Raw genomic sequence first — 72,089 nt, 5'->3', positions numbered from 1 at the left:
GGTTTAGGACATATGCCACAACAGACTCCTTGTGGGATTCACACTCACCCTTCCACTCATCACAAATTAAATCGAAAGGCCCCCTCATCTTATGTACAGCAACTCAAAGGATGAAAAACCTGTGGATTCTTAGCATACCTCTATGTATGCAAACAGCAGATGGGGCAAATATTTGTCCCACTCTCTCTTAAACTGGTTTGCAAATGATTGTAGCATGGTCTTGTTTATTTATTTATTTATTTTATTTTATTTTACATTTGTTTACTGGGAAGGTCCAACTGGACACCGATTTTCAGTGGAGGCCCGAGGAGAAAAGCTCCAAAATACTAAGCACATAATACAATATAATATAATACAATACATGGGAGAAAAGTGAGAATAGCATACATATCAGGTTACAGTGAAGTAGAAATTAACAAACAATAAAAGTTGGCAATTCATAAAGTACATAAATCAGATTAGCAAAAACTTTTTTTTTTTGAAACATGAATACAGGAATAGGGATAGGTGATCTGAAGGATAGAATTAGGTAAGAATAGAGTTTGTTACTGTAGGATGTTAGGTTGACGGAACAGGCAATGTTTGCAAGTGTTATAGAAGACAGATATTAGTACTGTAAAGTAAATATCAACAGATTAACAAACTTTCAAGTGAAAAACTGGTGACCCTTAGCAGAATCCTTGCAACAGTGCATTGGTATTGCTTAACCTGGGTTGTAGCATGAGAAAAGCCATTTTTTTAGATAGTGGGTTTCAGGAATTTTTTAAATTGGATAGTAGAGGAAGTAGAGGTTATGTGACTTGGTAGTGAATTCCAGATTCTAGCTATGGTGCAGGCAAAGAGAGATTTACCAGCATCATTTTTATATTTGATGACAGTTATGAGGCTCTGGTTACTAGATCTTAAGGCTCTTGTGTTAGCGTGGGGCTGAATTAGATGCTGGAGTGCTGGGGTTTTATCTGGAAGGTAGTAGAGCTTGTGTGCTATTGAGAGTTGATTGAGTAGCAGTAGTTGAGGTAGCTCAAGCCAGCTGAGCTGCTTAAGGGCTGGACAGTGATTGGACCTATATGAGGCTTCAGTAGCAAACTTGGCTATCTTGTTGTAACAAGATTCCATTTTCTTTAGTTCTGTGTGACGGAGATTAGTTAAGACAGGGAAAGCATAGAGGAGGATGGATAAGAGATGGGTCCTTGCAATCATGGCATTGGTATTTTTAGTGATAAACTTTTTTTTCCTATATTGGAGTCCAAGATTTTTGTTTACTTTCTTGATGGTTTATGCTATGTGGATGTTGAATTTCAGATGATTGTCAATTTCTACACCTAGTAGTTTGGTATGTGTGGTTGGAGTGATTTGAATCTTGTCTTTGGAGTTTATGGTAAAATCATTGTTTAGAGGGGGAGATCTACTAGGACTGAAAATAATTAGTTTGTTCTTTTTGGGATTAAGAATAAGTTTGATGTTAGTTAAACATGTTTCAGCTAGAGTAAAGATAGTTTGGATTAGGGTTTGTAGTTAATTTGGGGTGAGGGTGGCAGTTGTAATGATGGTGTCATCAGCGTATTGGATGACTGAAGCAGTGGGTAAGGCTGAAGAGATTTGGTTGGTAAATAAAGAGAAGAGCAAAGGGCCAAGAATGGACCCTTGTGGGACTCCTATGGATACTGGTAGTAGGTGGGACATCTGGCCTTGTCATAGAACTGCTTGCTGATGGCCTGATAAGTAGTTATTCAACCATGATGTAGAGGAGATGCATATGTTTAGGGTAGATAGAGGTTCAAGAAACATACTGTGGTTTACCATGTCAAAGGCTTTTGATAAGTCTAAGAATATCAAAGATATGAATAGACCCTTGTTTCTTTGGTGGTTGGCTAAGTTGGCAAATGATAGTAGTGATGTGGGGGTGCTGTGGGAAGGTTTAAAGCCATGTTGAGATATGGAAAGCAGGTTGTTTTTTTACAGGTACTGCATTAGTTGAGAATGAACAACAATTTCTAATATTTTGGATAAAGGAGATAAAATTGCAATTGGGCAATAGCTGGTGAGTTCTAGGGAGTTGCCTCCTTTGTGCAGTGGAATAATATGTGATATTTTCCATGAGGTGGGTACCTTGCATTCTTATAGTGACCTATCTTTAGTGTAGAGTTTAACCTTTCTACAAGACCATTAGTCTGGGATGGTAGGGGTGGTCTTTAGGTGCTTCACCCCACAGCATTCCACAGATAAGCCAGCAGGTCTGACATGAATTTGGCATCTCTGTCAGTCAGTATTTCTCTCAGGAAACCTACCCTGCTGAAAATCTCTAACAAACAATTTGCCACCTTCTCTGCTTTGATGGAGGACAGACTCACCACCTCAGGGTATCTAGTTGCATAATCTACTACCACCAGGATATACTTCTTCCCTGTGGAACTTGAGGTACTCATAAGCCCTGAAATAGCCATAGCTGCCCTCTGAAATGGCTCCTCAATCACAAAGGCATCAAATGAGCATGTCCTTGTCTCCTGCATTGCCTACTTTTTGGCACTGTTCACAGGTTCTGCAGTACCCTGTTACATCCCTTGCAATCCCAGACCAGTAAAAGTTCTGCATAATAAATCTCTTGGTATGACTTATGACCCATATGACCTGCAAAAGGAATGTCATGGGCTATGGCTAGAGGAGCCAGATGGTAAATTCAAGGCACTACCAACTGTTGTATTAGCTCCCCCTCTAGCCCTCCCTCAGATGTCCACTCTCTATACAGTAACCATTTGTTCCAGTATACATCCTCCTGTTTTCCTTGAGAATCAGGCACCTCCCCAGCTACCTCTCTCAAGCCTCTTAGTGTAGGGTCTGAGAGCTGAACCTAGCTCAACTCTATCTTTGTAACTTTTCCCAGCTCCCCTTCAGCAGGAAGTGTGGTATCCTATGACAGCAGTGCCTCACTGTCAGCCTCCGTACTATCTTTCACTTCTGCCCTTGCAGTCACTCTGTCCAAGAGCACACCAATACCTACCAGCAGCTGTGGGTCACCTACAGGCTCACTGCTACAGGGTAGCACCCTCCCTGAAATAGCTACCTTACCATCCCTGCCAGACCCACAAGCCTGTCTGCAAGCCTGACTTCCATGTACCTGCATGCACACAAGGTACTGCATTATCAAAATACTTCCCTATCAAGATATCTGCAGGATATCCTCAAACACACCTACTTGCTTGCTTCCTTTTCCACCCTCCAAGTCAAGATGAACCCTGGCCAAAGGCACTTGGAATGGGGTCCCTCCTAAATCTCTGAGTGGAGTGGACTGCCAAGCAAGTACTGCTCCTCTTTAACAACTGCAGACTTCACAATGGTTATGTCAGAGGCTGTGTCTCTCTTAGCAGTGGCCTATTTTCCATCTGCTAATATTGGATATAAACTTTAGAGATAGTTTGGTACATTTGTTGCCTCCAGACAACTTACCACTGCCATACTGTTATTCCCACTTGCTGGCTTCCCCACCTTGTCTCCATGGACATCAATATGATACATGGCCCCATGGTTTATATTTAAAACATTTAACCCTTGATCCTGGCAGTGTACTTGAACTAGTGGCTTCCCCTGTTACTGGTGGACCCTGTTGGAGTGGTTTAGGCTGCCCACCATGGGTTTCCTTATAACCATGTGTGCACTGGGTATCCCCTTCCAGTGCAGCAATCTCCTGCTTGCTAAGTAGAGATGTCATTTTTCCCCAAGTCATCTGCAGAGTTACACTTTAGGTCTGCCAACCAGATTCTCATGGTCTTATGCAAAGTGCTAAAGGCTTGTTCCCTCACCAAAAGGTCTGTCAGCCCTTCAAAAGTGGTGAACTGACACCCACTCACCCACCTATGAAAATAAGTGTTTAACTCAGCAATATAATCATGCACACTTTCATCTGCCTTGCATCTATTCTCACAAAACTTTTTTTCTGTAAGCTTCAGGTGTTAACTTAAAACATTCAAGTAAACATTTCTTTACTCTGTCATAGTTTGAACAATCAAGATCAGACAATTTAGAAACAGCAGTTGCAGCTTTACCATGGAGTAAAGGGGCCAGAAACCGTATCCAGAAGAAGAAATTTACTGACCTTTATCGCTTCTGTGGTTCAGTTATTTCCTTCCCCATTACCTCCATGATCCAGTTGAAGAGTCAGTATCTCTCTCATGTTGACACTGCTTCTCATTTTCTGTGGCATCCAAACACTGCAGTGTCTCTGCTGATTCTAATTCCAAACAATTGGCCTCCAGTTCAAGTCTCTTTAACTTCAAATGGATTTTCATGTCCTACAAGGAAAAGGTGAACTGCCCAGTTTCTGAGGGCTGTAAATTCCCATCACCAGACTGACTGTCCTCCTGGGTGCTGGTCTGAACTATGACTAAGGCTGAAATTATTTCCTCTTTAGTCAGGTTTGCATGTACCAGTCCTTTGGCTTCTCACACGTTGGCCAACTGTTTCTTTGTTAGCTTGCCATAATCCTCTGCCGACATCTTTACCTGCCTTCATTGATTAAGCTAAACTAACAATAAATAAATAAAAACTGTTGTGAAAATGAAAATGAAACTCTGAATGTTTACCTTGTGGCTGCTTGGGAGTATACCCACCTTCAGTGACAAATGCCTACAGGCATGTGATGTCCCCTCTCTTGGCCAGTAATCAGGAAGCCTGAATCCTTATCACTGACGCTGAAGAGGGACTTTCACTTGGAACAAAAATAGATGTACTCAGTATTTCCAGATGCTGCTTTTTTCATCAAGCATAGTCTCCCTTAAGGGCACATAGGGAACACGCTCAGCCTGGGGTTTGGGTTTCTCTCTCTGTCTCTCCCCAGGTGCCCAGTAAATCTCCCCACTGACACAGCTGTGCAGTTAAGTCCTCAGCTGAGTGTCCAACCCAAGTCCTTCAGCACCGCAGCTGATACACACTCTTTGAGATTTGCACACACACACTCACACACACACACACACACACACACACACACACACACACACACACACACACACACACACACACACACACACACACACACCCCCCTAGGAAAGGCTGACACAGGTTTACTATGTCCCCTTCTACCAGACTATAAGGTAGTTATCACCAGACGCTCCCAAGTCAGCTACTCTAACAATTTTACAAGGGTACCCAATTATATTGAGTGAAATTGTTATTAATACGAATGATAGTTTGACCAATGCAGTAAACTTTCAAGACTGGCCACAGAGTCACCAAACAGGTCTGAGTACTCTGGATTCATTCAAACTTTGAGATAACATTTTTATGGCATAGGCCCATTCATTTAATTTATTGCTAGTTTATAGAGTAAGAGATTAACCCCTTCTCTTCCAGTATCCTCTGTTAAACATATACATTGAAAAACAGTTAGAATAATGCATGTACATTTCTGTCCAGCAGGGGACACTGTTGATACATTTTTAATGCAAGCAACTTTACAAATACATTTTAAACACAAGCTTCTGTACAGATCAGTTCGATATACAAATGAGATATAATTCTTTACAAAATTCCAGCTCGCTGTGCTGCATATGTTACACATCCACTACCCTACTTCTCCTGGAATAGGTGGCATTACCTTACATCATCACAGGTGTAACCAAGTTGCTCCTGTTTTGGGGTGTAAATGTTAGCCTCTTTTTCAGCACTTTTGTTTCATTTTGCTTCAAGGTGAATCTTGTTATGTTTCCACATTTTGATTTTCTGCAGGTTACCCGGGGACTGGATTGAGTTCTGTGATGTATCCATCAAATTTATTTTATTTATTTGTATTTATTTATTTTACATTTGTTGACCGGACTAGTCCAACTGGATATATGTCCATTTTCAGTCGAGGCCCGGAGAGAGAAGCTCCACACATCAGAACAGTATTACAGAAACACAGGTACAATAGCAAGTTCAGACAAATTATAATAGTACATTACATATTAGTTTATGAGCAAGGAAAAAAAATACATTCCTAGTTACAAAAAATACATTCCTAGTTACCTAAGTATGGATATACATCAGAAAATATATAAAGGCAAGTGAAATAGGGCACTTTTAAACTAAAAGGATTACACACACATTATTGTTAGTAAAATATTAATGAAATTGAGTGTGTGAGAGGATTAGTGTCTGGAGACAAGGGAGGTAGTTAGTAGAGACATCGGTGAAGAAGCCAATTCTCTACTCTGCTAAACACATCTTGGGTTGGGGACTGAAGTTGTGATGGAGAAGAGGCCGAGCATATTAATGTGGAATCATCCGCATATTGGATACAGGTAGCTTGAGGTAATACAGAGTGTAGGTTGTTAGTAAAAATAGAAAGGAGGAGAGGACCCAATATGTAGCCTTGAGGGACACCAAGGGCAACTGGGAGGTGGGAAGACAAGTTATTCTCCCATAATACAGCCTGTTGCCTGTTATTTGGAGGGCGCCATACTCCTAGGTGGTAGTACTTATGCCCTTTTGCTGTCTTGTCCAGGATTCGTCATCTCCTTGGGCATGGTGTTTTCATGTAGGATTTTACCATCCCCTCTTGTTGCCTGGATGTCTGTTATGTGAAGTAGACTTGTGATAATCTCCTTTTGTCTCTCTTTTGTGGAGTTGTGTGTTGAGGAGCTGCTCTGGAAGCCAAAGGAAAACCCTGCTCATTGTGTAATGTTGTTAGGTCACTTTTGTTCCAGGAATTTGCATTTCTGTTAAGAGTAGAATCTGTAGCTTGGTTATCAGTCCTAATAGCCTCAGTGCTGTTTATTGCTCGGTCATTACAGTGCTTGGGTATTCCAAACTCACCAGGATTTCCATGTCTTGCAATTGGTCATAAAGGTCTGTTTCTGTCTTTTTTCCATCTTTGACAATCCCACTATAGTCCTTTTTATCTCTTGTAAGTTTCTTAAGATTTTTTATCTTAATGTAGGTTTGAAATCACTCTTTAATTTAATTAGCTTCATCTGAAGTAGAATCCTCCTTTTGTGAGGGTCTGATTTGTTTCTTCCAGTTGTACTAAAGTTGCTTCTGTGATGGCTTGTTGTCTCTTGCTTTTTCAGTCAGAATTTGAGTGAGTTTAATCCCAGCTTCTTTCATGGTGTTATTCCAGTTATTGTCTATTCAGTTTTTACTGAATGGTTCATCTGTGTATTCTTTATAGCCTTTGTGTATGTATGTGTATATATATATATATATATATATATATATATATATATATATATATATATATATATATATATATATATATATATATATATATATATATATATATATATATATATATATATATATATATATATATATATATATATATATATATATATATATATATATATATATATATATATATATATACACACACACACACACACACACACACACACACACACACACACACACACACACACACACACAATGTATAGATTTTTACCGGTTTACTATCATAATCGTAAAACTGATTCCATTGAGTGATGACCGAACTTCACTGTACCATGATCTCCTAGCAAACCCGACAGCAAAACAGCAGACCGAGGGTCTGATCAAGTTTGTGATTCCCAAAAACGAAAAGCACTTCACCTTAATAAAGTAGAGTAGTTATATCCTGGCTGTTTTTTGTTTTATTTTCATCGATTTCATCCACTCCCAATTGTTTCACTAACCTCATTTACAACTGGACTCAAACTCATTAATTGACTCTGGCATCATCTCTTCAAAGGATGGCCTATCAGTTTCAGGAGTTTCACAGAGTATTCTCTGTACCTCTTGCCACACTTTATGCACTTGCTTATATTGTTTGCTACTCATGTTTGAGGATTGGTCCAGTAACACATTTTTTCAGCCGTAGTTGAGGCAATGAGGCACAAAGCACCATGTACATACTGAATAATGAATTAGCTGAGATTATATAGGTGTTTCTCATGTACTGATAATATACAAGAGCAAGTATTAAGAAATGAAGATGTAAACTCATTAGACATAAATATGCACATAAGTCTAAACTTATTATAAATCTGATAAAATATATTATATAGCAGCATTACATTACCACATAACAGACTTTTAATATAAAATGTTAATAAGTGACACACACTTAAACAACTTTGACAACCAATGTGCTCCCTGAGAAAGATGCACAGAGCTATAACTATGGTGGAATGAATGGAACAGCTGTCCCAGATGCAAGCTATCAGGTGCCAGTGGTGTGGGGGTGCAGTACCAATGTTGCTTTACAAAGCCATGTGGATTTTGTAGCTTGATAAATGAATGCTGATACTAGCTTGGCTTAAATACCGAACAGTTACTGTAAGGTAAGTGTGTGCTAGTAATTATTGGGTATAGGCTGCTTGTTACAGTTTTAGCAAGTAGTTTGCTATGCTTGTTGGAGCAATGAAGATGTTCTGTTTTTTCTTGCAGCTCAATTTGGAGACCTACACATGGAAACAGATTATCAAGTTTTGGTTCTGAGTATGCTGTTACATTTTTTTTAAGACAGTATTCCAAGAGCAATGGGAATCTTCGGAATTCAGGCTCTATTAACCATTATCATGATTGCACTTGGAGCTCTAAGCAATAATTAGAAGGTCTAGAAACACTTTCCTAAACTCTTTGTAATTAGTCTGATGTCCTATTTCTAGCTAAGGAGGGAAATCTTATTAAAGGCGTTTTTACCAACTCACTGAGGCAACAGTGTCTCTTTTTATTGTTAAAATTCCTTGGTCCAAGAATGTAAGAGAGTAACTTATGCTTTCTACCCAAAGTTTCTGAGCAAATCTACAGAGGAGTTAATATACTTTGGAAGCAAGAAAGTTATGGTGGTTTTCCAAACTTGTTCAGTAACATACAGTCATGTTTTAAAGGGATGGCTAAGATACTTATTCTGCCCATTTGATGCAGAGCTGTTTGCAACAGAAAAACTGTCCTGCTGAAAACAAGGTAGAATGATTACTCAAGTTTTGGTATGAGGAGGATGATTCTAATGGTGCAACATGCTTAGCAGATAACCTGAATAAAAACCTTACTGTGCAGCTGGCTTGTTTGAGGACTTTGGTAAAATATAAAATCCAAGAGGATCCAAATCCAAAACAAATCCAAGGCTGAAGGTTACAAGCAGCAACTGTTTTATTTGGTAAAACCACTTAAAACCAAAAATAAATAAACATATATATATATATATATATATATATATATATATATATATATATATATATATATATATATATACACACACACACACACACACACACACACACACACACATATATATATATATATATATACACACACACACACACACACACACACACACTATATATATATATATATATATATATATATATATATACACACACACACACACACACACACACACACACACACACACACACACACACATATATATATATATATATATACACACACACACACACACACACACACACACACACACACACACACACACACACACACACACACACATATATATTAAGCGCTTTTGTCCCTTTTAAGAACTTCATCAGAATATAAAAACAGTTAAGCTACAAAACTTTTATACATACAGCCATGAGCAATGACAACAATTCCTTTGATGTTTCAAGAAGGAGAATTAAAGTAAAGAATCTTAGATAAAAAATAATAAAATAAATAAAATAAAAAAATCAAATCACATTAAAATGAGAAATTTGAATTGTACACATAAAAATCTGGCCTGGATTTAACGAGTCTTTTCACCCCTGTTGAAATTTAAAGCATTGACTTGGTAATGAAACAGAGGTAGGGGTGAATGGTAAAAGAATACCTCTGGCCCCTTTGGTACGGGTTTGCACTTTACACACCAAGCTATTTATGTGAACTTTATACTTAATACAAATTTCCTATTCAAGCCCCTTCAAGGAAATGATATATGACATACACTTTATATACTCTTTAAATGAATGCCTCTATTGTCTGTTATAATTGGTTTTAATATTTTTTACCAATATATTTTTTGCCATCTCATTGCATGTACTGGATGCTGAGTTATGTTTAGGTACTATTTTTTTTGGAGTGATTTTCATGTATACGATTTTAACTTTTCATTTTAATGTGATTTGATTTTTATTTATTTTATTATTTTTTATCTAAGATTCTTTACAGAAACTAATATATATATAAAAACCTAGTCTGCTCGATACAAAAAGTTTACAGTTTTTTAGCTGGCTTGCTAGATTACACTGTCAGGGCGTGTGTGTGCCTTTTGTGGAAGGTTGGGCACCGGGCTGGCAACTCGACACTTAAAACTCCACTGCCAATCATGATTGGACAGATGATCCGCTGTGGCGACCCCTAACTGGGAAAAGCCGAAAGAAGAAGAAGCTAGATTACACTGCCAGGAAGAAGTACACTTAAATCGTTCGAACACTAGATGACATTGTGATGCTGCTTTGCCTAAGAATGGTTGGAAGCACTCCTTTTGAAACATCAAAGGAATTATTGTCATTGCTCATGGATGTGTGTATAAAAGTTTTATATCTTTGCTGTTTTTATTTATTTATTTATTTACATTTGATGACCAGGAAAGTCTGGCTGGATGCAGGTCCTTTTTCAGTGTAGGCTCGGGGAGAAAAGCTCCACAAGTAAAATTATTGCAAACATAGTTACAGATGAAGAACATAGTACATACAGTAGACACCTAGCATCTTTGCCATCTAAGATGGCATGTATTCTACAAAGTAAATGGCAGTTATTAACATTGTTACAGTAAGAAATTACTACAGTATAATAAATAGATAGGCGTACAAGCATCAGGGTTTGCTGTAATAAAAGGTAGTTAGTAGGGTGGAAGAGAGGTTGAGGATAGATGGAGTGGGAGATGTTTGAGAGGAGTGTTACAAGGGCATAGCCAGCATGTTTTTAGGTGAGCTTTAAGTAAAACTTTGAAGTGGGTACAAGATTATACAGAGGTTATGGTGGGGGGGGGGTCCATAATTTGGCTATTGAGCTGGAGAATAGAGCTTCTACAGCAGAGTTCTTGGTTCTAGTTACCTGTAATTGATTTTTGTGGCTGGATAGTAGTGGTCTAGTGATAAGATAGGGTTGGAGTAGATTTTGGAGAAATGGGACTTTTAGAGGATGGTTTACTAGTTTGTGGGTGAGAGAGAGTTGATACGATAGAAGGAGGTGAGGGAGTTCTAGCCAACCCAGTTCAGCAAGTGAGAGACAGTGGTGATTACGGTAGCATGCTCTCATTCTCATTGTAGTTCTACTCTCATTGCCAGCTTGGTGTTAGCTTATTGGGAAGACAAGGTACTGTTTGAACAACAACATCCCTGGACTGACCTGGTAGCGCACTATGTATGTTTTGTTGACTATGTGTTTTTCTTGTGGAAGGGCACATCAGAGGAGTTGCATCTTTTTGTTAACTATCTAGAGAACAGCACTGAGTTTTTTTAGATTTTCTTTGTGCTATTCGGCATCTGAATTAGATTACTTGGATGTACACTTACAGAAGACTTTAGATGGAAAAATTGAGACAATGCTCTATAGGAAGGAATGTTGGAGGAATAGCTTACTGTCATTTGACAGTATGCATCCTAGACATACCTTTAACAATATAGTGAAAGGTCAGGCGAATAGGGTCTCGTGACTTTGTACTGAGACAGAACATTTTGAACATGAGATGAATGTTCTGTCAGAGAATTTTGAAAAGAGGGGATATAAAAAACAACATATTGAGGCATTTATTAATACTGTGAAAATTAATTGGAATAAAGTGGTGAAACCTTGGCACAGCAGGTTGGCCATGGATAGAGTATTAGACAATGAGAGTGTAAAATTTAGACAAGGTCAGTTGTTACTTACCTATGGCAGTGATGTGGGAGGGATCTGTGACATTAGACAAAATTGGTAAGTATTGCACACGGATCAAAGGATAGCTGATATTGTGGGAGAAAGACCCAGATTTACCTTTAGAAGGAACAAAAATTTGAAGGGTATGCTGTGTCGAAAACCCAGAGATACTTCTTGCAAGACTTTGAAAACAGGGCGCTTGGGAACTTTCCCACGCTATCATTGCAAGGCCTGTGAATACATCAGTAAGGGCAATCTTTTTACACATCCTAGAACAGGTCAGACATATTTCTTGAAGGATTATGCTGACTGTAGGAGTAAGAATGAAAATATAGCTATCTGCCACTTATCTGATTCATTTTATGTTGGCAAGACCAATTGTATGCTTAAGAACAGAATATTTGGTCATTTGTTTGACATTAGACATCAGGTTGTACGCAATGCATTAGCACAACATATAGTGGAACATGAAGGTCATCATTTTAAGTTTATGGTTTTACAAGTGATTCACAAAAATGTTAGAGGGGGTGAGGTGTCCAATGAAACTGAGTGTAATGAAACAAAATGGACAATTAAACTAGGAGCTGATAGGAGCCCTGGTTTGAATACAGCTGTTCCTTTAAAACCTTTGTTAAGAAAAAGGAGGGTAATTTACTAGGTTTTCATTGGCTGTATTACTATTTAAATGTTGTTTTTTAACTGTTGAGTATTATCTGAGGAAGGGCATGTTTGCCTGAAAGTGCTCATTGTGCACTTGTATTCATTTTAAATAAATGTTTCTACATTTTTTATTCACCTTGGTGTGTCCTACTATTATTTTTTGGAAGTGCCTTTTTCAAAACTATTTTTTGAGGATTTTAGTAATGGTAATAAGGTCCATGATGGGCATACAGTCATGAGGGTATTTGGGTTTGACCACTTTGTAGAGTAGAAGCAAAGGTCCCCAGTAAAGATTAGTGTTTCTCCACTTCTCCCTAACCTTTCTAATGTCATCAGAACATCTTTGGGATATCTAAAATTCGGTCTTCAAGGCCTCTTCATACTCCTCTCATATATGGGTCTGCTTTAGTAACTGCTATAGATATTGCTTTCCTGGCCTGTTGCTATCTATTTATTACATCTGTTAAAATATAAAAACTTGAGACTACTTTTAGAAGTAAACATGACAATGCCTCAAAAGTTTGAGATGATATCAAAGAGCTCTAAGTTGTAGACTACATTGCAAAAACAAAGACTTCTTTGAGCAGATCTACCAGTTCTGAGACCTTTGGCAATCATTTTTAAAATAATTTGACAAAACATTTTCAGTCTTTTTCTCCATAGTCATTTTCAATTGAACAGATTGTGTTTTATGCTGTAGCTTATGAATGAATTGTAATGTCTCAGCATCAGGGGCAAATTTTAGCTGCTCACTGTGGTGGCTGTCTATCCATGTGCAGTATCTCTCAGGATTAAGTGAAGTATGCAGGAAATGTTTATGAATTTTAGTGGCACAAAAACAGATCATTTTTCAGATGTTCACCCCAAAAAGGAACTCTTCTGAGATGAACAACTACATCTATAGTGATTTCACTATCAGTTTAGGGAGAAACCTACCATTTTAATTGACAACTGAGCAATAGCTACAAATCTATCTCCTGCATATTATGCACTGCAATATTTGCAGATGCCATACATTAATCAACAGCTGGCAAATGGACACTTATTTAGTCAACATGAAGGAGGGTGACTTTATCCATGATGATCTCATATAAATGCTGAGGAAGGGCATCTTAGATATGAGATGTCTGTTCATTGCTCTAGCATACATAAGTACTTTATTTTATTTTGAATTTGTTAACTTTGGTAGAGCACTGATCCCACTGGATGCATTTCAGTCTCAGCCCAGGGAAAACACAACATATACATGACATTATATACAGAGTGAGTGATAAAATGCAATATATATGCATATGTATTATACAAAGTGAATATCATAGCTGGTTTGAGGGTATAAAGGCAATAAATAAATGACATTATATACAGAGTGACTGAAAAAAATCACAATACATACATGCAGTATATAAAGAGTGGCATCAGAGCTGGCATGCTGAAACTTAAATATCTTCAGTGCATTGCAGGCAGTAGCAGCCAAGATATTCAAAGAAATGCAATAGCTGGACTTGGCAAGTGTGTTTGAATTCTACGTGCATATATGTCTATATCTGTGCTTGTATGTTAACACCTGCATGCATGTATGCATGGTACATGTGCATGTGTTTGTGTGTGTGTGCGTGTGTTTTTATATGTTTAAGAAAATTTTTAAAAAGTTCAAATTGCATTTGCCTTCTGCTTTTTACAGTTTTTGCACTTGTTTTATATCAATTTAAGTCGTTTTTGCATTGTATAACTGTTGTAGGCTACACACTAAAGTGCGCTAGCCTGTTTATAGCACTTACAGTGTTTTTTTGTTTTTCTGCTGTTTCCTGAAAAAAAAACAAAAAAACCCCAAAAAATATTCTCTTTTCCCACCTTTGCTGAACTAGATTAGTCCAGATTTCAGGTTTTGCTGAATTCTGGACTGTGGTATAGTTTCCTGTGTTGCTGATATCCTTACTTGGATAGGAGGAAGCTTCTCTGTTCAGCAGTGAGAGTGGGGAGCTTTGAGCAGCCTATCTGTCCCTGGAGGAGTGGTCTCAGCCCTGAAACTAGTAGCTTATTGGCCGCTCTGGATCAATTCCTATCTCTTTTCCCTTCTTTAGAACCCGCATTTGTGCGGTTTTGCACGATTTTGCACATAGCGCAGCATCGGGCAGCGCCACTTAAACGGGTTTAAAGTATTCCCGGCTCCACAAAGTCTGCTCTTTACTTTTTCCCTTAGAACTGTTCTAAATCTCAAAGTAAGCACTCTGTTTTCATTCTAAAGCCCTGCAGTTGCTCGTATAAGTAATCTTATAAGTAAGCACTAATAAACTAAATCACTACACCCTCTTATACTCCCTTTAAGTACTTGGTTCCCTATTGGTCCTTTTTGATCAGTCAAAAAGCAGTTCCTTATACTATTCTGGCATGTCCAAAAGTCAGTTTCAGGTTTACTCTCCAGTCCAGCTGGTGAATCTGGGAATCTTGAGGCAATTTTACAACTGCCATATGTACACAGACCACCCTCTCCTTCACCCAACAAGCTCAAATATATGTGAGAGATGCAACTATATAGCCAAACTGGAGGCTGAGCTCTCTCAACCCAATACTGGCGCAGTCAGTCAGGAGGAGAATTTAACCACACACACCACAAATCCAGTCTCACATAGACTTATCGCAACAGAAAACCAAACACATAAAAACACAAAAACATACTTGGAGGCTCTAAATAAAAATCTGCCCAAGCAGGAGAGACCTCTAAAGCAGACATCCAAGTAACCACTACCCCACAACAATACTCACATATCACATAGTTCACAAGGTCAGTGTGCCACACAGTCACAGCCCTTAAGGCTAAACAACACACCTAATACACTTGTAATAGGTGACTCTAATGTCAGACACACTGACGTCCCACTCACCAGGCTGAACAAGGAGAAGGTCACTGTAAGCTGCCTGTCAGGTGCCAGGATCCACCACATAACACAAGCACTCAGGTCACACCAAACCAAGTACAAATATGACTCTGTCATTGTCCATGCTGGTGTGAATGACCTTAGACGTACCTCCCTGGACTACATGAAAAGAGACATAGAGGAGCTCTCTGATCATGTAGCCCAGGCCGGTATGACCCTGACCTTGAGTAGCATCTTTCCCTCACCAAGAATGATGCCACAGTATAAAGACAAAATGATCAATTTTAACAATTGGCTTAAGTATTGGTGTCATTCAAAGGGGATCCAGTGTCTGTCAGCCTGGGATGACATGCTCGACAAGCCACGTTGCTTCACTAGGGACGGCTTACACCTGTCACTCCTGGGCTTTTGAATACTGGCTAAGGCTCTTGCCACCCCCATAGTGCCATTTTTAGGCAAGGCTCAAAAGACAGACCCACCTCCATAGACAACACAAAGAAAAAGAAATAAGGGTAATGCTGCCCAACGCCAGAAGTCTAAACCTCAAGATGCACGCACTCGAGGCTCTCCTCAGTATGGAGAATATCGATATCTGTGCAGTAACAAAAACCTGGTTCAAGGCTCCCAAGAGCACCCCAGCACTACCAGGTTATACCTCATACCATGCTTTTTGGCCCCAACACTTGGACCGAACCACAAAAGGAGGGGGAGTATCCATATTCATCAAAGATACCCACACCTCCAAGTTAGTGGCACTGCATGAAGCATTGGAGACCATCCATAACAGTTGGAAAAACTGCCTTTCAGTTTGTAGCCTGCTACAGACCACCCTCCCAAACTCAAGAACCCCACTCGGCTTTCCTGAGAACACTGGAGAATATGAAGGTCTCTCCAAACACCATTATATTGGGTGACTTCAACTACCCAAACATAGACTGGGAGCACTACTCAAGCCCCAACACCCTCGCCCAATGGTTCTTAGAATTTATAAACTCAAATGCTATGGAACAACTGGTCACCACTCCCACAAGAGGGGAAAACATATTGGACCTGATCATCACCAACATGAGGACTCTATGTTCCATACCAGAGGTATACCCCTCATTGGTAAGATCTGACCATAAATTAATCTCACTGGACATCCATATCCCGTCCCCACCCCCAGCCAAGGAAATCACGGTGAAGAACTTCTCAAAAGCAAACTACACACTTCTCAAAACCGAGGTGGAATCCTTCAAAGCCCCCGAGCCAGTGGAAAATATGGCCCAAACTGCAGAATCCTTTACAAACGCTTTCTATGGACACCTACAGGAATGCATGGATCGTGCTATCCTAAATAAAACCAAGACTCATTCCTCCAAAGGCAGAAGACCTGTCTGGTGGACCCCAGCCATAAATAAGCTATACAACAGAAGGAGGAAGCTACTACATGGTAGAGCAAAATCCCAAAAAGGGAAGGCATCTCTGATCAGTACTAGCAAGAAACTATGATCCCTCATAAAATCATCTAAGGCCAGCTTCGAAAGAAAAATTGCACAAGATGCTAAAGATAATCACAAGGCCTTCTTTAGTTATGTCAAGAACCTGGGTGGCAACTCCCAGATATGCTCTGAGTTAGTTCATGATGACAAAAAATACACTGAACCCACAGACATTGCCAACATCCTGGCAGACAGGTTCAGTGCAACCTTCTCCCCCACTTCCCCCCCAAAAGAGCAAATGTCTATCCCAACAGAGTGTAGCCTCCCTGACATCACAGATGCACAGGTGAGAGCTGCCCTCTCCAAAGCAAAAAACACAGCATCAATGGGACCAGACGGTGTCCCGGGCTGCGTCTTACATGAACTCCAAGAAGAACTGAACCCTCACATAAAGTCACTGTTCAATCTCAGCCTTACTACAGGATATGTACCCAAGGAATGGCGTACAGCAACAGTGGTCCCACTCCACAAAGGTGGTGCCACAACGGACCCCGGAAACTATCGCCCTATAAGCCTGACTAGCCTGGTCTGCAAAGCTATGGAGTGTATCATCATGAAACTCATAAACAAAGACATTGGGAACCTCCAAACACTCGATCCTACCCAATTCAGCTTTGTTAAGGGCAGATCTTGCCTCTTGAACCTGGTCGACTTCTTTGAAACAGTCACCAAGGCCATAGATGAAGGGAAGGTAGTCCACACAGCCTACCTGGACCTCGCAAAAGCCTTCGACACAATACCCCACTTGGGCATCATAAATAAGCTCACCAGCTTAAATATCAACCCCTATGTCACAAGATGGGTTGCAAACTGGCTCAGGGATAGAACCCACATGGTCAGAATTGCAGGTGCCATGTCAGACTCTAAACCAGTTACAAGTGGCATCCCACAAGGCTCAGTCCTGGGACCTCTCTTGTTCGGTATATATTTCTCTGAGGTACAGGCTAACATGGGAGGACTATGGCTGACCAAGTTCGCAGATGATTGCAAACTGGGTGCCATAATCGACTTGCTGACTGACACAAGCATCCTCCAAAAGGGTCTCACAGAGATGAATAACTGGTGCCAGAGCCATGGCCTAAAGCTAAATGCCAAAAAGTGCATAGTCATCCCCTTTGGGAAAAACAAAGTGCCCACAAATTACCACATAGGTGCTAATCCATTAAGTACGGAAGAAGTAAGCAATCTCTCCTTTGACAATCACTTTCGTTGCCAAAGTGGTTAGAAAGACCTTCTATATAGCCCACCTTATCATGAAAGGGTTCAAATCTAGATCAAGAGAGGTCATTGTGCCCCTCTACTCATCACTCATCAGGCCCATAATTGAATACAATGCACCATTTGAGATGTACCTTACCCGACACCTGCAGCAACTGGAAAAACCCCAAAAGTACCTCACCAAGAGGATCAAGGGACTCAAACAGATGCCCTACGCAGTTAGGCTAAAGAAACTCCAGATCTACTCAGTTGCTTACCGCCTACTCAGAGGGGATCTGTGCCTGACATATAAAGCCATGTCCAACCCAGAATTAATGGACATGCTCCACCTCAGGAAATCCAAATCCCTTAGAGCTACACGCTCCAGGGACTTAAACCTCAGCACAGAAATAAATAGGACATGCTGGAGGGACAGATTCATATCCCAGAGGCTCCTCTCACTCTGGAACAAAATCCCAATCCATGTTAGGCAGAGTCCCTCAATGACCCTCTTCAAGAGAAATCTTGACGAGTGGATGGGAGATCGTAGGTTTACCCCTGGGATCTCTTCTGTGTCCCTACTAGACAGAGGCACAGTAAACTAACCTCAAAAGGGCTATCTTCTGTGACCTACTATACAGAGGCACAGTCAACTAATCTAAAAGGGTGGCGAAAGCCAAACACACTCTGGCTAGGCTTATAAATGCCCTAGGGCAGATAGCCTAGTATCAACCTATGAACCTATGAACGTGTGTGTGTGTGTGTGTGTGTGTGTGTGTGTGTGTGTGTGTGTGTGTGTGTGTGTGTGTGTGTGTGTGTGTGTGTGTGTGAGAGACATAGTTCTCAAATGAAGCAGCATACTACAGGAGTAAATATACGGCCTCTGAAAGCATTTGTGTATTATATGAGAGTATGATGTGGCGTGTAAATGATTACTTGCTACCCCAAAGTGTTTGTAGTATAACTTGAAAGAATTTCAGACACACCTATCTACAACAAATAAAACATTCAGTAGATATTCTGGCAGAAGAAAACTACTGCAAAATAAAGTGAATTGTGAAAGCTCAGAATTTTCTTATTAAGATATTTAAAGCACAACTGACAAGGTGACCTTGTAAACAATGGATATTATCACAGAAACCTGTTTTTAGTTTTTGCTTCTGTGTAGTCACATGGTTTTCATTTTGTCTAACTGGCATGTTTCTTGATTGTCAGGACCCAAATTCTTACTCTTTCTTGGCTTCAAAAAAGTGATGATACAGATTTGTCTGTGTCAAAATAAGTCTATTTAATTATAGCTTTAATACAGCTGTCAAAATGTTCCAACTGCTAAAAGCTTGACATGTGAATGTCAACATCTGCAAACAATGCACTGTTTTCTTTCAGAAATGCTGATACAATTTTTATTTTATATCTTGGTAACAACAATTCTTGGTAAATGTTTTTGTCTTATGTTGGATACTACTGACATGCATAACTGTGACACTGTTTAGTTAAATAAACAAATGTTTCCTTTTTTATAAACCATATAACAGATTATCTGACATCTTAACTTATTTCTCATATATATTTAGAATTCTTCAACATACTACTACTTCTAAAGTCAAAAGATGAGTTAACATCTTCTAAAATAATAGCTGATTTCTGCATGCTAAAAACACAATAACTACCAAAAGTTAATTAAAAAGCATTCATATGAGGAACCACTGAATTTAATCAAAATTACGAAGGTAGATGAGCAAATAAACCAATATATTTATACAGCATCTAAAATAACCACTGGGATTTATTAATGTTATGTAAACATTGTGTTAGCATGATGAGCAGAATAAATGACCAAGGCACGAAAAACTGTTAAAAACACACAGGTCCAAATGACTGTAGAGTCTGCACACAGATTTAATATTCAAACAGAAATAAAAAAGAAAACTTTAAGAGCTTTTCGTTTGCTCACTAGCAAACTTCTTCAGAAGTAACCATAAAAATCAATTAAGCAATCCTATATAGGCTCTCAATTTTAAAAGTGCGGGAAACTACATTATTAATTGATAATTAAGCCAACAATAACTTCCTCTCAAACCTCAAGTATTGTGTACATACAAAACTTTTAAATATACATAAATATATTAAAAATACACATAAAATATGTATAAAACTATTTCTTCATAAATATATACATTAAAATGCCTTACTAAATTCCTAATTAAATAATGCCAAATTAAATGTAATGTAATAAAATAAGCTATCAGGAAGCTTTATCTTTGTAAACTTCAATTCAAGTTTCTGGTCATCGATCACATTGCATATGATACCAGGGATGGGCCGTTTTCCTTTAAATTGGAAGAGTTGGAATTAATATGGCAGCTGAAATTAAACGCATTTAATATTCCAGGTCTAAATGAATCATGTTCCATTATGAGTGTCCTTAAACTCAGTAGTTTACAAAAAATAAAGCTTCCTGATGGCTTATTTTATTACATTATTGTTTAATTTGGCATAATAATGTAGTTTCCCGCACTTTTAAAATTGAGAGCCTATATATGATTGCTTAATTGATTGTATGGTTACTTCTGAAGAAGTTTGCTAGTTAGCAAACAAAAAGCGCTTAAAGTTTTCTTTTCTATTTCTGTTTGAATATTAAATCTGTGTGCAGACTCTACAGTCATTTGGACCTGTGTGTTTTTAATGATGAGCAGAGTTGCTAATCAAATATGCAAGAAGCCAAGGCACACAGCATGGTGAGGGGCTTCACCTCAAACCCAGAGCATTGACTCATGGCCATATCGTGGTAAGCAAGTTCATGGTCATACATCTAAGTGCAATGTAAACAAAAGAGTTTGCATGATGAATTGGAGAGTTAGAATAAAATGTGAATGCAATTAACATCAGATAAGAAATCTGGGATAAATGAGCATGGGAGATCCTAGCAACAAATAAGCAATTAAGGTTGAAAGTGTTGGGCAGTTCATTGAATGAAATCATGGACATGCTGAACATTGCTGTCAATGTATTCACATTAAAGAAACAGTCATTAAATGGTCATAATAAAAAAGTACAATGCAAATTTTAAGTCTTTGACTTCTACATGAGCAAGTCTCTCAAACTCTCAATGTAGGAATAGTGGGCAAACACACATATAACTGTGTGGGCAAATGCACAGACTTAGGGAGAACTGTGTACTGCTCCTAGAAGTTGTAAAGCTGAATACAAGAACAACTGTGGGGTAATGTGCATGAATTTATATGCAGAAAACAAAAGTCATTAGTGACTACAATCCTCAAGGATTTGCCAGACAACCACAAATGTCAGGTGGAGCAGCTTATAACTTATGATGCATACATTGAACTATCCGTGAAAATCGTAACAGGTGAGCTGTACATGTACACAGGAGATGTGGCACATGCCATTAACACTGTACTGTGATGGAACGCTTTTCAGAAATCACTCATATGGATGGAGAGACTTCATTATCATGTTTGTGTGTGTGTGTGTGTGTGTGTGTGTGTGTGTGTGTGTGTGTGTGTATATGTGTGTTTGAGACAGTATATGGCCGTGTTTGAAAGTTATCACAGCAAACCCTATGAAAGGGATATATTCAAGGAGAATATATCTCAACACATCTACAGTAAGTCATCATTGTCTAGCTGTGACAAAAGGAGATACTGCCAGCACAGCTAGCTGGAATTTTGTAAATAATTATATGTCATTGGTGAATATCAAAATGATTTATATAAGATGCTTGTGTTACAAATGTATTAGAATTGTATGTCATATGTATATCAAACTGCTTGTACAGATGTGTGCGTTGAAAATGTATTTGCAAAATGTTTGTGTTTGAAATGGATCCACAGTGTGCCCTACTGGAAAGGAACAGAAATGTAGATGCACTACTGTGACTGTTTAAATGTATATATTTTAATAGTGGAAACTGGGATACAGGAGGTTAACCTCAGCCTAGTAAACTTTAGAAAAATATCTGAAATTAAATTACTTTATAGGACACCATAAAGAGGCTACCTCTCAAGTTTCCAATGCAGCTAGAGACACAGAGTCTGTGCAGGGAAGCTTTCTGTATTGTCCTTGTTGTGAACTAATTGCTACTTTTGAAGCAGGAAGGTATACAATTGTTTAATGACTTCCGGAATCTGCCAAATATCTGAGGAAAAGCCCTGTCTGTATATTTTCACAGATAGATGTTAAATGCTGCCATCTTCTAGCAATGGAGATTTTGACCTCGGAACTAGAAGTCAGATGACCAGAAATTATGTAATTCTGCAAGTTGTCCCAGCAGTAATATTTTAGGTATTAATTTGAGAAGTCTCTTATTGAGACAGAGCATTCTGTATTCGGCCTTGGACCTGACAAGAACCATTCACCACAACACCTGTCTTGTTCTAATGATGTAAGCTTGTAGGGAATAGTATAATTCTCAAACATATAGTCAGGAATTTAATGAAGTTTAGTTTAGATGTTTTTCTTTGTTTGTGTGAACCTGTACTGGAATGTTATTTTAAATATTCCCTGTGGTTTTTAACTCTGATGTCACTTAGAATATATATTTAATATTGTCTTGTTCCTTTATTTATTATTAAATATATTTAAACCTTTCATTATGGTAGATCTTTGTAGAGATCCTAACAGCCTTGCTCTTGGCCAAACTACCATTTGTATTAGTATTAATGTTACTCAGTAAAATTGGACACCCTTTTGTTAAGGGCCTTAAAGTAGCTGATAAGGGATTCTGGTGGCAGTGTAACTACCTTATAGTCTGGACAGAATGGGGCATAGCTAGTAAACTTGTGCCAGCCTTTCCCGTATGTGTGTGTGTGTGTGTGTGTGTGTGTGTGTGTGTGTGTGTGTGTGTGTGTGTGTGTGTGTGTGTGTGTGTGTGTGTGTGTGTGTGTGTGTGTGTAAAACAAATCTCCAAGACCATGTGTGCCAGCTACTTGGGCAGGGACATGAAGCGCTGGTTGGACAGAGAGAGTGTTGAAGGACTTGGCTTGAAACTCTGGCTAAGGACTCAAACTCTATAGCTGTGCCAGTGGAGAGTCTTACTGGGGATCTGAAGAATGAGGGAGAAACCAACCCCAGACTGACTGTGGTCTCTGTGCGCTCTTAAGTGAAATTGCAGTTGATGCAGAGAGCTGCATCTGGAAATACTGTGTGTGTGTACTTGTCATCCTCTCAGTGAATGTCTCCTACTTTTGTCAGTGGTGAGGACTGAGGCTCTTTTATTACTGATCCAGTGGTGGGTTGTCACACTAGCAACAAATCTTTCATGCACTACTTCAATGTGTATCAGATGGGGTTGGAAATGCTGCCTATCTAAGTCCCAATCTCATGACTTTTGTTTTACCTAGTGCAGTACACAACAATGTGTACAACACTTGTGAGAAAATAATCATTTGAAGGATATGTGATGACATTATTGCAAACTGACAATTGACTTGAGCATTGTGCAACAGACAACAGTAATTGTTGCATCACAATACTCAACATACCTCTCAGATATCTGTAACAGCATGTCAGGACTCGAGTGAACTGTACAAACTATAAGAGTTGAGAGAATACATTTGTACACAGACCTCTCTCTCTCTCTAAATATATATATATATATATATATATATATATATATATATATATATATATATATATATGTATATATATATATATATATATATATATATATGGATATGGGTCCCCTACAGAAAACCGACAGCTCATAACACCGACACCCACATCGCCGACACAAAAAGCCCGACACACGAAATACTGACAAAGGGCAAATGGTAAGTCCATAATGCAGAATAGAAATACTTCCATTCCTGCACTGTAGTGCAATCTCGGAGTTGGTATATTAAAGTTACGGGGGGGGTACAGTATATATATATATATATATATATATATATATATATATATGTGTATATCACTCTTGATGTTTTCCATGCATCACCTTTAAATTCCATTGCTTGATACCAAAGCCATGTAGCTGAAGGGAAATTCTTAACATGTTTTTCCAGAAGATGATAAATGAAAATTGCTATTCCCTTCTTGAATGATGCTGCTGCTTTGTGCTAACAGTCAAGCAATGGATGTATTTTGTTAAGCTGGGTATGCTTAAAAGGAAGTATAGATCTTAAGAAACCAGAATCAGCCACCCATCAAAAAAAAATACATAAAAATAAAAATGTCACATCATCACATCTTCTGAGTAAGCCATTTCAGCATGTCACCACTGCTCATTTTTTTCTTAATTTATGTATGCCCTCAGACAAGGTACACACTGCTGGATGTGATCATCTGACTATGGAACTCACAGTCCAGAGAACTCTGCAATAACTGATGATGTTGCAGAAGAACTCATAATGCACTTCTTAGAAAGGACATAACTGAAGGGCTAATGAGCACTGTGGTGGAAAACATACATCCTTCTCAGAAAGCAGTACAGCATATTGGTGAATCAAAGCACTCTAGCTGTATTAATGTTACCACCGTACACATCACATCAATTAAATAAGCCACTCTAGCTTGTATCATTTTCATTTTCTGACATAGTCAGGCTAGGTACACACTGCTGGATGCAAACATCTGCCTAGCTCACTCTAAAGACTCTAGATTTGTGCTATAACTGCTGCCACCACAGAAGACGTCACTGCAGTTAGACACTCAGCTGAAGAGATAACATAAGCAAGTGTGTTTGAATGCATATGACTTTCCTTAAAAGGGAGTGCATTATCTGGGGAATCTAACCCTTCAAACTGTGTAAGTGTTACCACTATGTAGAACTGTATGCATCACATCTGTTGAATAAAGGGCTTCTTCCTGTTAACAGCTGATTTTCTAACTCATACAAATTATACAACAATAGCTCATTAGGATTCAAAATTGCACACTCTGATTGGTCAGCCCAACCAGCATGCCCATTGTAAATCGAGCATATACCAATAGAAAAATGTCCGGTTACAGAAGTGTGACCGGACTTTCTTCTATTAGTATGTACTCTGGAAGTCTACGTTTCAAGTGTCCAAAATTTTGCTTCATATTTTAGGGCTGTCTCTCTTAAAATCTGTGGTTTTCCAGCAAATCACTGAGGAGTGAAGTTACTAAATAATGACAACACAATATACATATTCTAGCAGCGTTCTATATTTATAAGAGCAACATTTACAGGGTCTATATCATATATTCGAAATGCCAAAATATTGAACACCATATGTTCGAACTTGGAATTTCGAATATTGAAAACATCGAACGCTCAGAATAGCAAATTTTTTCCCAGGGAAAAAATTTGCTGTTCCGAGAAACATACACCTAACACAAACACACCAAAATAAATAAACCACACACATACATTTAACAAAACCCAACCCCACACTAAACCACACATACATTACTAACTATCTACTTACCTAAAACTGCACCCTAACCCTAAGGTCCGTAACTATCACACACATACCCTACAAATCTATACACAAACTAATTAATACACACACATACAGTTAACAAAACACAACCCTACACTACACCATGCATACATTACTAACTATCCAGTTACCTTAACCCGCACCCTAACCCTAAGGTCCGTAACTCTCGCACCACAGTGGAGGAAATAGCAAAGCCACAGAACGGCCACTGAAATCTTGCCCTACGTGAGATTTTGATGTTCTGTGACTTCGCTATTTTCACCATTCAATATTTTGGGTTCGATGTTTTCACATTCGGCGTTGTACCTCTTTGCAATTTTGATATAGATCCGCATTTACAATAGGAACCTTTGTCTCCCTTATTTAAGGCTCTACAACATTTTTAAGCTAAACGATGGAGAGGTACATACTGAGGTCAGAGGAAATACAAGGAAAATCATGTATGTTATCCAAAACTAAAGAAACATACCAAATTTTCCTTGTATTTTTGCCCTGTGTCTCTCATATCTCTAAACTGTCTGGATTTTACATTAAAAAAATAAAAATAATAAAAAAAAGCAGTTGAGATCTTAGTTTCTCCATTGCTTACTTTCCAAAGCACTGATGTACTGTGTAAACATGAGTAAGTATCATAGGCATGTACACTCCATCAAAAAAGAGGAAGAATTTGGAAACAATGTGGAGGAACAGCATGGCACCATTATACAAAGATATATGAAAACTAAGTATTTTCTTTCTTAAATAATATTATTGTGTAATAGTAATAACTGACTCTTGGGTGTGTGTATATTGAAGATTTACCCATGGTTGGCTTTGTTTAATCACTTGGGTTTCACCCTCATTATCAGACAATGCCAGCTGTGGGTAAATCTTCAATATACCACAGCTACTTGTGGGTAATTGCTTAAGTATACACCACTAGATTCAAACACCTGCCTATCTAATTCACAAAGTTAGTATACCAGAATACAAGCTGCTGATACCTCAAACTAAGTCATAGTGCAAATGTCAAAAATAGCAGATATGTAGGGATATCTTGAATACATATGACCATCCTGAAAAGACTGTACAAAACTTAAGAGATCATAAGCCTCTCCTCATATAAATGTTAGCACTAAGAGGAAATACACAAATCAAATGAGTTGAGTAAACCAGTCTTGCCTATTACTATTTCCTTACACAACCATACTAAGTGCACATGAATGGATTCCAGCACCTACCTTATTCTACATTTGCTAGGTCTCTGTATTAACTGCTGATGACACAAAGGAAGCCCTATTAACACTGTTAGAAAACACGCAATTGATGCGCCGAGTTAACTTTCTTGGAATGTATGTGGCCTCTGTTCAAATGGAGTGCAACACTTGGAAGATCAAAACTCTGTACCAGTGCAGGATCTTGGTAAAGTGTGATCCTTGACATGCATGCACAGTACATCAACAAAGTGGAAGAATGCAGAAACAATGTGGAGGAACAGGATGGCACCATTATACAAAGACATTATTTAAGAAAAGTAAGTGATTTCTTTCTTAAATAATGCCATTGTATAATGACAATAACTGACTCATGGGCAAACCTGTCAGTGTGCACAGCATTTTCATTTTTTTATTTTTACAATAATAACATATTTTTATTTAAAACTTTTATTTCATATTTTACAGCAAAAACACTGATAGACATTTGTTAAACAAAAGAGTCATACACAGAAAACAGACTTCTGTTCCCCTGAATATCTAATTTATTGAAAATGCATCTGGCAAACCATTAGACTACAAGAGATGTACTGTGATTCATAGTCAAATATCATACTCTGAAGCACTAATTACTGGATATGTGAGGGGTGCAAAAATTCAAAATATAAATCTGTAATGCATTTGCTATTAGCTTGGGAAAGCCCATGGGGTGCAAGTGTCCCTTTAAAGGGCAGTACAGGTGGCACTGTTTGATGAAGTTACTTAGTCATGTCACACAATAGAAACATGAAGGCTGAAGGAATCAAACCATGCACTAAAGAAGCAACTCATTAACAACACATAGCCTTACTCATCTGAACTAAGTACAAGGCAGACTGCTGTAGCCAGACGCAGTGCATCTCAGACCTTCATGTAGTCCAGTTAATTTACAGTAAATTAATAATAAGAACACTATCATCATGCATCAGAACAAGGAAACCAATGATCCTGTCCAAAGAACATGGCTCATATGATGATGCTCCTCTTTACACAATCATTTCCATATGCACACACACACACGCGTGCACACACACACACGCACACACACACACACACACACACACACACACACACACACACACACACACACACACACACACACACACACACACACATTGGGCAGAAAGATGGAACAACAGACTTGGAAACTGTGATTTAAAATATCTGTACCTGATTTTTGAAAGATTATGATTGTGGAGGTTTTCTCCCTGGACCTCTGCTGAAAATGGACACTCTTTGGCCTATTTAGACTGTCCCAGTAAACAAATAAACAAACAAATAAATGTGTTTTTTGACTATGAGTAGACTATATGTATGAATGCATAGACATCAGATGTTGGCTTCCATCACAAGGAATGAACAAATGCATAATGTCCTAGAAATCAATTTCAGCTCTCTACAGTGAAGCCCATTAAACCCCTTTGACTTCCCAACCTCTTAGCTGGGGAATGAGAAATAAGTACCCAAAATCAGGAAGAGATTTTAAATATTGGTCTTACATACTGAGAATGTTGCTACCATACCATGTTTTGCATTAGCAAACACAACATTTCCTGAAAGGTATGATGTAGGAAACTGTCATATGTGTCATTATTTAGTGACTGCAGTCCATGACATTTTACCAGAATGCTATACCTTGTAGAAGGAAAAGACCACAAATATGAAAGGGAAAAATCAGGGACAGTTGAAAATTATACTCTACACACACACACACACACACACACACACACACACACACACACACACACACACACACACACACACACACACATACACCTTTTGGTTGCCAGAGGCAAAACTCAGAGTGAAGTGGAAAACACATGACACCCTAGCCAGGGAATGAACCAGGGAATTAAAGTCTGGGAGGAAGCACCACTTAGCTCTATACCGCTGCATTCCCTTAACTAACTTAATGGAATATCTGAGCAAAACTCATTAGAACGGCAGGTATCACATTAAGTAATATGCCTTATTTGTTTCATTTGTGTTACTGTAAATACTGTATTTTGGTTCCTCAGGGAAGTATTAGCTGCTTTGTAAGAAATAACAATGAGAACTAAGCCACTGTTACAAAGGAGGCTATACAGTTTTATAGCCTCTATTAGTTACATACACTAATTCCTTCCAAGACTGCAATAATCTGAAGTATAGGAAATACTCCAGATATCTCAGTGTCAAACTTGTAAATGCATTCTCCGACTCTTAGCTTTACACTCAATGGCACTGATCACTGGTATAATATTCAAGCTATCCTAGGTAATGCAGTTGCCTTTTCACTAGTTTTCTCACATTTCTGAGGGAAATAGGGTGCAGCATGGAAAACATAAAAAACTATGAACTGTATCCAAAAACAAACTGCATCTTTAATTAAATTACTTTTGGGTACTGAGATTCATTTGAGGATCATTCTGAGCTCGCTCATATGCTGCTCTTTTCATACCTGAAGAAGAGTGAACAAGTAAGCTGCTTGCAAGTTATAACATACATTTCCCATCCTATTTCATAATTTCACCTTGGCTGACTGCCAGCACTGTATTATACAACGTATCTGTTTGTTTTTGATTGCAGTAATCTATGGGCATGAAAAGAATCAGTCTGCTATCAGGAAGAACTCAACTACAGCCAGACCAGGAGCTCAAGTAAGCATTTTCTTTCTGTTTCCTCTACAAAAATATATAACAAGCAACCTGATGCAGAAAAATCATATTTCTAGCTGTTTTTCTAGTGAATGCATATGCCTGGCTGAGCTACTGTGCTGATAAACAATTGGAAGGGGCATTTCCAGGGTAAAAGGACTAAAGCAGGAAAATCTTTGGGCTGTCCTTGGAAGGCAATGGAGAAAAGTATGTCAATACTAAGTCACGGCCACACCAATATGCTTGCTAAAGCTCTACCAGATTGAAACAGCAGTTAGCAGTAGAGGAATTTGTAGCACAAGAATCAGGGAAAATTATGCTTCACAGTTTAATTTTCATTGTTTTTAAGCATAAGGTGAAGCCTGCTATGGTTTTTTAAGCATTGCTTAAGCCAAGCTATAGGTGTGAATGATATAATGCATTTCATTGGCTTCAAGATCCACAGAAAAGCACAGCGCAGCCAAAGAAAGCGAAAGAATAGTGCACCAGATAGGGCATCCAGAGATGTGGGTAGGGTAAGACCTAACTGATTTACTCTTACTCAGATTAGGGTTCCTATTATATAATCAAAGACGCAATTCTTAGAAATTTGCCACCCATGCATTCCTGATTGTTAACCTGAAGAAATTCTTCAAATGCGTCTTGATTGAACTTGAAAGCACGAAACAACAAAATAGTGAAATGGCATATAAGCGATTTCTTTCCCCCCATTACTTTGCCATTTTCCTCACTGTAGTGTGATCTCAGAGTTGCTATATTTAAGTAGGGGGGTGTGAGGGGGCACAGCTCCCCACATCGGGAGTGTGGGGAATGAAGCCCCCCACTTTATGTAATGTTTTGAAGTTTTTATTTTTATTTTTTTGTGGAACAGCAATTTTTTTCCTGGGAAAAAAATTGCTGTTCCAAGTGCTCGGAATTGTAAGCTTTCACATACATGGGGTCGATAAATCAGCGTTCGCTTTTTAAGTGTTCGCTGATTTAATATAGACCTGTCAGATTAACGGTTAATAAAAAACTGAGACAGACTTTTTTTTTTTAAAAATGTACCGTTCCAGTAAATGGGACCCTCATCAGGGCACACAGTCTCACATGGGGGACAAATGCCCCTGTATGCGCTAGTGCAGAACCCCCCTTAATAAACAGGGTTTGACTCTGAAAGGACACTTAATTCAACTGGGGCATTTTACACACACACACACACACACACACACACACACACAAACACACACACACACACACACACACACACACACACACACACACACACACACAGACACACACACACACACAAATTCTGTGAATGCACTATGCTAACACAAACATAAAGCCTGTTTGTCTTTGTCTACATGGGAATATGCAACTGCACTCTACTGCACAAATAAAAAGGCACATACTTTCTGCAGCTGCTCTTTACCTGTTCTCATCTCGCTGCTACAAACACAGATAATACAAAAATAAAGCATGTTCAGTGAATGCACTCTGCAAATGTTCCATGAATGCACTCTGCTAACACTAAAATAAAGCCTGTTTGTCTCTACATGGAAATATACAAGCACTCTCTATAGCATAAATAAAGAGACATGCACTTTCTGCAACTGCTCTTTACATGTTCCCATCCTTCAGCTACTTAGACTGTTTGTGAGAAATGTGTCCAGTTGAAACTCGCTAGACTGTGATAAAAAAATAAATTTGCTGTGGTTTCATTGCAGATGTTTTAGTTGCAGTTTTTGCAATGTTTTATGTAAATCTGACAGAAAGGATTGTTTTTTAGTTGCAGGGCAGGTTTTTATGCCAGGGCTCGACCCTGCATACAGCACTTCCTAGGTCATCTATTGTTGGATACAGCCCCACCGTCCACCTGTGTAAATGTCATCATTACTTAGAATTGTCCTTATCAAAGCTGTTGGGTAAGCCAGTCCTGTCTGTTGACACTTTCTTTTATACACACTCATGTACTGGAATGGACACACACACACACACACACACACACACACACACACACACACACACACACACACACACACACACACACACACACACACACACACTCTGCTGGATTTGAATTCCTGCCTTGCTCACTCCACATTCTCTGCTCTTGGACAGAGAATGCTCATACCCACTGAAAAAATAATGCGATTGTAAGAAAGCACACAGTTGAAGGGAATGTGACACATGTATGGAGGAATTGGCAATTGGCTTTGTAAAACAGAGTGTCAAGAATCACAACTGACAGCATACTGAGGTGATAATTGAAACAACCCCTCAAGATTACATTAAAGCACGGGCTCTGTTGTACCAATAACTGCCTCCTCATACTGATAGAACTGTTGCTTTCTGTCATGCAGTAGGATTATGCATATTAGAGCAAGGAGCTTCTTATCAATGCAGGCTGAAGGCAAATTCTGATCACTTTTTGCCATAGGATGTGAAGCATCATTTATTGGTAGTCAACTGCACTGCACTGGTCAATGCCAAGCATTGTGCAATGGAGAAAGCAGTAGGAATCATTTGGTGTGGTATGCAAAAGTGTTATGTCCATATCTGTTAAGCAATACATTAGTTATCTCACATTAACTGCCACGGTAAGGAATGGGATAAATGTGTCTAATTCTGATGCTATGTTTACATTGTTAGCATAGAAATAATGCTGGACTGACTAATATATTACACAGCAATGTTGTCACAAGTGAAGCCACAAAGGGACTTAGTCTGTCATGTGTCTAAAAAGGCACAGGTGAAGGAATTGTGCATAATGACTGTCACACATTTGCTGTTACAGTGATTGAACAGGAACGTATTATGTGACAGTGTCAGCTATCAGACAGTGGAGTGCCACCCATGCATTCCTGATTGCTAACCTGAAGATTACTCCATGATTCATTTTTATAAGTCTTGTCTTTATGTGTGCATCACTGTAATCTTGCTGTTATGTGTATAGAATGTGCAGGATAATAACAAGGCATACATGCAAATAATGGAGGGGGCATAATATAATGGTTGAGGTGTGTATCTCATAGACATGAGATACAGTGTTTAATTCTTGGGAAGTATGGTTAAGCTTACAACGATTCCCGTGGGCTTATTAACCTAATAATCACCTATGAGCATACATTATTACTACTGGACTCATCAATACCAGTCTACAGATATGTTTGTAATTGTACAAGTTCAACGTAACACACTGTTTCACTGGGAAGGAAAATGTGAGAAAATCCCACCCTCAGTTACGTACGACAGTGCGCCAAGTGCATTGGAATGGACTCACATCATTTATACACTAAGCCAGTGAAGCGTATACAATTAATGGAAGTCATTACATTACTTTCATTCTGTCAGTCACTTATGGAAGCACACTTCTCCCAAGCTTATTTATATGACCAATGGCAAAGTATTAGCACGTGTAACTATTTTTTGAGTTTTAGCCCCATAAGATGAGACATAGCAGAAGGCTTTTCTGCTCGATGCCAAGCATTGAGCAAATCTGCAGTATAGAAATATAGATTTCTGTTTATAAGCCATTTATGGGCAAGTATGTATTGTTGATTCTATCATATGACCAGATTAAAGGGGGAAATGGGGTTGATATATCAGTGGTGAAAATGGGGAGTAACTTGAAGGTAGTATATTGGGGGAGTAATTAAGCAATGAGCAGAATAGTGGTGGGTTAGGACCATTTTTCCCCACTTCTTTACAAGAAATTTGGATTTTCACATCATAAATGATGCATGACAACAACTTAATAATATCATGTTACCAAATGGACCAACTCAAGTGTGTAATACTCACAGTTAGGTGAAGCAGAAAGTTATGAATTTATGTCTATCATAGTCATAGTTATGACTATCCCAGTAACCAAATGTCAAATAAAAAATAAATAAATAAATAAATGGGGCGTAATTATTTTTATGGGACATGTGCACTTTTTATTTTATTTTTTTTTAAGAGAGAGAAAGAGAGGAATGTTGGACAAGGTATTTAGGAAAAAAGAGATACGTATGCAGTTTAGGTTAGGTAGCAGACACACACACATACAGGACATACAAAAAAGATAGGGATGGTGATGGACACCAGAGGGAGGGGGACACCGTGACTGGGGTTTGGTATTGTACTTCAGAGATGCATTCTTCGCCTGCTTGAAAACATTGGGAATCAAGTCCTAACCCACAGAAATATTACCATTTTAGGTTCATAGGTTGGTACCAGGCTATTGGCACTAGGGCCTATACAAGCCCAGCCATAACAATTCCCTGGCTATTACTTCCCTGGTCCCTTGTCTAATAGGGTGATTGACATGATCCCTGGGGTGAATTTCCTATCTCCCATCCAATTGTCAAGGTTCTTTTTGAAGAGTGCCAAAGAGGCACTCAACTTGACATGTATGGGCAGTCTTTTCCAGAGTATGGGGAGTCTCTGTGTCAGGAACCTATCCCTCCAGCATCTTTTGTTCATTGTGATGACCAGGTTTAGATCCCTGGAGTGTGTAGCTCTGAGGGATTGGGATTTCTTTAAGTGTAGCATATCCAACAGCTCTGGGTTTGACATGGCCTTGTATGTTAAGTAGAGATCGCCTCTGAGCAGGCGATATGCGACAGAGTATAGCTGAAGTTTTTTTAGATGGTCAGCATAGGGCATCTGCTTTAGGCTTGTGATTCTTTTAGTGAGGTATTTCTGTAGCCTTTCCAGTTGTTGCAGATGTCTTGTGAGGTACATACCAACCAGGGCATTGTACTCTGTAATGGGGGTCTAATGAGGGATGAGTACAATGGGACAATGACCTCGTTTTTTCTGGATGAAAAGCCCTTAATGATGAGGTGTGCCACATAGAAGGATTTCCTGACTGTTGTGGCAATGTGGTTATCAGAGGTAAGACCACTGTCCACTTGTGTCCCTAAGTCCCTTATCATACTTTCGGTGTTTTGTGTACTACCCCTTATGTGGCAATTCATGGGTACATGGTTTTTCCCAAAGGGGATAACTATACATTTCTTGGCATTGAGCTTGAGGCCATGGCTCTGGCACCAAACATCTGTTTCTGTAAGGCCCTTTTGTAGAATATCCACATCATTTGGGGATTCAATAATGGCTTCCAGTTTGCAGTCATCTGTGAACTTTGCTAGCCAGAGTCCCTTAGTGCTGGCCTGTAGTTCAGAGAAATAGATGCCAAACAAGAGCGGTCCCGGAACTGAACCCTGAGGTACTCCACTTGTCACTTGTCTGGAGCTGGATTTTGAGTTGTCTACTTTTACAGTGTGGGTTCTGTCTGTAAGCCAGTTGGCAACCCATCGAGTGATGTAGGGATTAATGCCCAACTTAGTAAGTTTATCTGTGATTCCAGAGTGGGGGATGGTGTCAAAGTCTTTGGCGAAGTCCAGATAGGCTGTGTGGACCATCTTGCCCTCATCCACGGCTCTGGATACTAATTCGAAGAAGTCAATCAGTTTGAGGAGACAAGATTGTCCCTTTACAAAACCAACTGGGTGGGGTCCAGTGTTTGAAGGTTGCTGATGTCTTTGTTTATAAGTTCCATGATAATGCATTCCATGGCTTTGCAGATCAGGCTCGTCAGACTGATGGGATGATAGTTCCCGGGGTCCAAGGTGGATTCCCCCTTGTGGAGTGGGATAACTGTAGCTGCATTTCACTCATTGGGCACAAAGCCTGAGGTGAGGCTATGATTAAACATGACACTTAGGTTAGGTGCCAGTTCATTTTGTAGTTCATGTAGTACACAGCCCGGGATGTCATCTGGTCCCATGGATGCTGTATTCTTAGCTTTGGAGAGTGCATTTTTTACCTGTGTGGCCGTGATTACTGGAATTTGGCAATCTTTTGGTATTGAGCTGGGCCCTTTAGGGGGTGAGAGGGAGTGAAGTTGGCACTGAATCGATCTGACAGGATATTGGCAATATCCTTGGGAACAGTATATTTAATGCCATTCTGTTGTAGCTCAGAACAGATCTGAGCATTGCCATTTAGATTCTTGAAAAAAACTATATAATGCCTTGTGGTTGTTCTTAGACTCTTTGTTGCGGTAATGCTCCTTTCACAGACACCTGGGGCAGTGCCAGATGGACCAGTGATTTGGCAGATTGCTGTAGGATTTTCTCCTTATGGTCAAAGTGGACACTGAAGCCTTTCTCTATAATCTCCTCCATCAACACTGCCAGATATTGTAGGATGACATGATTGCCACATCTAATGACACTATTCAAGGTGGATATCACTGCACCACCAGCCTCTGGGCAGAGCTACCTGATGCAGGTGGTGTGCATAGCACAGGTATTGCAGAGGCAATGGTGAAAGGATGTGACCCAGAAATGCTGGGTGCCTGTGTTGCAGAAGGCAGTGTCATCACAGCCACCTGTGGAGGTATTGCAGTTAGAACCACTGTGGCTGGTCTAGTGTCTTATTCCAGTGGTCATGATGAAGCAGGAATGATTGTTCAAATACAATAACATTTTGCAAAAATAAAGAAATGAGGGTAGGGGAAGAGACAAAAAAGAAAAATATAAGTATTGTGTAATGCTAGTGTAACACAGCCATTAAATATTCCATGTACATTTTAACAATATTTTTAACCAGCTAGGAATGTATGAAACCATAAATTGCTGTTGGGGTAATGCTATTATATTCCTGGCTCTTGCAATTATAAATATTGTACAATAAGTGTGAGTATTTTAAAACTGGTTTATACAGAACAAATCATTAAACATATATTGTGACTCCCTACAAGCTACTCTACATAATGATTACAGCTAGCATACCTCTCAGCTATACAGATTTTCACAGAATGTTCAGATTTTTGCCTAATATTGTTGGTCCACTTTTCATAAAATTGTGGTTTTCTGGCAAATTAGTGGCAAATCATTAAAGACTGAAGTTAAAAAAGTAATGACAGAAATTTGAGTTTCAGACTTCATATCATTCATACAATTCATGCTAATGTAAAACCTGTTATTCTATCAACTTTCTAAGTTTGTAAGAGCAATATTTAAAATTTGTCCCTATTTTTGAACCTTTGTCCCACTTTTATTTATGGTTTTGTCCCGGTTTCTTGCTCAAATAGGTTGAGAGGTATGACAGCTAGTAAATGCTGAATTATAAAGTTAATGTCTGTCTGTAGAATTTGTTGTTTGGAATTGAACATGTACATATCTGCATTTATATAATCAGCAACTTCTGCATAGTTGCATCAGCCAATCATACAAGTCTGTACAGTTGGCAAATGTAGAATATGTATTTTTATGAAGTCGTCTGACAACCATTAATAGTCTTGTGTCCACATTATTGATGACCTATGAACTAAGTCAGTGCTATTTTGAAATGGCGATCGGTTATACCTGAACTCATGCTTATCCCATGCCTCTGTGAGACATCACAATCTCTCTCCTGATGCAGCTTGTGGTTTCTTTTGATCTCTGCAGAGGCGTCACATTAAAAAAAAATAAGTAATGCAGACTTATTTGTATTGCTATGTGAATGTACTGCATTTCATTGTTATGGAAACACACACACACACACACATATATATATATATGTATATATATATATATATATATATATATATATATATATAAATATATATATATATATATATATATATATATATATATATATATATATATATATATATATACACACTTATACAACTGAGGTGGTTTGTGGGACCTATAATGATTGTCCCACTAGCTAAAGAGGTCTTGTTTTCACCTTTTTAAGTCAATGTAATGGGGATGGCATTGTTCACCCAAGTGCAGGAAGCCAATAACATAGATGATAGCCTCGGATAAACTATTCCAAGCCTCAGCCTTATACCAGGCCATAGTACAGCTACCCTGCAAAAGCCTCCGGCTGTAATTTTTAACAAGGAGCCTACAGTAGACTCCACCTCACACCTCCTTACAGCATCTATGTGCTCTACATTGTGCATTACCCTCACCATTACCTGCCATGTCTTCCCTTTAAACATCTCAGGAAAAAATGGCAGGGAACTGGCATCCAAATCAGTTCTCATTTACATTAGTCTGTGTTCAACAAAGGGCACTGTAAGAGAATTAATTTGCAGAAGAGATGACACAGAAATGGGATAGAATTAAATGTATGTATTTTTTCTTCAATGTTTACTTTAGATTAGTATAGAGTTGCCACCTATCCATTTTTTTCTGGAATTTCCAGAAATCAAATTAATTGTCTGGTAGTCTGGAAAACACTGTGCAAGCTGTGGTATTCTGTTTCAAAAAAGAAACAAACTATTTTTTTTTTTTGTTAAATTGGCAGAAAGACAGCATCAGGATGCAAAAAGATGGCATTCCTCCTCAGCTCATGATAGATAGCGCTGATGTCACAAAATGGGGGGAGGTGGGCGGGAGAGGGGAGGAAATGGGTGGGGTTATAGGAGTTGTGAGGGTGTGTCCTTCATACAGTTTTAGCAGCAGTGAAAAGTGGCAATCATAGATGGGAAACATGGCAGTAGCACCTGGCCATGTGTGCTGATCCATCTCATGCTGATTACTGTTGATATCTGAAATTATACTTCAGATGAAATTGTTCTACCTCTGAGCATGAACTCAGGGATTGTTTATACCATTCAGAATGTTAACAGTCTGGCACTAATATGTAATCACCCGCATGGTATTGTTGTTCCTCTGTGTTCTCCTTGTGCAGATTTAGTTTCAGTATTAGAGGATGCACTGGCATCACAAAAAAAAAGTGTCTGTGATATTGCCTTGGAATCAAACCGATGACAAAATGTGATAGGAACTCCTAAATTCTCTATATTAACTAGTAAAACCACATGAGAACTGACATTTCTAGTTTCTAGGATGAGGGCTGCAAATGTATTTAACTGGAATTATACACTGTAACCACTGCACTACACTGTGTTCCTTTCCTGGAGTAATAATTTGAGGTTTAGATGGCTTTATGTGGCATAGTTTCTCCTTGAATTAATTATTGAATGAATTATTTCTATATCATCAAGGTTAACACATGCTGAAGCCAAGCGTATTTGTACAGCTGATGACAAAGCCTTAACACATGCTTTAATTGTTTTAAGTTTTTGCCACATAACAAGATGTGCGAATTCTCTACTATCATCACTGACCACTAACAGAGTGTTATGCCAAGTGTATCTCAAAGAATGAACATCAAAATGTCATTTTTAATTCAGAAGACACAAGGTTTCTATGTGTGTGATCATATCTCGCAACTGTCCAGATTTTCACAGAATGTCCAGATTATTGCCTCATATTTTGGTCTGTTCCTCATGAAATTTATGAGTTTCTGGATTTTTGTGGAAAATCAGTAAGGACTGAATTCACTAAATAATAACAGGCATTTGAGTTTCCGACTTCATATCCTTCAGAAAATTCATGGTAACACAATATCTTTTATTCTAGCAACTTTCTAATCTTATAAGAGCAATATTTAAAATATGTACCTCTTTTGGGGGATTTGTCCCCCATTATTTTTGTCTTTGTCTAGATTTTTTGTTGTAAGAGGTTGAGAGGTATGTGTGTGATGGACTGGTGTTTTAATATCATTATTATTTTACGTGAGGGCAAATATTGAGGAAAGGGCCATACAGAGTGCATGGGGGGGGGTGTTCTCCCAAGCATATTCCAGGATGATTTTTCACTTGATTATTATAAGATATGCCCCAAAGTAGTGTGCATACATATTTTCCAAGCAGTTTTTCTGTGCCATTCATATCGAAGTATCTTATTACTTTGCTGCTTATGTTACATCATTGGTTTGCACATGTACTCTTTATTCTACAGCATGAGCATAGAAGTGGGTTGTTATTAAATAAGTGAGGTCACCACTCCAGGACACACATAGGTAACATTATCAGGGTTATTATCTAGAGTCAACAAATATGTTTCAACATTTCCATTATAAATTACATGTGTGCAGATGAAGGGCATGTTAAAATATAAAAAATAAATGTGCACATGTATTATACCACATAAAAGTATACAAGTATACTATCCCTTAAGTGGATTCAAAGCCTACACCTATTGTATTGCCACATACTAAAGTAATGTGCTATTCAGTCAGTTACAAATATGGTAATTTCCTTCTTTCATTACTTTCCAATATGTTAAATTGGGAGCACAGACAGCAGTCTTGTTTGTGCAAATGATGGCTAAGTCTCTGCACATGTGGAATAAATTGAGTTTTAGCCATAGGGTGGGAAATGTCATTCCCCTAGAGGGCAGTGGTGACCAGCACAGATGCACAATGCTAAATGTCATGCAAAGGGCTAACTAAACAAAACAAATAAAAAAGTATTATTGATAAAACACACTGCAATGATTTCTCAACTTTATTGGTATCTAGAAGTAAAATGTATACAGTACTGATCCCTACTTTTACTTAGACAGCACCTTCACAACATTTGAACAATGCACCTATGGCATTAGAATGGAACACTGACATCAAGAACATGTGTTACATAAACAGTTAAACAAAAAGTAGAAACTCAAGTACATATGCAGAGCATTGTGCTTCTGAAATGTGCAATTACATTGCGCTACAGGCATAGTAACAGACTATTCTTATTTTTACTCACACAGCACAATTGTTCATTGGAAACTTGAGGATGATAATGAAAGTGATGGCAGAGACATCTTTCTGCAAGGTAGACTTACTGGTAACAATGTTTGCATAACTTAATTTTACTATCTTTGTACAAGAAATGTCTTAAAGGCTGGCATATATAAGCAATTATTTTTACATTGCATATATGCCTTAGGTTTCAGACACATTTTTAGCCATCTTCATCCCATGGCTGAGATTTGTACACAGTCACCTCACATAAATTTTACAATATATGGACAAAAAGTGCATCAAGGTTCAGTTCCACTTCAACCTGAGTGTACGTTAAACCTACTTTATTTGTAAGCCTTATTGGACTAATACACTATACCAAAGTGTAATTGCAATTAGCAGAGCTCCTTAACACATCATTGCCTGAGTAGTATTGCTAATGAGGCATATTTGCAAGGCATAAGCTACACAAAGTCTTACTCCCTGTTCTTGTACTGCTCAGGCATGTGCACATCATCACATAAGAACCAACACCATGTTTATCTGGATCTCCTAATACTCAAATGGCGATATCATCAAATGCAACTCAGAACACATTTCAAGGGATGACATCATCATTATGGTGCAATACAGATGTGTAGCTTAAAATACATTGAAATTGTTGGGGGAGCCCTCTCCCCATGTAAATGTTTCCCCTGAGTGGAAGTCTACACATCAGATTTGCTGGATAAGCCAGTTTGATTTCTCACACACATTTTCATTAGTTAGCCATTGCTGGATTTGAACACCTGACAAAGCCCTCACTATAAAGAACATTGTAGTAACTGATGATGCCACAGGAAAAATGTTATTAAAAGGGTATGACAGCATATAGTTGCAATTTACATGACATATGTTTGAGTGAATGGCCATTGTGGTGGAACAAAAACAGCAATGTGTTGATCACAGTCTGCAACATATTGTAGCATCAACTCTTACATCATTCCTGTAAATTGTTGTGACTGTCACCTGTGTGTATCATATTAATGTGTATTGAGTAGTAATGTGATGGGTGATAGTTACAGATTTCAACCAGTGATGTGCCTCCCATGGATTCTTGACTGTTCATCTCATTATCATTGTGTAAAATTCTTAGTGTTGTTTTGTGGATCACTGACAAGTCTTTGTGGTGAGTATACAGTGTGTAAGGTCATATCAGCCATACATGTAAAACATACATTGCACTTATTAATTCTACTCTGCAAGTATGTCTCTAAATGTACCACTTCATTGGAACATAATTGGAAGGGTAATGTGTTTAGTGCCAAAATCATTTACTTTATGGAGTAACTAGATTGCCCCAAAGTGATTCTTGACATCATTACTACAGTATGTCAATAACCCACACATAAGTGATATAAGTCATTGATATAACTTTCATTCTGTCACAATTGGTTACTAAGGAGCAGTAATGCCAAGCTCATTTGCATGACTGATGGCAAAATTTTAGTACACGTGAAATTAGTTTTTCAGTTTTTAACTTGGAATGGGAAGTAGAAGTGGTCTATGGTGCTCAATCCCAAGTGTTGTACAATGTGTATGAGGTGTTATAGTTTTGTGTGTTATCACTACAACATCTCTCATGCTGATTACAGTAAGATGTCCAAAACAGAGAACAAGCAGGGTGGAATACTAGTAGACTAATTAAGGTTCATAGGTAAGTACTAAGCTAGCTGCTCTTGTTGGCCATTTTAAGCCTAGCCAATATCATTTGATAAGAATTAAATCCTGTACCTCTTGTTTGTGAGGTAAACGCATTAATCATTATGCCCGTCCCCAACTTTAATATAATAATAAGCAAGATACTAGTGGTGACTAGCATATCTATGCAATACTTCACAAGGTAAAATGTTATGAAGAATAAAACTTTAAATAATGTTATACATAACGCTGGATTCAAATACCTAGTGGTATTAATCCACATGCTCTTGACCTGAGCATTATCTGAACATACCACAAAAGAAGTCATAGTTTAGCTAGTAAAACTCACACATTTAAAGGGACATTGAGAAAGGTATGATGCAAGGGACTATGTATGTATCAGACTTCATAACAGTAATGGAAACTGAAACATTCCATATGGTGTACTTTAAACCCTGGATGCTATTATACATACAGGTTCCTAGGTGATTATTAGGCCAACAACCACAGGGGCCACTTTAAGCCTAGCCCTGCTTCCTAAAGGTGAGAATCAAAGCCTGCACCTTGTCTATGTAATGTAAACATTATTACTATTAAGCAACTCCCAGTCCTTAAATAATGTGTATATTTAGGTATATTAGGCAATCAGTCTGCAGACCATTACAAGCCTGGCCGATAAACAGAGGTCAGAATTAAACCCTGTTCCTTGTATCTGTGGGATAAGTAGCTTAACCATTATGCCAACCCTTTCAGTAATAATGACTGTCTTCTCATATTGCAATGAGAATTTCTTTCTGTCACACAGCAGGGCTAAGCACAGTAGCAGAAGGGGCACCATATTAATGAGGCTAAAGGCAAATTTAATATTTTTGCCATAGGATGTGAAGTGTCATTTACCATCACTTGATGCTAAGTGTCAAGCAAATGCTGTCAACAGAAATTTTGTTTATGGACCATTTCTGGCCATGCGCATATTATGTGGATCTATTTCTGACCATATTAAAAGCTTGAAATGGATTTGATAGAACAGTGGAAAAATGGTGAACAAGTAGAGGGGAGGACATTGGGAAAGTTATTAAGCAATGTGCATGATAGAGGTGGGAGACCACTATGTCTAGCAACTTCTTCACAAGCTAACATTTTATTTATAGAACAAATATGGATAGTCACAACATACAGGGTGTGTTGAAACCTAATAATATTCTGCTGCTAGTTTTACCAAATCAAGTGTCTGATACACCCATATATGTGAAGTGGACAGCTATGTATGGAGCATCATTTTTTGTATGATGAATGCTTTTTTCATTTATTTTGGAGAGAGAAATGCCGGGGAAATATTTTTGAATAAGAAAGGTTGGTATGTAGGATAGGTTAGGTAGCAGCTGAAGACATACAAGACAGACATGGATGGTGATGGACAGAAAAGGTTGAAGGACACCATAATTTTGGATAGGTATGAGACATTAGAGGTGCCTCACTTTAAAGGCATGAATACAGTGGGAATCTGTTTCTCACCATCTGAGCTGTCACCACTTTCTCTGTTCTAGATACCTTAGATAGTTTTGAATGGTGCAGCTATTTTGCTATTCACTGTAGCGTTCATTCCTTTCTGCTGATGCAGGCATTGAGGCCTCTCTCCATGATCTCCTGCACCAGTCCTGTCAGCTCCAGACAGGTGACATAGCTGCCACCTCTACCTACAACAACCCATGAGGTGATGATAGTCTGATGCCCTGTGACTAGTGTAGCTCACATTGTTAGTCATTGTTTTTGCATCAGGAGTTATAGTCTAAATGTCATTAAATTAAAAAAAAAGAAATGAGATGTTGGGGGGGGGGGGGACAAAATAAAAAATATTATTAATATAATATAATTGCAATATATCCCAGTGCATAGTCCTGCATAACTGTTAAGATTTGCCTCATCCACATATAGATATGAAGCTACACATTTATATTAAAGTACAGCTTAATTTCTTCATTATTATACACATTGCGCAAATACTGTGACTATTGGACATCTGCTTCATGCATTACAATTCATAAAATGTCTATGTGATATAAGTAAAATTTTATTCTAAGTTAGTGACTAAAGAACAAAAATTATTCACTGATAATGACTATTTGCTGCTGCTGCTTAGAACTGTACTCGCAGACATCTACGTTTATTGAAACATTGGCTAATGCAATGTTGCAAGCGCTATTCATGCAAGTATGTATGATTTGCAGATACAGAGTATCCATACTCCAGTATTACTGTGTAAAGCAAATATGGAGTGATGTGCAGAGAATTACTAAAATGTTTCAACATTTGCTGCTATTATGAAATGCTATCAGTCATAGTAGACGCCTACTTACCTCATGCCTTTCTGAGGTGTTGTAGTCTCTCCTGATGTGCCTCTCTATTTCTTTCAAATTCTAGAGAGGCTACACAGACCAGACAAAATAAATAAACAGATAATAAACATCTGCTTGTTTTAGCAAGTCATGGTACTGAATTGCCTAGTAATGGGCCACTACACTTACTTAACTAAGGTAGGTCTTGGGTCTGATAATATTCCTCCAATTGACAAAGGAAGTCCTGCTTCCTCCTTTTCATGTCACTATAATGGGGTCAGCATTGTTCACATTTAAACAGGGTGCCAGTCACATGGATGACAGGCTTGGTCAAGGTATTCCAAGCCTTATCCTTGTACTGTGACCCATTATAGTTCACTACAGCAGCATAATGTGGCTTCAGACCCTACACAATTTGTGCTGGTTTTCAGAATAAATTTTATTAACACATTGAACCATTGATAAGTTTGCAAAGTAGATGCATTTTCTGCATTCATTAGTGCCCAAGTACTGACTAAGGCACAATGTCACCAGTCTCATTTGCTCAACCAACAGCTACATATTTGCATGTGCAAAGGTAAATTTTTGAGTTTTTTCTATGGAAGGAGAACTCCCATTCAAATTCCATTGTTGATGGGCCCCTATACATAATGTCAACCACATTGCAAAGGATGAAGCCAAAAAAGAGACAGAGAGACAGAAAGACTTTATATATAAATCAGTGTGATGATTTCTGAACTTTGCAGCCATATACAAGTGAAATATTGACAGTAAGGATCACTAATTTGACAGAGACATCACCTTGTCTAGATTTGAACACTGTAACTGTGGCATTACATTAAAACATTGACATTGTTAACAGTTTTTCCACTTGACCATTTACAAATTAATATATAGAAAGTCAAGCACATGTACTCAGCATTATAATACTGATATTTACATTTAGACAACAATATACACATGCTATCATCAGTTTTCACTTGCCCTGTCCAACTAAAATTCTGTGTGAATGTCTTTCTTGCAAAAGTGATGATAGTATAGATAGAAACAAATGTCTGCAAGACACAGGTGTCTGATTTCTTTTAGTCTGAATTACTTCACTGTAAAATCTTTGCAGCATGAGTGTATTACATTTTGCAATGAGTGTGAAGTTTTTTTCTATATTTTTGTGTTGTATATATACTATCTGTTGCTGATATTTTTGGCATCACAGACACATAACATTCTTACAAAATGTTAACTAAAGTGTGTATAAAGATTCTCTCTAAAGTCTGTAACTGTAAATAAAACCTTCTCAGTAAGACTTTTCTCTTGACATACCCTTGGTACAGTGTTTCTCATTAGTAGGAGTGCTAAACAAGTGATTGAACATGCAGAACTGCTAATCAGTCACACTTGCAAGGCCTTACCTAGGCAAAGGTCTTAGTGCACACTTTTGTACTTTTCCAGGTATACGCATGTCATTGGTAAGATACTGACACTATCCATTTGATTCGTTAACAGCATGTACACGTCACACTAAAGTGAGAATGATCAGGCAGCTGCGCATGATGCGCAACATTACCAACTGACTATGCCTAACTGCAAGCTGCACTACACATCAAACAGCCACTGCTGCAGCCCACAACTGCTAGCAACCATGTCAAGGTAAGGTAGTGCTCATGTACACAATGTAAAAAAAAGGAACATGCACAAACAGAGTTCATCAAATGAGGAGTGCACATGGCACAACAGAATGTGCAATTCATAAAAGACAGCAAAAGCTTATCAATGCAAGTGTACAAGTAAGGTTGATGCAGTTGTAAATGGTACGAAGTGAATTAGTGTATATGTGGCAAATTCACTGACATTGACAGGTACATTGATAAGGAAAACACAGGTCAGTAAAATGTTCTGAAGGAAGAAATGAAAGTATTATAGATAGACATGTGGTTGCACAGTTCTACAAATGCCTTATATGTATTGAAGTCCAGATGCAGGTGTACTGTGAAAGCACAAAAATAAAACTGTTACAACTGAGAAAATGAAGGAACACCTGAACATACTGACAATGCAACTATTAATAGTGGGAGCAATATAACAGATTTGATAGCAACACTTATGTTGGGGAGGGCAGAATTGAGATAGTTAATGCATTCCAAATCTGTATGCAGTGCAGTCCACAAGGATCTGCATCAGGAATAGAACCATCACACTGAAAGGACAAATTAATAGAAGATTATGCTGCAATACAGTGGTACAGATTTAAAATATTAACAAAGAAGATGTAATAACATAGGTGATGTGAGACATGTCATAAAGCATATAGTGCGATGAAAACCCTAGAAGACACAAAGTCCAGTAATATATGCTGTGTGTGTGTATGATATCAGTGTAGCCATATGGCCATGATTAGGTATGTGTAAAAGGAAGATCGCTCATGATAGTTAGCTGCTAGGTGAAATAATCACGTGTGCCTGATGTCTGTATTGTTTAATGACCAAGTCTGTGTGAAATGTTTTGTGTTATAATATGTAATAGGAGGGCACAGAAGTTGTGGCTATGTAATCATATTATATATGTACTTCCTGCTACTGCCACACACACATAGGTTCATAGGTTCATAGGTAGGTACTAGGCTATCAGCCCAAGGGCCTACGTAAGCCTAGCCAACACGGTTCCCTGGCTTACGCCACCCAAGAAAGTTATTTTCCTCTGCCCCTGTTGAGCACAGCCACAGAAGTGATCCCCGGGGTGTATTTCCTATTTCCCATCCACTCATCAAGATTTTTCTTGAAGAGTGCTAATGAAGAACTTTGCTTGACATAGATGGGTAGCCTGTTCCAGAGTATGGGAAGTCTCAGGGACAGGAATCTATCCCTCCAGCATGTCCTTCTTATTGTGGTGACAAGGTTTATGTCCCTGGAGTGTGTAGCTCAGAGGGATTGGGATTTCTTTAGGTGTAGCATGTCCAACAGCTCTGGGTTTGACATAGCTTTATATGTTAGGCAGAGATCACCTCGGAGTAGGCGATATGCTATGGAGTAAAGCTGGAGTTTTTTAAGGCGGTCAGTGTAAGGCATTTGTTTGAGGCCAGTAATCCTCTTTGTGAGGTACTTCTGTGACCTTTCCATCTGCTACAAATGCCTTGTGGGGTACATTCCAAAAGGAGCATTGTACTCTATAATGGGTCTAATGAGTTTTTTTTTTTAAACAAGTTTATTGTTTTAACATATAAGAGAAATATTATAACAATTTTATACAAATAATTAAAAATAGGTATTATTATAATATTCAACAAAACAACTAAAGTATTTACAAAGACATCCACTACAATCAGATCAATTAATTAAACTAAAATACTGTGCTATTGAAATTAGAATTTTTTTAACAAATTTTGTAAATTATCCCATACAATAAAATGTGATGTTTTTCTAGTTGTTCTCATTCTAATTGTGCTTATTTCCATATGACACATTATATTCATAACATTTTAAATTCATTGAATGAAGGAGGTGTATCTGAAATCCAATTTCTAGTTATTATTTTCCTAGCCACTGCTAGGATAGACCATAACAAGGGAAGCTTAATCTTTTAACACATTGAGGTACAGGTGTGTTGAATAATATAAGAGACTTAGAAATAATGAAATTATCTGTAAAAGAGCCTGCAAAAATTCATTAATTGACTTCCAGTATTCTTTCAACTTCATACAGTCATAAAACATATGAGCCCAGTCAGCATTAATTTCTACATTACATCTCTTACATAGATTATCTTTATTATTAATTTTATTCATCATCAAAGGTGTATAAAAAGATCTATGTAAAAATTTCCATGTATAAAGTCTCCAGACAATGGAAGATGTAGTTCTATAAGCAGATTCCAATATATATTGTTTATCTTGTTGAGTTGGTGGGTCCCCATTAATAGAGGTGAAATAATTCCAGTATGAATCTACATTGTAAAAAGTTTCTTGTCTGATAATTTTATGTATATATGAAAGTTTACCTTTATCAGAAACTTTATGCTGTAAATTTATTATCAAGTAATCAATCAGTTTTGGAATAGATTCTTTAACTGTTATAGACATTAGATCTATTCTATCAATGAGATGTTGTCTAAAGATCTGAACCTCTAACCAGCAAGTTTCTCTTAGATCAAATTCTTGTTTTAAGAAATCTAGATTTTTAACTTTATTATCAGATATCAGCTGATACCAGTACTTTAGATTATTATCTATAGCTAAATGAGCTCCTTCAGAAGTAGATGACATAAGCATACCCTGAGTATAAATTATAGGGAATACAATAAAATTCCATTCCCTATACTTAGGGTGCATGAATATAAAGTTACGATAACTAATAATAATATTTAATGGGTAACAGACCATATGTTTAGGTGTAATAGGTAAAGTACAAAATTCCTTTAGCAACCACAACATGAAGTTATTTATAATCATATTTTTATGTGTTAAGGAGATTTTCATGAAGTGCATACTAATTAGCTCCCAATAATCTTTCCATTTTGCGACATATGACCGAACTATTAATAAAGTAATAACTTTTATAATAGAAGAGATAATATATAAATTAAAGTCTGGAAAAGAAATACCCCCTTGAGACCAGCTATTAGTATGTTTCTTTAATGCAATCCTAGGTCTATTAGCTGCCCATAAGAAATTTAACATTAGTGTATTCAGTTTCTTGATAGTTATTTTTGTAGGTGAAAGTATTATTGATTGTATTAAGTATAAAATCTTGGGGAATATTATCATTTTAATAATTGTAAGTCTCTCCTCCATAGTAAAAACATATTATTCCAGGTATTAAAAAGATTTTGTATATTAAGAAAACAGGTATTATAGTTATTATATATAATAGATTTAATATCTTTAGATAGTATTATACCTAAATAAGTTATCTGACCTGAGTTGGGTACATATTTAGTAAAATCACTAATGAGAGTATTTTTCGTGTATATATAGGTAGTATTTTAGTTTTTCTTCATTGAATAGTAAACCAGAAATACTTTTAAAATTCATCATTTTATCAAATAAAGACTGCATAGAAGAATTAGATCCTGCTGATGTAATTAGAACATCATCTGCAAAAGTTGAATTTTTGATGTTGTATTTTCTTCTATTTCAAAACCCTCTATGTCAGTACTGTTTCTAATCAAATTAGCCCAAGGCTCCATTACTAAAGTGAATAATAGTGGAGAAAGTGGACATCCTTGCTTTGTACCTTTAAGAATGGGTATTTTTGTGAAACATATGTTCCTACCTTAATATAAGCCAGCGTTCCTTTGTATAAATGCTCAATTAAATTTACAAATGCATCAGAGAAATTTGTGCACTTCAGTAAGGTAAACAGATAGTCCCAACTTACTGAATCAAATGCTGAACCTATATCAAGACTAATAAGTGTTAAATCTTTCTTTTCCTATTTGCAAAATCAATTAATGTTAAAGTTCTTCTTATATTATCAAAAGTATTTCTATTTACAATGAAGCCCGTCTGATCTATGTCTATAATGCTGGGGATAATTGTCTTCAATCTATCAGCAAAAATACTCATAAACATTTTATAATCAACATTAAGTAATGAGATGGGTCGATATGAAGAACATCTAGTTGGATCTTTATTAGGTTTTAAAATTGGTGAAATAAATGTATATTGCCAAGATGGGGGGGTTATTAACTCAGTTTGGGCCAGAATAAAACCTTATGTATTAATGAATATGTAGTTTTAGAAAGGATTTTATATATCTCTGGTATAATACCATCATTACCCGGTGCTTTGTTTGATTTAAGCTTATTTATTTGTGTAATAACTTCTGTATATGAAATACTCTTGTCCAATAGTTTAATCTGTTGTTTATTAAGCTTTTTATTCATGTTTGTGGTTATAAACTCCTTTATTTTATCTTTAGGTTCCATGTTAATGTTGTTATGGTTAATCTTGTGAAAGTGATTTCTAAATTCATCCAGTATTTCTGGTATACTAAAAACATTCTTCTTTTTCCTTAGAGAAAAGATGTCTTTGATATGGTTTTGTTTATTCAATCTATTTGTTTTATTTTTAAGTCTATGTAAGTATTTGGGGCTTATTGAATAAGACAAAAACTTGTATTTCTCTAAAGTTATTTTAACTTTATGAGTTAAAATTTCTTTGTATTTCTCATTTAGTTTGTTTATTTCTTCAATAACTTTCTTGTCCATAATATTTTCTTTATTATTATGTTTATAAGAGTCTAGTTTACTTTGAATATCTAACAATTCCTTATCCCAAGATGTCCTTTTGTTATTATACCATCTGATACTTTGTCCATATAGATATGATTTTAAGGCATCCCAAACATAGACAATGGAGACTTCAGGAGTATTATTTATGTCTAGAAAATGTTATACTTCTGAAAGTATATATTCTTTATAGTCTTTTAGCTGAGTTAAGTATGCTGGTATCCTTTTGATCTGAACATTATGAGTATTTTTATCATGAATTCAAAAACAATTGAGTTATGATCAGATATAGGACATGAAATGATTTTGGAATTAATTAAATCTGTTACCATCTGGTTAGAAATAAAGACCCTATCTATTTTTGAATAAGTTTTGTATCTGTTAGAAAAAAGGTGTATGGTAATGATTTTGACTCTATCTGATTATTAATATCATTCAAATGATAAGAATTAGCAAAATCATTTAAATGTTTTGCATTAGATGTAATTCTTCTTTTCTTTATAGTGGTAGTATCACTTTCATGTAGTATACAATTAAAATCACCAGCTAAAATAGTATCCCCTATAGAGAATGATATGATCTTATCAATATGATGTTTCACTGTATTAATACCAATTCCAGGTATCCAGTATACATTAATTAAAGTGTAAGTCTTCCCATTAATTTGTATTGTAACCATACAAAACATTCCTTTGTCATCCTGATAAGACTTAATGGTTTTAGGAATGGGCATACTTTTATTCCATAAAATAGCCACTCCTCTTTTTTTCTGAGTGTGCTCTGAACTAACCAATACTGAATACTTATTAGTGGCTAGTTTATCAATATCGTTTTTCAAGAGATGGGTTTCTTGCAGGAAGACTAGATTGGCCTTGTGTAGATTAATGTATCTTATTAGGCTTGCCCTTTTACACGGATTATTCAATCCATTAATGTTTAAAGAAATTCCTTTTAAAGATGTCATTTGGCATTTTAAAACTCAAGAATCTTATGATCAAATAACAAATAACAAGATAAATAATGTTACATCTCCTCTTTTAGGTGTACCTTTAAATATAGCTGTATTTATTAAATCTCTTATGGGATTTTGTATAGGATTCAATTTTGTTTGTAGTGACAATGAGTGTACAAAATATATTGTGGATGTCAAAACTATATACATATAACAATGAACAAGTGAAAATAATGTAAGGATTAAACCTTGCATCCCGCCTGGAGTTGAAAACTCCAACTTAGAGCAATATTTACTACTCAAGTTAACCCCCTACCCTAAGCAGCAGTACCTCAGCTACCACCTTATCAATTTAATACTAGTTATATTTAACTGAGGTTAACAGTTTTCAATTCAATTATCTATCAAGACAAAACTACACATTTGGTAAAACAGCATCATATAAACTAAAATAAACTTTTTTTTTTTTTTTTTTTGTAAAAACTGTTCATACTATTATATAGATCTATGTAATATATAACACTTGAATTCTAATAGCATTCAAATAATCTTAATGTTAGAAATCAAGAGGAGAGAAAATTATGTTCTAACATTCATTTAAATCAAAAACTTTGGCTAATATGATTCAGACATTACATGCATTAAGATGCATCTATTTTCTGTCATGTGAATTCTATCAACAGCTTCCAAAAAATCTTGAATTGTTTGTATATGAGCATTTACTTAAACTCATTATTGTCAATAGAGTAAAATATTGTATTCATAAAAATTATTATAAATCATATTGCATAGTTATGCAGATTCTCAGAAACACCTGCGTTATTACCTAAAAAAAAAAAAAAAAAAAAAGCCATCACACACATAAACACAGACACACACAACACACATACATATACACACACACATACACACACAGACACACACACACACACACACACACACACACACACACACACACATACATATACACATACACATATATACATAGATACACACACACACACACACACACACACACACATATATATATATATATATATATATATATATATATATATATATCTGATCTCACTGAGTTGTGTGTTAGTAGAGCACTATCCTACTTGCTGTCCCTAGAATAAATCTGTCTGCTTTATATAAAATAATGCACAGCAAACACATATTAGTAACCAGATTTTACAATCATGCTAACCTACTGCTTTAAAATATATCACATGACATTTCTTCCAGAATAGAGTTATAAGATTATTTATGCTTGCCAATCAGATGAATTAAATGAGTTATAGTAAAGTATATGTTTGGGACACAAGTTTTTAACACAGATTATTATGCTACTGTTAAGTAGATTTTCAAAAACATTTAAATAAATGTTTCATTTTCTATGCCTTCTAAAATAAGATATTTACTTGCTACAAGAAACTACATCATCCAAACTCATCATAACTGACATATTTTATGAATAGAGTATTTTTCCTGAATCTGTGGTGTGTCAGTAACCTTGCCAATGTTTATACTAACTGCTTTCAGTTTCTCTGTGAAAATTCTGTGAGTGAAGCTTCTGAGGAAACTCATGGACACTATGCATGAGACAGCCCACATCCCAGATTGTCTCCCTTAACATTTTGGCGGGAAACTTATTAAAACTTGTGGCAAACATTCATTTTGTCAATAGAGTAAAATATTGTATTCATAGAAATTATTATAAATCATATTGGATAGTTATGCAGATTCTCAGAAAAAAGCCATCACACTCACACACACACACATACATACACACACACACACACACACACACACACACACACACACACACACACACACACACACACACACACACACACACACACACACACACACACACATATATATATATATCTGATCTCACTGAGTTGTGTGTTAGTAGAGCACTATCCTACTTGCTGTCCCTAGAATAAATCTGTCTGCTTTATACAAAATAATGCACAGCAAACACATATTGGTAACCAGATTTTACAATCATGCTAACCTACTGCTTTAAAATATATCACATGACATTTCTTCCAGAATAGAGTTATAAGATTATTTATGTTTGTCAGTCAGATGAATTAAATGAGTTATAGTAAAGTATATGTTTGGAACACAAATTTTAACACAGATTATTATGCTGCTGTTAAGTAGATTTTCAAAAACATTTAAATAAATGTTTCATTTTTATGCCTTCTAAAATAAGACATTTACTTACTACAAGAAACTACATCATTTAAACTCATTATAACTGACATATTTTATGAACAGAGTATTTTTCCTGAATCTGTGGTGTGTCAGTGTGATAACCTTGTCAATGTTTATACTAACTGCTTTCAGTTTCTCTGTGAGAATTCTGTGATTTGAAGATTCTGAGGTAACTCAAGGACATTGTGCATAAGACAGCCCACATCCCAGATTGTCTCTCTTAACATTTTGGTGGGAAACTTATTAAAACTAGTGACAAACATTCATTTAGCAGTGTAAATGCATCTAAACATGACAGAACCTCCACAATGTATTCCACAGATCATCACAGCCTCTATGCAAGTGAAATTAAACTCAAAATTACCAACAAGCAATAAAACTCAGCATTCTTCTCCCAACTCAATTTTCATACAAATCCTATTATTCACTGTGCCCACACAGTCTAAAGCATTTCTATATATTAATAAAGAAAAGAAAAAGAGTAGAAAATAAAAGGGAGTGAGGCAGAAATAAAAATGTAAGAGAAAGCTGTAAGAAGTATATACAATGGAATGTTACTTACTGTTTATATTAATAGAGTTAAAATAAAACATATTATTTACTCTTATTTAGTTCTGATTATTATTAGTTAAAGCATGACAGATTATTTACAAACAAGCATAAGCAGTATAATCAAGAAAGTATAATTAGAAATAGCATTTGAAGAACTTATAAACTTTTACAAGAAATAAATATGTTATTATTCTATTAATGATATTTTCATTACTGTTCTCTCCCTGCCCTCCCCCACCCTTTACCCACTACATAATCTAAATAGAATGTCATTGTTTAAACAAAGAAAATAATAAAAGAAGAAGGAAAAAAAAAAGGTAAAGATAAAAAAAAATGTATCAAATTACTAACCTTACTTTTTTCAGAAAGAAAAACAAATCGAGTCACAGCCTGCCATTAAATCCTCAGGCATTTTGACTGGTTATGAAACAAAACATTTCTTTGCACATAGAGAATAACTTTGATTAAATCTTTTCCAAAATATTTGTGGCTTTCTGGAAATGCAGGAACTATATTCAAAAAGATTAATAATGAACTAAAATGATGAGAGAGAAAAAAAACATATAACAAATCATTTGTTTTTAGTCTCTTCTTCTTCTCTGAAGTCTTCCAGGAAGCTTCAGTTGCCAATCTCTTTAATGAAGAACTAGCCCATTCCATTTCTTCTATTTTATCCAAAATCCTTTTTCTTTGACAAACAGTAAAGCAGAGTCTAAATCATCGAAGACCTTAGGACCATCAGGAAGGAAGATTTTAAGCTTGGCAGGAAACAGAAGGTATGTTTTAAACTGTGCTTTTTAAGCTCCCTTATTAGTGGCAGAAAAACTTTTCTTTTAGCAATTACCATGGAAGAATAGTCATTGTCAAAACGCACAGTTGTCTCATTAAACTTAACAGGAGCTTTAGCCCAAGCAGATTTAAGAACCATCTCTTTATCAAAGATGATAGAAATCTAACTATAACTGATCTAGGATAGTTTTTGTTAGAGTTAGTATTAGCTATAGATCTATGTGCTCTTTCGATACCAAAAGAGAATGCTTCTGGTAAATCTAAAGTTTTAGGGAGCCATGTTGTTAAAAAGAAGTAATATTGTTACCTTCAATATTTTCTGGCAGTCCAAAAATCCTAATGTTATTGCGCCTAGATCTATTTTCCAGGTCATCCAGCTTTGTTTGTAAATGTGTATTTTGTTTCAGCAGAAACTCAATGTTGATTTCCTGTTCTTGTATTTTATTTTCCATGTCATTCACAGCTTCTTCTATGCCTGTCATCTAGATCTTCTGTTGTTGCAGGTCCATATGTAACAAGTCTATTTGTTTTGTAGTTTTTCTATGAAAGTGTCTATTTTAGTATCCATTTTATCCATCTTAGCAGTAAGTTGCTGGACTATAATTATCAGAGACTGAAGTTCTTTCTTGATGCTGGAGTCTTGAGAATTTGTCTTACTGGAACTCATTTCAGACTGATAAACTGACAGGAAAATTTCCAAAGTAATTTCTGACAGGAATATTATTAAGATTTCCTTTCTTTCTTAGATATAGTTCAAGAACTATATAAAACAAACATATTTAGAAAGAAAATTACTTCAAGAATTAATTTTTTAAGTAATTAATTCCTGTCAATGTAATGAAATTGGTGGAGCTGAAGAAATCTGCTGCTATCCTGTGTTCGTCCTTGGCCACGCCCCCCGGGTCTAATGAGTTTTGAGTAGATGGGAACAATGACCTCTTTTTTCCTGGATGAGAACCCTTTTATGATGAGGTGTGCCATGCAGAAGGACTTCCTTTCTACTGTGGCGATGTGACTATCAAAGGAGAGACTATTGTCCACCTGGGTCCCAAGGTCTCATCACACATTCGGTGTTAAGTAGATTGCTGCCTATGTGGTAGTTCATGGGTACAGAGTTTTTACCAAAGGGGTTGACACTGCACTTTTTGGCATTGAGCTTGAGGCCATGGCTCTGACACCAGGCATCTCTCTCAGCGAGGCCCTTCTTTAGAATGTCCACATCATTTGGGGACTTGACTATGGTTCCTAGTTTGCAGTCATCTGTGAACTTCATTAGCCAGAGGCCTTCTGTGTTAGCCTGTACTTCATAGAAGTAGATATCAAACAGGAGAGGTCCCAGGATGGAACCCTGTGGTACTTCACTTGTCACTGCTTTGAGGTCAGATTTGGAGCCTACAACTTTTACAGTGCAGGTTCTGTCAGTGAGCCAGTTGGCAACCCATCTTGTGACATAGGGATTTATACCTAGTTTAGTGAGTTTAGCTATAATTCCAGAATGAGGGATGGTGTCGAAAGCCTTGGCAAGGTCAAGATAGGCTGTGTGAACCACCTTACCCTCATCTACAGCTTTGGTGACTGCCTCAAAAATGTCGATCAGGTTCAGAAGGCATGATCTGCCTTTCACAAACCTGAACTGGGTGGGATCCAGAGTTTGGAGGTTACCAATGTTTTTGTTTATGAGTTCCATGATGATACGTTCCATGGCCTTGCAGACCAGGCTCGTCAGGCTAATAGGTCAATAGTTCCCAGGATCAGTGGTGGCTCCCCCTTTATGGAGTGGGATAACTGTTGCTGTGTGCCATTCAGTGGGCACAAAGCCTGATGCAAGACTATTATTGAACATGGTGCTTAAGTGGGGAACCAGTTCGTTCTGAGGTTCATGTAAAACGCAGCCTGGGATGTTGTCCGTTCCCATGGATGCTGTGTTTTTGGCTTTAGAGAGTGCAGCTTTTACCTGCATAGTTGTGATTACAGGAACTCTGCATTCTTCCTGTATAGATATGGGCCCTTTAGGGGGTGAGAGGGGGGTAAAGGTAGCACTGAACCTATTTGCTAGGATGTTGTCAATATCAGTTGTTTCTGTAATTTTCTTGCCTTTGTGCTGTAACTCTGAGCAGATCTGGGTATTGCCATCAAGATTCTTGACATAGCTATAGAATGCTTTGTGGTTGTCCTTGGAATTAGTGGTAATTTTGTTTTCATAGCTAGCTTTGGAGGATCTTATAAGGGATCTCAGCTTCTTACTGAGGCTGACCAGGGAGCTCCTTCACTCATGGGATTTTACTCTCTTTTGCAACAGTTTCTTCCTTCTGTTGTACAGTTTGTTTATGGCAGGGGACCACCAGATTGGCTTCCTTTTTTTAGAGGATAGCATCTTGATTCTGTTTGGGATAGCACGATCCATGCACTCGTGTAAGTGCTTATAGAGTGCATTTGTGTAGGATTCAACAATTGTAACTGTATTGTCCATTTGCATGGGTGTCATGAAGTTCACCACTTCTGTCTTAAGAAGCATGAAGATGGCTTTGGAGAAATGTTTTACTGTGGTTTCCTTAATGGGGGGTGGGGGCAGGATGTGGATATCAAGGGTGATTAGCTTATGGTCGGATCGGACCAACGAGGAGTTGACTTCAGGTGTGGAACACCGGTCACTCATGCTGGTAATGACTAGGTCTAGGATATTGTTACCTCTGGTAGGGGTGTGGATAAGTTGATCCAGGGCATTGGAATTTATGAATTCCAGAAAGCGTTGAGCTAAGGAGTTGGTACATGAGTAGTTTTCCCAGTTAATGGTGGGGTAGTTGAAGTCACCCATTATTAGGGTGTTTGGTTGAACCCTAATATTTTCCAGTACATCAAGAAAAGAGGAATGGGAATCCTGGGGCATGGTGGGGTATCTGTAGTAAGTTACAATTTGGATTGCAGTTTTGCCCAGAGTTAGTTGCACTTGGATAACCTTGGATGCATTATGCTGAGCAACTAGCCTGGAGGTGTGGATATCCTTAATGAATATGGACACATCTCCGCCTTTGGTGTTTCGGTCCAGGTTACATGGCCGATAAGTCTGGTATGAGTTATAGCCTGGTAGTGCAGGGTTGCTCTCTGGAGCCTTGAACCAGGTCTCAGTCACTGCACAGATATCGATGTTCTCCATTTTATGGAGTGCCTCGAGTGAGTGCATTTTGAGATTTAGACTTCTAGCATTGAGCAGCATTACCCTCAGTTTTGGCTTGCCTGTTCCTGTTATGGTGGTGTATTTGTTATTTGAACCTTGCCTAAAAAAGGCACTATAGGGGCAGCAAGAGCCTTAGCCAGTATCCGGAATCCCAGGGGCGACAGGTGCAGGCCATCTGTGGCAAAGTATCGTGGTCTGTCGACCATGTCATCCCAAGCTGACAAATACTGCATCCCCTTAGAATGACTATTGGATCCCCTTAGAATGACTTAGATAATTTAGTCTGACAAAGTAAACCTCTGAAGGTAGTATACCATCATGTTGTCAATCAGTGTTTCCTGAATTCATCATTGTGCAACACATATATACCTGGATGCATGCAACATAAGTCAGGTAGGAAGTAAACTGTAGAAACTGCTAGAGGTGACATACAGCAGGTGTACACTGGCTTATACAATGTTGGCATTCTCAGTGCATTTAATCCTAACATCATTTCAAGGATGTCAGCAGAGCCATGCTGCTGGGGGAAAATTCTCTGAAGTTTTTGCCACAAGGCAACACATGACAATAACTATTCCACAGCACTGATAAATCATTATACTGAGCATGATCATAAGGAAGCACAGCAATTAATGGATGAACATCACCTACCCATCCCCAAAACATGACAAAATATTGTAACACAGGTCCTATGACAGTTTATGAGTGCTATGTAGCATTTCACACATCAGGATATGTTGAATAAGCCATTCTTGCCTGTAACCACTATATTGTGAACAAAATAAAAGGCATACACTACTGTATTTGAACATATGCGACATATGCCAAGCTCCTTTTGACCTGCATACTTGCTGCTGATGCCACAAGAGAGTTCATATCACACTAGTCAGACAACATGCAATTGAAGGGATTACCTGAGCAATGTGTTTGAATGCATATGGCTATCATGAAAGGGATTAAAAAACTTGGCCTTTTTCTCCAGAACTGTAAACATTTACAATGTTAGAGTATAATAATCAGTTGTTTTGTAGAAGCCGATCCTGCCTGACATTATCTTGCATAATCAGTAGCTACACCTTGCCAGATGTGCATACCTCCTCACTCATCTGGGTTCATAGTTCATACAACTGCATATTAAGCAGTGATGCCCAAGAAAGTGTTCACATAGGAGTGCATGTGTGTGTGTGTGTGTGTGTGTGTGTGTGTGTGTGTGTGTGTGTGTGTGTGTGCGTGCGTGCGTGCGGGCATGCATGCGTGTGTGTGTGTGTGTGTGTGTGTGTGTGTGTGTGTGTGTGTGTGTGTGTGTGTGTGTATCATCATCTTTTGGGTAAGCCAGTGCTGTCTGTTATTATTGTCTTTCTCACATATATTATCATATTCAACCCCCAGCTTATCTAGGTATAGAACTGTTTATTAATTGCTGACACCATGGAAGAAATCATATGTAAGCAGATGTGTCAGAAAGCACACACTTGAAGGGATGACTTCAATGGTGTGTTTGAAGCCATATGATTCACCTAAAATGTAAACTCTAGCAATAACTCATACATCATATCATTCGCAGAAATGTATGTGTCATGAATGATTTAAGTGTCTGTCACATTAAGGTGTATTGAGCAGTTATATGATGGGTAATAGTTACATATGCTAACCAGTGTGGTGCCAGGCATACCATCCTGAGTGTTTATCTCAAGATCATTGCATGCAATTATGGTTTTATTTTGGGGATCATTGACAAGTCTTTGTGATGTGTATACAGTGCTTAAGGTTGCTACAAGCCATATATGCACAACATATAGACTGCACTCATTAGCACTATTCTGTAAGTATGTGTCTAGTTGTGCCACTTTGTTGGAGCACACTTTGAAGGGTAATGTGTTTCCGTATAAAAATCATTCACCTTATGGAGTAATTAGACAGTATCACAATGAATTCCTCATATCACAACAAGCCAATAACCCATACAAAAGTAGTACAGGCCAATGTCACTGCTTCCAGTCTGTCCTGATCACTTACTGCCACCAAGCTCATTTGTGCAATTGATGGCAAAGTATTAGTGAATGTGCAAATAGTTTTGATTTTTTTAACATAGAATTGGAAGTAGCAGTGTTCTGCAGTGCTCTGTGCCAAGCATCATGCAAAGTAAGTGCACGGACATATAGACATCTTTGTATATGAACCATTTTAGCCAATGTGTGCTATTTGTTGATGTTCTGTGTGCCATCTTTACTGCTTCTATCATGATCATTACAGTAACATTTTTAAAATACAGAGCAATCAGGGGCACACTTCTCAAATGTCCAGATTTTTGCAGAATGTCCAGATGTTTGACTAATATTTTGTGTATTCCTGATAAAATTTGTAGTTTTCTGGCAAATCTTTGAGAACAGAGTCATTGAATTATAATATGATGTTATGTTTTAAACTTCTTATCCTTTAGAAAATGCATTCCAATGCAAAAACTATTATTTCTTGCAACATTCTAAGTTCATAAGAGCAATATTTCGTATATGTCCATAATCTGGAGCCTTTGTGTCCCTATGAATTTTGACTTGTCCAGCTTTCTTGCACTTAGAGGTGGAGGGGCATGAACAGGGTGGATACTAGTAGACTAATTAAGGAATAAGGATGACACAGGTGGTGGACTAATATATCTATCTGGTAGTACAAAAAGGAAATGTTATGAGAAAGAAGACCTTAATCAATGTTTGAAATAATGCTGGATTTAAACACCTGCCTAACCGCATCAATGTTCTCTAGTCCATTCTATAGCATTATCTGAGCACACTACGCAGGAAGTCATGTTTCAGCAAGTGAAACCCACCCATTTGAAGCATCATTGAGAAAATTAAGAAGAAATGGGTTATTTCTGTATCAGACTTCATAACAATAATGAGAACTGCAACATTCCAAATGGTGTACATTAAACCCTGGAGCCTGTCATACATATAAGCATGCCAATCTACTCATGGTGCTATTAGTATTGCTTTCAGCCATGTAACAGGACTAAACACAGTTGTGTGAGGAACCACCATATGAATGTGTTTGAAGGAAAATCCATAAGTTTTTGCCATAAGACATGAAGTGGCACTAACTGTCACTTAACATTGTTGATCTAAACCAACTGCCATGCAAATGCTGAGGACAGAAATACAGAGTTTGGTTTATGGGCTATTTCTGACCATGTGTATGATTCTATTTTTAGACTAAATTGCATGTGTAAAATGCTATTCATAGGACAGTAGTGAAAATGTGGAGAAAGCAGAGGGTAGGACACTGAGGTAGTTATTAAGGAACATGCTGGATGCTGGTGTGAGAATACTATAGCTATCCACTTTTACACAAGCTAAAAATTGTATTTCTACATAGAACTTGAGGAATTTGGATCATCATAACATAAAGGGTAGGAGAGGGGAATGCTGGGAAAGGTAGTTAGGAATAAAAGGGGTGGGTATGTAGGGAAGGTTAGGTAGCAGGTACAGACATACAAGACAGACAGGGATGGTGATGGATACAAAAGGTTGGGGATATCATGATCGGGGATTGGTATGGGGACATTGGAAGAGCATCCATGTCCAGCATGAGTGCAGTGAGAATCTAGTCCTGACCCCCTGAACTGTCACCACTGTTTCCTGTCTCAGAAACCTCGGGCAGTGCCAGATAGGGCAGCAATAGATGGGGTAGTAGTTTGGCTATTCCTTGCAGGATTCATTCCATTCTGTCAGTCTGGGCACCAAGACATCTCTCCATTATATCCTCCATCAGCTCTGTCAGCTCTTGTCAGGTGACATATTTTCCACCTCCATTGGCAATACTTCCAATGGGAACCAGTGAACCAGCCTCTGGGGCTGACATACTTGTGAAGGCATTACTGGCAGGATATGAAACAAAGTGCTGGGTGCCTGTATTGCCTATGATGATGCCGCCACAGCCTCCTGTGGTGAGTTACAGTCCAAGCCTCATTAAAAAGTAAAATAAAAAAAAAAAAAAAAAAAGACAGCTATAAGGTAAGGAGAGAGACAGCATAGAATATTATCATAAATGTAATTGAAATGTATCCCTGTCCATGCATATTCCCATATAACTATTTAGAGTAGTCACATCCATGTATGAATGTGAAGCCATGCAAGTGTGTTAAAGTGAACATTATTCCAGTCAATACTATACACATTCAGAGCATATCATGTTCAAATTGGGCCCTAGGTACGGGAATGGACAAGGACCACCCCCCACAGCCATTCTGTTGTCCCATTGCATGTCTTTCTTCCCTCAGTTACCATAAACACTGCTTAAAACTCTTAGTCTGCACATTATTTTCTTCTTCACTTTTGAAATGAAGGCAGAGATATGGATTTCATTTAAAATGTTTAAATATCTTTTATTGATCAGGTTAGTCCCATTAGGCTACCAATGTATTTTCAGGGGAGACCCTTGGTAGTATTTATATTACTAGGAGAAATTTGGTCAAGGCATTGGGGAACTTACCCCTACTCTTTTTGATAGCTCAAGTGTATATAAAAGATCTCAAAGCACAGATAGATAGGGACACAGATTAACATCACTTCCAAATAACAAAGCACCCTCCCCCCCTTAAAGTACACTACAGCACCAGCAATCCATCTAGATGTTGTAGCAATAGAACCCACAACCTTTGTATGAAAGGCAAAGAAGGCAGACTATCTGCTGTGCTACAAACAGTATAGCACAAGCACTGACAGTGGTTTCCTGAACATAATAGTTGCATATTGAAAATAGACCTAGCTTGAGCAACCGTAAACTTATTTTCCCTTAAAACTCAACATTCCCTGAAAATGCACTAAAACTCACATTCCTTGAAAATGCACTGAAACTCGCATTCCTTGAAAATGTACCACTGTAGCTTTGAAGATTTTCCATTATGCAGTGAAATAAAATGTAATAAAAGACAAAATTACCAATTTAGCATATTTCAATCAACTCTAATGACTAAGTGAGCAGTCTGGCAGTTGGTGCAGAGAGTTAAGTCTCTCGTCTCCTTTAGACAAGGTACAGGGCTTGACACTGAGCATGCTAATTAACTAACCTTACAGACACACACACACACACACACACACACACACACACACACACACACACACACACACACACACACACACACACACACACATTTCTGAGTACCTGGAATGCTCTTCTCCTAGTCTATGACAGCAGTCATGTGCATTAAATCTGCATAAGAAAAGGATGGAAGCAAGCAGTCCAAGAAATGTGATACAAGTGAAGTCTGACCTTCCAGCATGTGTTTAAATCTTGTGTGCCTCTGTTCATGCTTCATACTAAAGACATATGATGCATGCACAGAGTGCATCCTTGAAGAAAAAAATGTAAAGATGCAAAATTGTAAACTTGTTTAACTAAAAATTAAATGTTGTGGCAACCCCCAGCCTAGGTTGCCTAGTGCTGGGTCCATCTCTGCACACATTATGCAAACAGTATGATTATTGCACCTATGTTTTATGCATTACAACTCATAGAATATGTATGGGAAATTATTAAAATTTTGTTCTAATTTACTGATTTCAGAATAAAAAAAAAATATTTAACTAATGCAGACAAATTGCTGTTGCTTGGATATGAACCCACAAAAATCTAAATTGACTGAAACACTGGCTAATGCAAGCTATTAGTTTGTGGGGGCATATGCACAGTTTGCATATATAGAGTATGTATTACAATGTTAAGCAACTATGGAGTGATATCCATAGGAATAATAATATTATTTTAACACCACTGTTATTATGAAAAGGCTATTAGTCATAACTGACCCATGTTTACCTTGTGCATCTCTGAGGTGCAGCAGACTCTCCTGATGTACCTCCCTATTTTCTTCAATCTCTACAGAAGCTGCATAGGACAGGCCAAATTAATTAATGAACACCTGTTTGGGTTAACAAGTCATGGCATTGTATTGCCTGGCAAATGGTCACTATACTTATTCAACTGAGGTTTGCTGTTAGTCTGATAATATTTACTTATTGCTTTTGTTTACTGGGACAGTCTGCCTGGGCATGTTCCTCCCGTCGGCAGAGAAAGTCTTGCTTGCACCTTTTCAATTTGCTATAATCATGACAGCATTGTTCACCCATATATGGGATGTCAGTTGCAGTGGTGGCAGCCTTGGCCAAGCTATTACAAGCCTCAGCCTTGTACTGTGACCTGGTATACTTGTTCTGCAGCAGACTTTGGTTATAACATTTAATGAGGAGTCCAACAAAATCTTGGACTCCTTAACACCACTTCTATTTAGCTTATTTGAGTTCACCACTAAGCTTTTTTGGGAAACCGTCTTTCACTATTCTGATGAAGTCTGTTGGACAAAAAGCTTATCGTAAAGTGTTGAATTTAAGTAATAAAACAATTCTGTGTTTTTTTTTTTTTTTTTTTTATATTATCTGGAGTTGGCTGCTGCTTTTTTTGGTGGATTATTGCTTTTAAAGTTTCAAGTGTTTGTCCACTCCTGGTCTTCCATATTTTGATACTTGTTTTTGTAGTATGTATTAATTTTTTCCATTGGTATATGCTCAATTTACAATGGGCATGCTGGTTTGGCTGACCAATCAGTGTGTTTGTTTTTGAATGTTAATGGCCAGCCATTGTATAATAAATAATAACATAATTCTAAAACCTTACATTGATGCCAAAGCACTAGTGTTATAGAGAGGATCATGAAATTTAAAAAAAATGCATAACATTTTTCAGTTTCTAAATTGTATTTTCCTTTAAGGTAAGTCTGGCTGAGCAAAATCAAACTGCCTGTCTTACTGAATTCCTATAATTATGGCTGTTGGGTGCTGTTTAACCCTTCCAAAAGTAGTTTTGGTTGCACAAGTATCATTTGTAGAATAGCAAAAGCTTGGACAGTAACTGTACACAGCCCTAATGACACACAAAAAGTAAGGGATGAGGTACATAATTGTGCAAAATCAGGGGTCACAGTCAGTGTGGTATGCTGTTCACTAAACTCATTATTACCGAGGTGTTTCTTATGCAAATTAATTGCAACATACCTCATTTACACCTGGACAGGGTTGCCACAGATTGGCAGAGTAGTACACCAGGATTCTCTATATAGACACCTTTCAACAGATCATAAATTATGTGAGAAGATAAATGTAGAACAATGCCACTCATCATCGTACCAGTTAGTACTTTTCTGGGGAGGAGCTCATGAACATTTTCCTACTGGGTGAGGATATAAAGGCTGGTCACTGAAAAAAACAAGTTGGTTTGTGAAGGCTGCCCAGTATTACCATGTTATTTACATTGTGAAGGTTTACTAATTACTGGCACATTAATTTGATGCAGTGGAGCAGTGACTCTCAAAATAGAAGGCTGGGGAAAGAAATTATGTCACTGTCATGGTACAAGAGAAGCTAAACACTGATTACTGCCAAGATTTCCTGGGTAAGTTACACATCTCTGCTTTGTGTTAACTGTTCCCATGGGGTGCTGTTGCATGCACACACACACACACACACACACACACGCACACACACGCACGCACACACACACACACACACACACACACACACACACACACACACACACACATATACACACACATGCACACAAAGCTAAACACACACATGCATGCACATAGACTCACATAGATAACTGAACAGTCACTCACACAGACACACACACGCACACACACACACACACACACACACACACACACACACACACACACGTGCGTATACATGCACGCACACACACAGAGCTAAACACACACATACGCATAACCTGACAGAGCTGCAGCCATATCATTACACACACACACACACACACACACGCACACACACACACACACACACACACACACACACACACACACACACACACACACACACACACGCACACATAAAACCTGACTCAGTCGCAGCCATGTCCCTACATAAACACACACGTGTGCGCACACACACACACACACACACACACACACACACACACACACACACACACACACACACACACACACATGATATGCCCCTACACACACACACACACACACACACACACACACACACACATACCACACACACACACACACACACACACACACACACACACACACACACACACACACACACACACACAGACACACCCACACACACACTTGTGCACATACCTATAGCCTTAGCTATACTTAAATGCATAGCTCTCAGTTGTCCAGATTTTCATAAAATGTCCAGATTTTTGGTCCAGTTCCCATAAAATTGTATTTTTTTGGCAAATCATCGGCAGCTCAGTGAGGACTGAAGTCAGAAAATAATAGTAGATATTTGATTTTCAGACTTAATATCCTTCAAGAAAGTCATGCTAATACAAAACTGGTTATTCTATCAACTTTCTACAATTGTAAGAGCCATATTTAAAACAGTGTCCCTATTTCTGGGCCTTTGCTCCCCATTATTTGTGGTTTTGTCCAGATTTATTGCTGTAAGAGGTTAAGTGGTATGCTTACCTGTTGTGATGCTAATAGACTACCTGCTATCATAAACAGCAAAGGGTGTACACCATCAAACAATCACATCAACTCCACACTATTCTGATTCCACATAAGAAGAGGAAGTCAAGCAATGATGAAACCACAAGTTTTTCTGTGCCTCCTAATATGGATTTGGATTTTACTGCTGCTACTACCTCTTTTAACCTACGAAACCCTTTTCCGATCAGAGACAGACCCCAAAGCTGAGGAGAAAGGGCAAAATACAACGGATTTTGAATATGGAAACCAACCAGACTTTGATGGCCCAATGGAAATGAAGGTAAAGGATCTAGTTATTAATATCTCCTCAGTACCTTTAACTACTCCACAAATAGCACTTTTGAATAAAGGCCTATCATTTATCCCTACATGGAAAGCAGAGCTAAAAGATGTATTGACAGACCTAAGACTTTTTGGAAGAACACTTACACTAAGAAGTATGCTTTCTATGAATAACAGTAATGATATTGACACTTTTAAGAAGCCTAACACCTTTATCCCACCTCCAAATGTGAAAATAGACATGTTCATAGAGATTTGTGAAAAACAAATCAGAAAAGAGTTTGAATGTAAAGAAAAACCCATATGCTTTAATTTAACCTATGAAGAACATGGTGCACTGACAGAATTAAAAAAACATGAAGTCTTTAGAAATTAGACCAGCTGACAAGGGTGGGGGAATTGTAGTACTAGACAGAGAATGCTATAAAGCACAGATGGACAAATTAAATAATGATGATACCTATGTATGTATCTCTAAATTTGTTGTTAATGCAATTACTGAAAAAGTATCTTTTTTTCTTTTCAATATGCTTATGACTGGCATGATCGATGAGAAGCTTTTTGAGTACTTTGAAGTCAAACAACCCCTATTACCTATAATTTATGGTTTATCTAAGGTGCATAAAGATGCAATTAATCCACCAATGTGTCCAGTAGTGTCTGGAAAAGGTTGGGCTATGGAACCACTTGCAATTTTTATTTAATTAAAAACATGTACATCCCCTATTAAATGGTTGTGAGAGTATTCTTAAGGATACTAGATGTTTCTTGCAGAAATTGTATGTAGCTACCTCCAACCTTGACAGTAATTGTTGCTTGGTAACTATGGCTATAGAATCCCTATTTACTGTTATCCCTAATGAATGGGGCACAGAAAGCATTAGAAAGTTTATAAATATTAACAACGGTTTTTCCACGGATAAGAGAGACTTAATATGTGCTTTACTAGAACTTGTATTCAAAAATAATGTTTTTCTGTTTGAGGAGCAGTTTTATGTACAGAAGGTTGGTGTAACAATGGGCACAGCATGTGCAAACAGCTAATCCAACCTGGCTTTAATACAATGGGAGAGAGATGTATTATTACAAGCTACAGGTTTTTCTCACCACATCTTATGGTACGCTAGGTTTGTGGATGACATTTTCCTTTGATGGAATGGATCAGCTGAGACCCTTGTTGAATTTGTAGAGTTCTTGCATCAATCTACAGATTTTCTTAGATTTGCATTTAAGTATTCCTGGGAACAAATTGAATTTTTAGATGCTATGGTGAAGAAATCAGACTTTAATCACATGGAGACTAGTATTTATAGAAAATCCACTTTGAGGAATAGTCTACTTCATAAGAGTAGTATGCACCCCGGGCATATTCCTAAGAATGTGATTAAGGGACAAGTACTTAGGGTCATGAGACTCCATAACGAGGATCAACAGCTTAGTTTGGCACTTGAGTCTCTGAAGAAAGACTTCTTAGAGAGAGGGTATTCGATAAATGAATTTGATAGATGCATAACAGATGCACTGAAACAGAGACAAAGTAAAGGAAGGCCCTATTTCTCTGAACCACTGTTAAATGAAGGTACTTAGATACATGAGAGAACAGAGGTCTTTAGATTTCCTTTAACATACTCATCGGATAGCTATAGAGTCTGTGATATCATCAAATGTAATTGGGACATTTTATATACAGTGGATGAACTAAGAAGTGTTATAGATACAGGCAGTGCCACACTTCTCTTTTAAAAATAATAGATCGTTGAAAAGACACCTATGCTATAATGCATCCACTATTATGAAAGTTTTAAAAGCTGCTGAGTTGCAGCGGCAGTGCTGTTGCCTCACAACAAGAAGTTCTCCCATTCAATTCTCGGCTGGAGTGCGGGGAGTGCCTTCTGTGTGGAGTCTGTATGACCTCCCTGCGGTCGAGTGGCATTCTGAAAGACATGTGTGAATGGGCGTGCCTTCGTTGAAGGTTGGGCGTCGAGCTGGCAACTCAGCACCGTAAAAAAAACCTACTGCCAATTATTAGCAGACCGGAGTTCCACTGTAGCGACCCCTAACCGGGAAAAGCCGAAAGACAAACAACAACATTATGAAAGTTTTAACATTGACTAGGAAAGGTACTTTTAAATGTAGGAATTGTACAGCCTATACGTTTATTCATGCAGATATGAATTATGTACATTCACATAATATGTTTGAGGTAAAAATAGATTTCTACGCTGACTGTAAGACCAGAAACATAGTATATCTTAGTTATTGTGCTAAGTGCCCTGCATTCTATATAGGTATGAGTAACAGACAGCTTAAGGAGAGAATCTTGGAACATCAGAGGGACATTAAAAATAAGAAAGATACGAATGTCCTTGCTAAACATATAATGAATTTTTGTGCTGACCATACCTTTAGCTTTCTGGTGCTGGAAATAATTTCAGAGAATTTAAGAGGGGGGGGGGGGATATTTGGAACAGGACAGAATCTGCTGAACAGAAATGGATTCTGTCACTGAATGCAGACAAAGAATCAGGTTTAAATGAGGTTGATTCACTGAGATTTTAAATGTTTTGTATTTCTGTCAGTTTTTATTTTATATATGAGCTTTTTCTTAATATCTTCATTTCAGCTATAATATTTGGAGACTGTTTCTTTAACATTTTTTTAGTGATGGTGCTAATTGATTTTATGCTAGCTACTTAAACCTAGTGTGTACTTTCAAGCATCAGTCTGATGAAGTGGTTTGATACACCGTGAAAGCGCTTTCTGTTCTGAATTAAAATTTTTTTTTTTTTTTATCTTGCCAGTTTGCCGTGTTGGACTTTGGTACTTTTGTTATTTTTTACTATTGGGGTACTCTTTGTCACTTTAAACCATGTCTCATTAGCTGCACAGATGTCTATATTCTTGAGTGTGAGGAGGGCTTGGAGTGAGTATAGTTTTTTACTTAGGCTCCTGGTACTGAGCAGTAACATTTTGGGGTTCAGTTGAGTTGATTTTGTTATGTTGGTATGTTTGCTTATTTTCCATTGCCTAAAAAGGCACTCTTGTAGTAGATACATTTTTTGCCAGTATTCAAAAGCTTAGAGGGGACAGGTCCAGACCATCTCTAGCAAAGCACATGGTCTGATAGCCATGTCCTCCTAAGATGACAAACACTGGATCCCCTTCGAATGATACCAGGAAGACAATCAGTTGTTAAAAATCAACCATCTTTTACTCATATAGTGGTATCATCAGTGGTGATGGTAATACACTGCTAATGCTAGGCTCATACCAGCCTTGCACACATAGTCTGCGAGTGCCATAATTTCTCTTTTCATATAGTCCTGGGATGTATGTCTCAGGTCATTTGCACTTAAATGGACGATGATGGAATTATACCGGTACCTGTGGTGTAATGACTTCAGTGTGTGCATGATTTGGGGGATCCTGGCTCCAAATGAGGAATCATCCATTATCTTTGCATTCTTTAGGGGCTTAATGTTTAGAGCTCACTGAATATGACTGTGTGTGCTGTTAGGTGTTCTTTTTTCTAAGCGCCCTTGGGTTTGCTGACACTTAGCTTTGACAATGGGCACTCTAAGTGATATTTGTTGTTTAGGAAGATTTTTAGCATACCTTAGTCGGGACTATATTATAACATCAAAGTCTTAAAACTTTGAATGTTATAATATCGAACCCTATGCACCGAATTCTTTCCTAGGGAAAGTATTCAGTGGGCCATTTCTGCAGCTTCACTATTTCCTCGTCTGTGGAGTGAAGGTTACGGACCGGGTTAAGGTCAGTGTGCAAACGAAGGTGAGTGTGTGATAGGGACCTTAGGGTTAGGGAGCGGGTAAGGTGAGTGTGCGATAGGGACTTTAGGGTTATGGAGTGGGTAAGGTGAATGTGCGATAGGAACTTTAGGGTTAGAGAGTAGGTAAGGTGAGTGAGCGATAGTTAGGGACCTTAGAGTTAGGGACCAGGTAAGGTGGGTGTGCGGTAGTTATGGACCTTAGGGTTAGGGTTGGGTGAAGGTAAGTGGATAGCTAGTAGTGTATGTATGGTTTAGTGTAGGGTTTTGTGAAGTGTATGTGTGTGGGTTATTTATTTTGGTGTTCTTGTGTTGTGTGTATGTGTGTCAGAACAGCAAATTTTTTCTCAGGGAAAAAATTTGTTATTCTGAGTGTTCGCTGTTATGGTCTTTCGATCGAAATGGTTCGATATTATAACATTCAAAGTTTTAAGACTTCGATGTTATAATATAGACCACCTTAGTCTATGTGTGTGTTGTGTACTATGTGAGGTGAGTGTTGTGTGCATGGTTTTGACAACCTCATGTGCATTTGTTTGTGAGAGTTTAGCATCTGTTGTTGTCACTGTCTTGGCTTAGTTCTCAAAATGCATCATGCTGCCTTTTTAGATGTAATATTATGCATGTTTGTATTACTTTTATTTAGGGCTTATATCCAGCATTCTAATCTCTTCTTCTTTTATGAACTCCCTGCCCCCAGTTTCAACATTTTTTCCCTTTGATTTGTGATTTTCTGACTGTTTTACATACAAAAACCATAAATGTGTAGCTTTAAAGTATCCCTTTATATTTAATAATCCTAAAACACATTGTTCTATGTGAGAAACTTGTCCCACTAAACTCCTGTCCTCTTTCCCACTAAAATAAATCTCTTCAATTCTTTATTAATTATGGTCAACAAGTTTCTCCTCTGACTGATAAAAATATACCTGACCTGTATAGAATACCAAAGGGACTAGAAATATTTTCACTGCTTGTACCTTATTATCCATATTCATAGTCAAGAGTTTCCAACTTCTCAATTTTTGTATTAACTTTTAATCCCTTCCCGCATATCTTTGAATGCCATAACAGAGTCCTTGTTGATGCATACCCTTACATGCTTCATCTTTTCATATCCTATAAATAGGGGAACTGTTGAAACAATTTGTTTATGGAAACATAGTTTACTGCTATGGACTTTGTTTTAACTTCATTCATTTTATATTCTAAAAAGCTTCTACCTGTCTCCTAATGTTTCAAATACTGAAATATCCTTTTCTGGATTTATCAATGACAAAATAATATCATCTACATATCAGAATATTTTTTTCATGAGGACCATAAAAGTTAAACCCTTGAATATGAGATCCCACATTTTCTTTGCCAATGGCTCTAACGTAGAAAGCAAATAACAAAGGGGCAGTTTGACAGCACTGTCTGCTTCCTTAGTTTTGTCGGAGAGGAACTCTCACACCTTAATTCTCTCCTCTGACCATTTATATATAGTCACGATTAAACTCATTATTCTCTCAAGAAATTCAAATGCTACCAATGCCCTTATGAATTCCCCACTTACTCCACTGAATGCTTTCTCTTCATCGAGACACACTGACAATAGAAGCATTTTCATAAACTTTTCCTTCCTTCTGAATCGTCATCTTTCCGTTAATGTTGTCAAATGTGTGCCTTTCTGCCACAAAACCACATTGATCCTTATCTATCAGTTTTTGTA

Source organism: Protopterus annectens, chromosome 4.part1 (assembly GCF_019279795.1).
Source record: "Protopterus annectens isolate FY-2018-M chromosome 4.part1, PAN1.0, whole genome shotgun sequence".
Taxonomy (NCBI): Eukaryota; Metazoa; Chordata; order Ceratodontiformes; family Protopteridae; genus Protopterus; species Protopterus annectens.
This window is presented reverse-complemented; position numbering follows the sequence as displayed.